The sequence below is a fragment of the Canis lupus genome, chromosome 17 (assembly GCF_011100685.1).
Source record: "Canis lupus familiaris isolate Mischka breed German Shepherd chromosome 17, alternate assembly UU_Cfam_GSD_1.0, whole genome shotgun sequence".
Taxonomy (NCBI): domain Eukaryota; kingdom Metazoa; phylum Chordata; class Mammalia; order Carnivora; family Canidae; genus Canis; species Canis lupus.
The window spans coordinates 5,499,072-5,571,160 of NC_049238.1; the positions used below are offsets into that span (position 1 = coordinate 5,499,072).

At 43.5% G+C, this 72,089-nt stretch overlaps 1 long non-coding RNA gene across 1 annotated transcript; it reads right to left on the bottom strand.

The window, feature by feature from the left end:
• Positions 1 to 10,527: 10,527 nt before the first annotated feature.
• Positions 10,528 to 47,161, bottom strand: LOC119869811. The gene is made up of 3 exons (XR_005372000.1): positions 45,708 to 47,161; positions 44,966 to 45,123; positions 10,528 to 13,593 (listed from the first exon to the last, which is right to left on the bottom strand). It is a non-coding gene; the product is annotated as an uncharacterized LOC119869811 (long non-coding RNA).
• Between the last annotated feature and the right edge of the window lie 24,928 nt (positions 47,162 to 72,089).

The window sequence follows — 72,089 nt, forward strand, 5'->3', positions numbered from 1 at the left end:
GACTTCCCAGAACCCCACCCTCACTACTCAGCCCTGGCGCTCCCACAGTGCTGCTTTCCAGGGGCTTGTTACCCAGTCTGGAGGGGAAGGGCTGCGTAGAAAAGTGCACTTGTAATAAAGTGTGATGAGTGTGACGACGGAGCTTCTGCAGGCTACAGAGGACTCCGTCGGGGCAAGGGGATGGGGACACATTTGGTCGCACCGTCCTGAGAGGTGGTAGAAAGACAATAAATAGGAAAGGTGACCCATGAGATTATATGAATTGAAAAGGACATGTTTTAGACGACTTTAAATATTTTCTTATTGCTAAATGTTTATGAATCTTTTTTTTTTTTTTTTTTTTTTTTTTATGAATCTTTTTAAATGGGCTTAAATCACCCCTGGAAAAGAAAATAAAGGAGGAAGTGAAAGAGGGCAGAAGAAGAGAAAGGGAGATGAAGGGTGGCTCTTCCCACATCTCAGGCACAGGGCACCGGGCACACAGAGGCGTGCGAGGGGCCCTGCTCTGAGCACAAGTGACAGGTGCAGCGATAGGAAACTAACTGTAAGAATCCAAGTAGCTTCAGGCCAGTTAATGGCCACGACATTGAGACTCTGTGTGTGTGGGGGGGGAGGGTGTAAATGGAATTGGCTTGGACTCACATGGTGGTATCCTTCCGAAATATGTCTTCTCAGCCGATTTTTTCAGCTATATAAGGTTCTAGAAACTATTTTCTCCAAAGCAGCAAAATTACCAGAGTAATAAGGAGCCTCAAACGAAGCTACAGCAAGATAACTGAGGAAACTGATGTGTTTTGGATGCAAAAGAGAACACGTACGGGAGGCCTGTGGCTGACCGCTAACCTCTACCAAAAAATGCCAAATAAATATTTCACCCCAACAGCGAGAACAGATCATGAGAGTGGAGAGCCTCCCAGGAGGCCCCACCACCCCCGTAGGAGGGAGTCGTACCCCATGGAAAGTTGAACCCAGCCCTAAGACCACCTTTGCTTCTCAACACTGCGATGCCTCCTCAACCTACAGGATCTTCGACAGCCTCAAATTGCACCAGAAGTAAAAGACTAGAACCAAACGATGTTTTCAGATGACGGCAGCTGCTTCTTTCTGAAGGGGGAGTCTTGGGAAGCCGTCGATGGGGATGGAGTCATCCCTGCTGGAAGGCAGTCCACGATGAAAGGGGCATCTGCAGATGCTTTATTCGAATTCCATTAGGGATCAGAAACCTTTAAAATATGTTGGTTGGGTCGAGAGCCTGTCTTCCCCCCACCTGAAATTTTCAAATGATCCATAGCCCGAACAGAAATCTCACTCCAGCTGCTCCTATATCTCTCTGATAAAATTTCCTGCCTCCGTCAAAATGCCCTACAGACCAGACCATGGAAAAAGTTCTCGCTTCAGAAGAACAATTGTCTGCTGCAGAAATAAAGTAATGCCATTCCTATGAAATCTATAAACTCAAAACAGGGACACAGAACTAGTGGTTGCCAATAACTTTAACTTCATTTATCTATATTTGGCAAAAATTGTGCTGCAGCTGGAGATGAAATGCTGAGCAAATCACTACAGAGACGTGAGCTCCAAACAGCAATTACTAAGCTGTGCTGCCTCGTGTAAGATTTCACTTTTGTTTATTATATTTAAAGCAACGCTCTAACTCCATACAGTACAGACGGCATTGTCGCAAGCAATAGGCGCCCGTGGAGGCATCTCCACCTCCAGGTCGGCCCACGGGGGTGCTCCGAGGGAGGCGAAAGGTCTCTTGTGGCCACGTGAGCGCAGCCGAGATGGCAGCCCTGCCACCAAATGCACCTCTCTTTTGTTCATAATTGGAAGAAACTATTCTCGTGTCCAACTCAAACTTGGCTTATCACATATTGTGCACAACTCTGATGATGCCTCTTTTTTTATCAGTGCAGATATTGATAATTATAATTGGCAGGCTGAGGAAGAAGGATATAAATATCTCATCAGCTGCCACAGAGCAGGGATGTGGGGGGCTGGGGGGGGGAGGTGGCAACCTCCACGTCGGAAAGAGGCTGACGAGGGAAGATGGATCCTCACAGCCATTGTCTACCAGCCAACATCTGGTTCTTATAGTGGGTGATGATTTTCATAGAATCACAGAAATTAGAGATAGAAAAGACCTATTAGGTCATCTAGCACAGCTCTCTGCCAGTGTAGAATTGTTCTCTGCAAGAAAGACTACCTCTTTGTTCTCGTAAAAAGCTCCAATACTCTGGCATGGCTTCCCAACAGAGGATGGCTTTAAGTGGACTCCAGAGGTAAAGGAGTTGAAAAATTATTAAAAACCTAACTCCGTGCAACAATAGACTTTTATGTGTTTATAAGACATGGCAAGATGGAATGTTAGCGATTTACAGAGTCTCGGACAAATTCCACTAGGATTGTTCCAACTCGATTAAGAGGAAACTTGGATTTTTTTTTTTTTAAGAGAATAAAGAGCTGGCCAGGCAGTTATTGAAGTCACCTTTTAATCCAGTCCTAAAGTTATTTCCAAAAGTTGGACTCTCTGAAATTAAACATACTTTTTAAAATGAACATTATTTAATTCTCTCATGTAATGACATCCTTCCTAATCCCTAATCTTTTGATTTATCAAATAAACTAATCTCTATTTTTGAAGCAAATATCCCACCTGATGCATCTAACACTGCTTCTGCCCTCTGAAATGTTACTTATAACATTTGCCTGGTTTCCCCCCTTTTCTGCCTTGGCTTGTTAACACCACTGGGAAACGCATTGAACTTTGTGTTGACTTGACTTCTAATTCTGATTCATGCTCTTTATTTTGGTGGACCTCTACCCTGAGAAAGCCTCCAATTCTTAGACTCCAACCTAACCTTTCTATTCAATAGGAGCCAGACCTTATTTTACTCTCACTGTCCCCCTTCTCCTACATTAGGCAATGACTTCAGACATGTTCATGATATTTTTCTCACCAGATATGACACAATAAACACCAACACACACTAAAAAAGTGGGATTTAGCCTTCTGGGGGGTATGCTGTTCAAAATGGTGAGCAAAAGAAAATGTTCCCTGACTCAAGTTACAAACACTAGCCAGTTGGGATGTAAATTATTAATTTCGCTTCTTGCATCCATGGACTGCTACCATCATCCCACACTGAGTGACTGAGTCACACCAACATCTAGAGTATTTTATGACACAAGTGAAGCACTTCTTCACAGTTTCCCAAAGGAAAAGCTTCCTTCATACAATTAAGTGATCTTTTGTTTGAAGGCATGGTGATAAGCCAAGGATTTGGGGTATTGTAACTTATTGTTATTACCATCATCAAAAAGAATTTAAGTGGAATCTATTTTATATGTGACAGACAAAGGCAGTTGAATGGTCATAGTTGTTCTACAGTAAACAATTTTCGACCACTTATTACACACAGAGCATCGTGCTGGAAGAGGGCGGAGAAAGTTGGGTATACAACACAGCCCCAGTCTGTGAGAAGATCACGATATAATGAGAGACAGAGACGAGGGCCTGCTCGTGATCCAGTGTGACAGGAGAGGCAAATACAGAGCGAGAAGGAAGAGCAGAGGAAGGAGTGGGTAGCCTTAGCCTTGCCTTCCAGAAACCCGCACACTAGCGTGGGCCGCAGTGCTATGCATCTATGGAGAAACAGCCTACAGAATGCGGTAGCCTGCAACTAGTGATTCCAGAACCAAAACCCAGAGAGGCAGGCTGTAGATTAGAAACGCCTTCCTGTTTCATCTTCAATCAGGAGTGATCTTAAATCCGGGCACTAATCAGAAATCAGGAGAACCAAGTTTCATCTGCTCCATCACATGCCACCTGAGTTACCTTGTGCAGGTCGCTCATTTATTCCCTCGCAACATTTTTTTTGATAAACATCTTATTTTGTAGATCAGTTGTACATCCACAGCAAGACCAAAAGGAAGGCACAGAGATTTCCCAGACACCCTCTGCCCCTAAACACGCACAGCCTGCCCCCTCCGTCAGCATCCCCACCAAAGCTGCACCTTTATTTCAATCAATCATCCATGGCAGTGACTCGTGTATGTAAGCACCAGTCTCTATACCGTGGGGGCAGAAGTGTCTACTCTGTTGTGAGCGCCACATTGGATGACATTCCAGTCTATACATTGTAATCCCAACACATGCATGAAGAAATATCATCCTGAGTAGTTATTTCCTAAATCTTTAATTCTAGTTATTCTCTTACTTATGAATGTTCATACAGAGTCAAAGACACTAACTTGATGTGTTTCTATGTCTCCTTTTTTACCATCATCACATTTTTTCCCATTCATTCCTCAAGCCTTCAGTATGCACCTACTATGTGCTAGAGCCCGGGCAAAGGATTGCAAGACAGAAATTTTGATAGAAAGATTTCCTTTGAGTGGATAGTCTTGAAATGGCTTCATCTTAGAGGATGAGCTTTAGGACTATCTTTTTGTGATTTGGGTTGGTTCTGTGTCTCATTCTGCTGTTTCTTATGGGAACTTAATCATAACAAGCCATGTGGTCTTGAAAGGCTCACTCTAGTGAGGCAAGAGTTTGAACATCTTTTCTCCCCTATGCAGAACTGCCATGGGTCCTGTTACGAGAGGGCTGGCTCTCTTTGGATGTCCTTGGTAACATTCACCCAATTCAGATCACCAAGAAGGGAGGTTTTCTGCTTCTAAGAAATTCAGCGGACAGGCAAATTCACCTATCAATTTCCCAAGGGATTTTTCCATCCAAAATCAATTTGGGGGATCCCTGGGTGGCGCAGCGGTTTGGCGCCTGCCTTTGGCCCAGGGCGCGATCCTGGAGACCCGAGATCGAGTCCCACGTCGGGCTCCCGGTGCATGGAGCCTGCTTCTCCCTCTGCCTGTGTCTCTGCCCCCCCCCCCCTCTCTCTCTGTGTGACTATCATAAATAAATAAAATTAAAAAAAAATACATTAAAAAAAAAAAAAAACCAAATCAATTTGGCCCCAATGTTTATTCCACTGAGGAGGTAATGCATAGCCCACAGACTCTCTTGGCCTGTGAAATAGTATTACGAACTAGCATTTTCCTGCTCTCTCTTTTCTCTCTATAGAAAATGCAGTCCACCTTGAGGAATTCTGGAGCATGCCCTAACAACACTCTCTTGGTCAAAATTTCCAACCTCACTGGCTGGCAAACAGTGCTTCCTGGATCTTTCCTGATATTTCCTCCTCCTTGATCTTCAGGACAGAAACCTCAATTCATTCTCTTTTTCATGGTAAATTATTGCAATGGTACCAAATGTTTCTGATCTAAGTGGAAAAGCCTGGCTGAGAATTCACAGACAATGCCCTGCCATCACAAGGGCAAGAACCAGAATTTGGGCCATTCTGAAATTGCCTCTTACAGACATTTCACTCTTTCCCTGTCCTGTTTCTTGTGCTTATGCTATTTTGCCAACTGACCTGGAGTTTCAAGATTGCAAGAACCACGTGTGATTCATCCACTTAGCACCCGTTAAACCCCAGCAACTAGCACAGTTTTGGAAAATGCCCACTAAATCCTGAGAGGTGATTCGGTCCTGCTCCAGCTGCACTCCCTCCTCCGGTCTTCCAGGTAATAAAGGGGCGCAGTGCAGTCCATCACCCAGGGGCAGACACCAGACTACGAGCCCATAACGGAACTAGACCAACAATCTTTACCTTACCAGCACCACTCCTCAAATACCAGAGAAGACCAGCCACAAACAAGTGACTACTAGCCCATATCTGAAGACATGTGCGAATCTTCTGGAATCATTCTGTTTCTTAGACTATAAAGATTTGGGAGGCCTCTACCTGGTAAGCCATGCCACTTGGTAATTTGGGGCAATTTATGTAACATCTCAAGGCCTCAGCATCTTTATCTCTATAATGTGATGGGTGAATAGTGGATATCCAAGGGTTTTTTTAGGTTTGAAATTCTCTGATTGTACTCCTGTCAACAATTACTACACATTGATTGATTGGATTAGATGAGCTGAAAAGTTTGCAGTTTAATTCAGTTCCATAAAAATGAAGTGCATGCAGAGCACCATGCTGGGTGTTTAGGGGAGCTGTAAGAGAGTGTGGCAATGCTTTTGTCTGTAAAGAACTGAGATTCCTACTCTGGATGGTGGCATCAAGCCACGGACTCTTCCAAACCTGTTTGCAAAGTTGCGAGTATTTTAAAATTCAGTCAAGGCTGTGGGCTAGAGCAAAAGCAGATCTTCAGCAACTGAGCCACGACTTTCTCAGAATCAGCACAACTCACAAGCCACTGCCCAAGGGTTTGCTCCAGAGGGGGTTTGCAGAGATTGAGTAGGTCTCACACCCCTAGTCCTCTCTACCTGCTCCTGGGGCACAGATCTTTGGCAGCCCACCAAACATCCCAGTGAGTCCTCCATGACCAGCAAAGTCTGGTGCAGGCTCTGCCTCTTTCTGGGAGACTTTCTCCCCCTACTTCTCCCCAAGCCACCATTCACCCACAGAACCTCCACCGTACCTCCAATGCCCTCCTTGCCTCCAGTCAGCTCAGCTGTTCCCTCTTCTGTGCTCCCATTGCCCTGGCCCTGACCCCCACCAGCGAGGCTGGTGACGCACTGCAATGAAGCAATGAAGCACATAAGGAATTACTGGTCAGGTAGGAATATCCCTCCCCAGCTCTGGGTTTCCCAAGGACGGGAGCTGCCTTTCTAATTAAACTGTATTCATGATGGGTGCATATACCTAGTGCTACAGATTCATTTGTAGGGCCAAGTGTTAGAGATTCGTCTGTAGCTTTGCCTTCTGTAACCCTAGCACTGAATAAGAATCAACATCCTGGTCCAAAAGCCAGCCTCACATTTGGGAGGCTGACCTGCCATGATCTTACACTCACCCCATCTTAGGATATAGAAGGACCTAAATAAATAAAGGCACTAACTTTGAGCAGCAGGTCAAGATGTCTGAGAGTCGGCACACAATTAAGAGGTGTCCTGATTGCCAGGCATCTCCTTTTCTCCTCTGTGCATTCCAATTGCCAGAATGCACGCCCGCTCTCCCACTGGACTGTCCTGTTGCCGAGGACAGCGCCCATGCCTTCCCCGAGCCCATGTCCCACCCAATGCCTACATGTGTGCATGCAGATCCCATTAGTCAGTACTGGATTGTAGGTAATTGCCAACATGTTGACCTCTTCCCCTCTGTCAGGCACCACCTTCTGTGAGCTTCATGTGTAATAAGGCATCTAATCCTCCAAGCAACAACCTAATGAGGAAGTGTAATAGTATAGTATTCAGGCTTCTCCAGAGAAACAGAACCAACAGTATACGTGTATGTATAATAGTCCACAATGTATCAGAGAGAGGTATTTTAAGGAATTGGCTCATGTAATTTTATAGGGGCTGACAAGTCCAAAATCTGTGGGGCAGGCCAACAGCTGGAGACTCAGGGAGCAGCTGATGTTGCAGGTTGAGTCTGAAGGCCATCTGTTGGCAGAGTTCCTTCTTTCTCAGGGGAGATCAGGCTTTCTATTGAGGCCCTCGACTACTGAATGAGGCCCCCCTCACATCAGAAAGTCATCTGCTTCATGCAAATTAATGGATTGAAATGTGAATGAACCTCATCTAGAAAAGACCTCCAGTATCTGGACACCAGGGCCTCGCCATGTTACACATAAAATTAACCTGCACAGGAAGGTACCATCTTACCCACACTGTCTGGAAGAGAAAAGGGAAGTACCAATTGTTTTAGTAACTAGTCCCAAGCCGCATGGAGCCATGCAGCACAACTGGGATTTGAACCAGACAGTTGTCTCAAAAGCTTATCATCTTAAGCCCTGAACCATGTCACTTTCCTGTGAATCACAGCGTGGTCTTCAGTATTTTGCCACGAGGCTACATACAGGAACACATGGAAATGGACCACCCCTCGCTGATACCATCAAAGGGATAACGCCCTAAGTCAAACGTAGCACTGATCCAAGAGGACGACTGCGTGCTCAGTTGGGTCACATGATTCCAACCCAGGCAACCCGAACTGCCAAGCAGATAAGGTACTAGCCCTGGAGAAGCTCCTGGCTCATCTGCCTTGTTTGCATTTGCCTTTGTTTTTGGTGAGAGTGGGTATGTGTGTGCTTACGTGTGCACGCGCATGAGCACATGTCTATGCAAGACTCTGAAGAAATCCACTCTGGGTTCCCCGGGGACAGTGATGACGGATTTATCTATATCATCATCTAGTACCACGTTCTGTTGCATAGGACTGGATCCTAAAAGGCTCCAGCACTTGTCCGGAATCTCCAAAATAGTGTCAATTCACAGTAATGGTTAAAAGCAAGGGTCCCAGGATTTTAAAAACCTGGGCAAGAATCCCGCCTCTGTCACTTATTAGCTAAATACCCTCAGACAAGTTTCTTAGTCTCTCCAAGTTCTGGTTGAATCTATACAATGGGTTAATCAGGGTGCCCACCTGGGAGGCCACTGAAAGGACGTAGAAGCAATGACGCACATAAGGACCACGGCCCAGGGCGGGGCACTGGGGCATGTTCAATGGGAGTCGGCTATTATTTTGTAGGATGATTAATGCTTTATCATCTAATTTCCTCACTAAAGTCTATTAATAGGGGGAAAAACAAAGTGCCTAACAAAGCAATCTCCTCATTAAGACTTTCCACATGCCTAGTGGGCTGCAAAAGAGTCAGAATGATCCAAAGGTCACTGTTCAGGAACGTGTCTAGAGGGGCCTCCCCTGCTCTTCCCACTGCCGACCTCACCCCAAGCCACTAGCCGAGGTGCGGCCTGTCCCACCGTCTGTCACCTGCCATGTCCATCCGTGCAGTACAGAAGTGCAGCCCCATGGCCTCACGCCTGCAGTGGTGAGGAGGAGGGAGCCTGCAGAGCGTGGTCATCCCAGCAGAAACAACCGCACCCCGCTTGCCCCACGTTTGTTGTAGGAGGAAAATATTGCAAGGGCTCCCTCACAGGGCACTAACTCCACTCAGTCTCTGTAGGAGATTAAGTGACTTTGTCTTCATGGCTCTGACATCATTTCAAATGTATGAACGTTGGCCCGGGGTTTAATACATTTCAGCCATCATACATTCTCAGCTTTTGCTTGGGTTGCAGTTCCTCCGTTTAACAGAAAACAGTCATGGACCAGATGAAAGCAATTTTCCCACATGGCACCTGCATTTTATTTTCCAGTCTCTCAGAAAAAGACCACACGTCTCACCTTGCAGCTATCAGGAGCATGGGGACCACTGCCATCTACATGGACCTCACAGGAAATGATGCACATTCCCCAAATTCTTCACAGGACAAAGGGGCCTCCCTGTTTTTGCCCCCCACGCTGTGCAAATGCAGGAAGTGTGTCCATGTGTCCATATTCCTGGGTATTGGACACCTTCAGCATTGGACAAACGGATGCAGAGCACCTAGGACATGTTGAGAAAAGTGCTCAGAGCTAGATTTACAGTGTGTGCAGGAGAACCCAGTGCCATCCCTCATGGGCCTTACATTTTTTTGGGGGGATCCACAGGTAAGCACTACAGTTGCAAATGTGAGACCTGCTACAAAGGACAAAGGCAGGGTGTGCAGAATGCAGAACTCGGGGCTGCACTCAGTCTGGAGGTCACTAAATACGTCCCTGGGTAAGCGAGACTTCGGCTGAAATCTGCCATTTACCTGAGAGTAAGCTTGGTAAAGAGGGGTCCAGAGAGCTCTCCAGGCTGGGCTAGAGAAGCTTCGGGACTGAGCTCGCTTCTGCGACTGAGATGGGCTGAGTGGCCCTAGTGAGCAAAACCGAGACAGAGAGAGAAACCAGAACACACAGGGCCCGCAACCATACTCCTGAGCTTCAATCATATCCTACCACGCATTGGAGGGTCACTGCGGCTTGAAGAAAGAGGTGAGAAGATCAGATTTCTCTTCTGAAAGATGATTCTGGCCATTTGGAGAACAAAGTAGGGGAGCCAGAAGCAGGTAAGATTCCAACAAAAACTCACCTGGCAAAATTCGCAGCAGCGCTATCCAAAGAGCCAAAAGACAGGAAGAGCCCAAACGTCCATCTGCTGTGGGATGGAGAAGTGACATGTGACAGATGCATACAGTGGAGTATTCCTCAGCCATAAAAAGGAATGAAGTACTGACACAGGCCACAACACTGGAGAACCTTGGAAGCGTGCTTGGTGAAAGAAGTCAGACACAAAAGGCCACATACTGCAGGATTCCATTTATTTGTTTATTTTTTATGATTACATATTTATTTATTTTAGAGAGAGAGAGAGAGAGAGCAGAGCATGAGAACATGAGTAGGGGAAGTGGGGCAGAGGCAGAGGGAGAAGCAGACTCCCACGTGAGCAGGGAGCCCGATGAGGGACTCGATCCCAGGACCCAGAGATCATGACCTGAACCAAAGGCAGACACTTCACTGACTGAGCCCCACAGGTGCCCCTGTAGGATTCCATTTATATGAAATATCCAAAATGGGCAAATATGCATAGATATAGAAAGCAGGTTTGTAGTTGTCAGGGGCCAAGGGAGGAACAGGGAGTGACTCCTTTTTTTTTTTTTTTTTTTTTCAGGGAATGACTCCTATACAGGGACGTGTTGTCCACTTGAGGTGATGAAAGATTGAGGAAGGAGGTGACGGTGATGGCTGTACAGCACTGCAAACACCCTGCATGCCTCTGGTCTACACTTCTTGTGCGCTGGCTCCTCCATTCCCCAAGGCCGCACCATCTACCCATCAGCCGCAGGGACTCTACCTCCCCAGTTGAGACCTGACCATTCATTAGCAACAGTCATGGGGACAATGGACGGGGTCGTTCACCTCTGCACTCCGTATCGTGTCCCACATTTGGGCGTTCAGGTTAGTTGTGTTGTGAACACTGTTGTAATAATAACCCGCTAATGAATACAGCACTCCAGTGTTTACAGAACACGCTCACGTCTATTGTATTTCTTCTACTCAGCAATCCTTAAAATAGATTATTATTAACTCCATCTTACAGATGAGAAAATTGGGTTCAGAGAGGTTAATTAACTTGCGTAAGACCCTACTGTGAACGAATATGAATCCAAAAATTGGGATGCGAGTCTTTGGCCTGCAAGTCCAATATTCTTTCCACAATATGGTCACTTCCATTCTAGAAAACCAGATCTCCACATCTCCGCCCCTTTTCCACCCCAGTAATGTGAAAATTCCATCTCCCTTCAAATAGAGGGACAAAGTGATCCAAATTATGCACAGAGAACAGTCCTTCTGGCTGACATCAAATCATCAGCATTTGACCATACTTGCCACTGAGTTCTTAATTGGAAAATATCACAAATATTTCCTGATTATTTCCTTTATAAGGTCTCCAAGCTAGAAGCAAATCCCCTTGAGTTCATTATAAGAGATGTGCATGTGTGTGTGTGTGTGTGTTCTGGTCTTTTAAATCCCCAAAAGGTCTGTCCTATTTATAAGCACATCACAAGCTTATGATAAATAACTCTTGTGCTGGCTGTGTAACATTTTGGGGAGAACCACATGTCCCAACTCCAAAATGAATGACTATCTATCCGTTAGACACCAACTTCAGAGAGTGTCTAACTGACCTCCACCCTAGATGCTGGTTCATCCCAGAGCACTGTATGGAACATGGGTGCACTCTACCCTGTAATCAATCTGGACTCAATTTTACAATGTGTATCAATCACTCCTACCCCTGTTTCATAGATGATGAAGGGGGAAGTTAGTTCTACTGGGGGTAAGGACTGCTCCATATCCCCTCTGACCCCAACATCTTGTCTCTGGAGACTTGGTTCTTAAGACCAAAAAGAGATTGGCGACAAGAGCTGGACATGGCTTCTCCACCCATGCCACTACAACCAAGGGTTATCATGAAAATTCAGAGGGCAAGAGGGACAAAGCTTCATGAAGAGAGACATAAAGACGTAATAAATAACAACATAAACACATTAAGAAGGAGATTTAAGGAAACAACAAACACGCTCAGAACTAAGGGAGCAGATAAGTAGAGTTGCAGAGAAACTCGATAAAGTTCCCACATGTGAGTGCTCTTCTTGTGCATCTAGTGGTCGCTCACCACACCAGAACCACTGTGGAAAGAGCAATAATGAACACGGTTGGGGCTTTCGATTCTATTCCACTAACAACGGACCACATGGCTTCGAGCATGTCCCACCGACTCCATTCTCTCATCTGTATGGCAGAAATATATCAGTGTTTCACAAGACTCTTATTGGGATGAAATAAGATGATGCATGTGAAAGCGCTTAGAGTATTAATTGAATAAGAATGTGTGGATGTGGATGAAAGAGGTATGTTCACTGAATTGAAAACAATGACATTTTTAACACCTTCCTGCATGCCGGCCTTACACAAAGAGCTCGTGTGTGCCTTATCTAGTTCATCCTTCACAAGATCACGCTGTGAGGAAGCAATTACTATTATGCCCTTTGCAGAGGAGGAAGATGTGCAGAGACTTCCAGCAGCACCCCAGGTCATGCACGAGCCTTACAGGGGCAGCTCAAGCACAGTCAGTGGAATTTCAGTCCCCATTAGCAATCACTTAATAGAAATAATAAGGAGGAGGAGGGGACACCGAAGGAAGGCTCACAGCCTGTCCTATTTGATCCCCATAACAACCCTACAAGGTGGTTTTTGTCACAGCCCCACTTCACAGATGAGAACGCTGAGGGAGGGAGAGGATGACTAACCGCATCGGAGGCCTGGAGGGGAGAAAGCAGCTGGGGAGGCCAGCTGAAAGCCACGGACTCTTCCAAACCTGTTTGCAAAGCAGCACAGGCAAGTGGACAAGAAAATGGACCTGAGAGCGAGACCTGCTGAGCCCAACTCCCAGCCCGGTAACTCGCTTACTGTGTGACCTAAGACAAGCCGCTTCAGCATCCCATGCCTCAGTTTCCCTGTCTGGACAGTAGGGACAACCATAGCACCAACCCCAGAGGTTGTTATAAGGATTAAGTAAGTGAATGCATGCTAAGTGTCTGCTCCTTAAAGTGGGATCCAGGCACCATCAGCGGTCCCTGGGAGCTCAGTAGAAAATACAGCGTTTTGGGTCCACATCAAACAGTGACCTGGAACCTGATCCGAGGGAACTTGTCTGCACGCTGACGTTTGAGAACTTAGAGTCATGCATCATTAAGGACTACGCTGGCCGATGTCTTTACCATCATTACAGCGCATGACACAGAGCATGAGTGAGGGGGAGAGGGGACAGGGCCTTGGAGGTGAGCTGGGGCACACTGCAAAGGGCCCAGTCTGGAGATCGGGTGCTGCCCTAATGCTAATAGAGAGACAGAGCCCATGTAGGGTTGGGAGTGGGGACATGGGCAAAGCTACATTTTAGAATTCTCTTCCCCCAAAAGCCAACCAAACAGATGAGCCAGCATTAGATGAGCAAGTATCACAAGGTTCTCTAGCTGCAAACCAAACTTGCGTGACTCTTCCAGAGTCCAGGACATCCTTGAGCCCTCACAGGGGAACTGCAGGCTGGAGCCTTGCCCAGTCCTGTGTCCCACACCTGACTCACCCAGGGACTCCTGAGCAAATGAAAGCTTCTCGTTTTCACTCTTCCCCACCAGTGGGACAGGACCTCCTGTAAGTGAAGAAGACAGTTCACCTGAAAGCGTGTTACGAATAGGGAAACACGACGCAAAAGTAAGGATTCCTACTGGAAATGCAATTCCCTTTACAATGGAAAAGCACTAGATACACCAAAAGAAAACCTGGGTGCTAGGATTTGGAACCTACTCCAAGAAATGTCTGTGAGATTCTAATTCAACCAATCTGTGTGTGTGTGTGTGTGTGTGTGTGTGTGTGTGTGTGTGTGCAGGGTGGGGAGAGTATGAGGACTGTGAGGAAGGGAGTCCAAAAGTCTGTTTTTATAGAAAACATTTTAGATTCTTGTAATGGAGATGTGGATTTAGAAGGGTATTTCTCAAACTGGAACGTGCAGAAGAATCTCCGGAGAGGTTGTTCAAAAGTGGATTCCTGGGCTTTATCCCCAGAGCTCCCGTTTCAATAGATCTGGGCTGTCCTGGTTTGCTAGGGCGCCGTAACAAAGCACCACAAACGGAGCGGCCTCAACAGCAGAGATGTATCGTCCCATGGTTCTGAGGCTGGAAGTCCAAAAGCGAGGTTTGGGCTGGGTTGGGGGGTGACTTCTGAGGGTCGGGAGGGAGACTCTCTTCCATTCCATTCTCCAAGCAGCTGGTGGTCTTCTGGCCATCTCTGCGGTTCCCAGGCTTGCACATGTGCCAACCCATTCTTGGTCTTGATGTTCACATGGCATTCACCCCGTGTGCACGTCTGTGTCTAAATTTCCCCCTTTGATAAGGACATCAGCCATATAGGAGTAGGGTGGATCCATCCGGTATGACCTCATCTCATCTAAGTATGCCTACCATGACCCTTTTTCTAAATGAGGTCACAATCAGAGGTATTGGGGTTTAGGGTCCCCATATATGAATTTTGAAGACACAATTCACACCTACCTTACCCTGCACGTAACTCACAGGCCCTGAATCCTAATGAATCCAGGTCATTGTAGTAATGAATGACCCACAACACACAACTTTCTTTCTTCTTGTCCTATTCAGCTCCCCCTAAATACATATCTCTTTGCCATTGTACCTTCCCTCCTGGACTCCTGCAAGCTCTCCAGGAATAAAGCCGTGGGCCTCCGCAGCAGGACTCCTCGGAGCCGTAGCCCATCAATGCCCATCTTTGTGAAGGCGGCATTCACCAGCTCAGTGGTGCTTTGTCACTCCGAGCCCTTCTCCTTCCCAGGACCCCGATGATTACCAAAGAGCAACTGCCTCCCTGATGCATCTATAGAGCTGGAAATCTGCGGTTACCATGGTTAATATTTCTGACTTGATTGGCACCACCAGTAATTGAACTGCAGTCTCTCGAGTGCAACACGCTCTATTCATTAGCTCCTATTGTGTTGGGCCATTGCATCAAACCACATTATTTTTCTGCTTACAAAAAAAAAAAAAAAAAAAAAGAAGAAAGAAGGAAAGAAAGAAAAGAAAAGAAAAGAAAGGACGAAAGAAAAGGCACTCATGAATACAACACTATGTTGCCATATGAGATGTTGCAGTTTTGCTTCGAGGGGGAAATCGTTCTAGACGGAATGTAATGTTGTACCAGCTCTGGCCCCATCAAGAATGGTGAGATGTAAAGTGAGAAATCTTAATTTTGGTGGCACAGTCACACAGAATCAGAGCTAGAAATCAAAACTAGCCGAGTCCCAGTGTTTGTGTCATGAAGGCAACTGCTCATTTGTTTACCATACTGTCAGCATGCCTAGAACCATCTTTGAATTCATGTCTCCCTCACATCTATTTATACCCCGCCCCCATTCCCAGCGTTTCAGAAGTCTTTTGTGAGCATGGGGGAGTTTTTCTTTGATGATTTAATAAAAAGTGTATGGATTTGTAAAAATCCTCCTGTTTGTCTCTCAGGTTTCTATTTTTTAATAATCACAACAATGTTTTGTTTTTAGGCTGGAGCAACCATTTGACTTCGTTGGACTTGTGTTCCTCTCTCTCTCTCTCTCTCTCTCTCTCTCTCTCTCGTCACCACAGTTCCTGGAGAGATACCAATATCAGACTGCGTACCTACGTGCACAACAGCAGTGGTATGAACAGGAACAAAGAAAACGACCGAAAAGAGTAAGAAAAGGTGTAAATAACAATGACGTTAATACAAATGCAAAAACAAAAGAAAAAAGGAAAGGTGGATTCTTTTGGTTTTGTTTTGATCTTTTTTGCATGCCAGCACCTGTTTGTAAAACTGTTCTGGGTTCTGTAATTTGGGGCTTGGGAAATGAGAGCCTGTAAGACCCCGAGTGTGAGCATCGCCGCCTGTCCCCTGCTCCCTGGGCCCGCAGCTCCGAGTGCTGGGGAGGCAGCTGCGCTGGACGGAAAGCCAGCCCTTCCCTGCGTGTGCAGCACACCGGCTCTCGTGCATCCTCTCTTCCCTTCCTGCCTTAGTCTAACCCTGGCCTCTCTCTCCCCGCCCCCCGGAGTCGCTCACGTACCCTCTTCCTGGCCGGCCACCAGACACTGTCCCTGTGTCCAGGCGTGGAGTGCAGAAATCACCGCCTCCCTAAGTGCTTCTGCTCCCCCTCCTGACCTAGGATCAGGCTTGCTTCCGAAAACCCCTTTTCCTTCATTTCTTGACAACATTGACAATATTAAACTAGCTCCTCCCTCTTAACAACAACAACAAAAAATTGAGTTGACAGACTGGAAGTCCGACCCCAACCACCATGAGGTGTGTTTTCCCAGCACCGCGTTACAAGTGGGGGTCTGATGTCACTGGGTCTGCCCTGCACTGTGATCCGCCACAGGTTCGGGACGCCCGGTGGCCCTCCTGCTACTTGTCCTGTCGCACTGAACAAGGGCTGTACTCCCTTGACTTCACTTGTGCTTGTCACCCCCGCCCTCCTCTCCCCAGCTGTGCCATCATCTAAACACCGGTGTCCTCCCCCCAGCAGAGCTTCACTTGACTTAGCCCCTTCCAGCAAGGCTGACCTCCGAAGCTACTGTTCCCGTTGCAAGACCTCATCCCTAAAGGCCCGGCTCTGGAGCCTCCCTCCCATGGGATGCTTCTGCCACTCCCTCCACCCATCCCAACCCAGTGGCCCTGCAATGCCAGTGGAGTGCCGGTTCCCTCCATGAACACCTGCCCTCCTCTTCCCCCCCCCCCCCACCCCAGCCACCTGGGCCTGGCTGAGTCAATCAAATCCACTTGGAGGCTTCTCCTTGGCAGGCTGCGTCTGCTCTCCTGCTACCACACGGTCGCTGCGGGCCCAGCCAGGGCTTTGAGCGGATTCTTCTGTGTCCCGAAGACAATGGACACAAAACACTCCTCCCAAAACTGCCTCCCACCATGAAGTAAAGTTGCTCCTCTCCATTACTTCCTGTGACTCTGAGTTCTGTCGGTGCAATTACGAAGAGCCCAGGACAGTTTGTGGATTCTTCCCCAGAGCACTTTCTGAGCAAGGGTTGGGAAACCGGTTACGGATTCTCTAGACCCTTCCAGCCAGCTGCATCCGTTGCGACACTGAAGAGTCAAGTTACAGGAGGACATGGGACTCTTCCAACCTGGGCCCAGTCCCAAGCCTGAGCTCTGCCCCAGTGGGTTCCATCTCACTCCCCAAACACCCCATGACCTGACCCTGCCTTCACCCTGACCTCCGTGCTCTTTGCCCCAACACCCTTGATTCTTGTCACAAGGTCCAACTCAACTGACACCCCTTCTGCCACCAACTCAACTGACACCCCTTCTCCCTCCCTCACCGACTAATCATCACCTCCACTGTGACCCCAGCCCTTTGGACCTACTGTTCTCTGCTGGTGGCCCTCTCTCTCTATCCTAAGATAGAGGCTTAGATTTACCATCTCTCCTGGGGATTCCTCATGCACCACACCTGCTCACCCTAGCCCTTGAGGCTCTCAAGTACCCATGCTGAGTCTTCAGTAGGAAGCTGGGAATCGACGTAAGAACACACCGGGTACCTAACATCACCCCCAGCCCGGCTACCCATCCCTCTGACATGAACAGTCACTTCTTCAAAATTGCTGAGCGCAAGATCCAAAAAAAGAATGATGGCCACAAAAATGCTGATTACTTTCTTTCTTTCTGCTCCTTAAGAAACACGAACCCTAACATGATGACTTCCCAAGTATTTTAAATAATAATAGTTTTCCAGCCCAAGTAGATATTTAAATGTGTTAAGATTCTGACATCAATTTTCATAGGAGTTTAGGTCTAGCAAAGACCTGAAGATTTTACAGCAAAAAGTCCTCTCACAGCCTTTTCTGCATATCTGCTGGTTAGCACGGCCTGGAGCACGAGCCCCCCTAGATGAGGCTGAGATGTGGCTTTAGTGACATTCCTGACTTCTTCTTCTCCAGCCCAACAGCAGCCCCAGCCAGGCCTCTGCCTCACAGTCCTGGAGCAGCACAGGACCAGGGCTGGCCGCGCCATGTCAGGCCTTCAGGCAGTGGACACACCATATACAGCGGGGTAGGGGGTGCTTGGAGTAGGGTCAATGATGCAGTCAGCTCCTCCTGACCTTCAGGAGGGGTCCCAGGATGGTGCACAAGCCCATCTGCTATGCACTGCCTCCTCATTTCCACACCCAGCGTATTCAAGGGCCCCTCAGCCCCCCTGTCTGGCTGGGGCAGCCCTTCTTTCCGTGCTTTCTCTGGCACTGTGTTCCACAGAGAGTCTGATCCTCCTCTAGATCCCCCCTTTCTTTACATTGTGTCACCACATCATGTTACTGCACACACACCCCCACCCGCCCATGCCCCACCCTCTCCATCCAGGCACACACGTCCTTTTAAGTCCATCTTCTGGAAGCTGAAAGTGGGTGGTCCAACGTAGCCCTCAAGATGGTTGTCAACTCCAGGAAAATAGACGTGGTGCTCTTACGATTTCAATAACTTCAGCAAATAGTTTTGACTCATCAGGCCAGATTTTATCAAAGCCCAGTTAGTCTTTGATTTTGTTTTTAAAATTGTTTCTATATGTGCCACCTTCGGACACACAGTGTGGCACCTCATCGTCGGTCCAACCCCAGGATGATAACAGCCCCGTGTGACTTCTGAACCAATGGGCTGGTGGGTGCAGATAATTTAGTGGGCACAGCTCGTCATAGCCACTTCTCCATCATCCCCTGGGAGGGTACCCATGGTAAACATTTAATTTCCAGATCCTCACTCTGGTGCTTTCAAAATCTACTCAATGGAGACTAAGGAATTTAATTAAATTTGATTTTATCCAAAGTGAAAATTTAATGCAATGTTCAGTTTACAATGAAGATTATGTATAAGTCATAATTTATAATGCATTCTAAAGTCAATTATCACCTGGGGGTTATTACTTCATAAGCTACTGCTCTGGTCAAATTTGCCACGTTGGGGAAAGAAATGGACCTTGACAGGAGGCCAGTGAGGAACGTCAGGTGGGGGCAAGGTGGCTTCCTAGCCCTTCTCTCACTTGGCCTCGCGATCACTCTGAGTTGTGGGTGTCACAAGCCAGTCAGGACCTTGTGATAGGCTTGCTCACACCCAGATCTCTCGCAGACACTTTTGTAGGTCCCTGTTCTCCGTGCATTCAGTGAGACACACGGAAAATAACGAACACGCTGGGAAAAGTTGAGCTGCTGGTCTCTTCTATTTAAGGGAATCTCAAAGCACAGGCCATAAATTATCTTTCCTCGGTTTTCTTTACTCACACTGCAGAGTTCTGAGTCAAGCCTCTGGTAGTCTGACAAGCAGGTCACTGTGCACTCACCCTCTGTGACCTTCTCGGCCTGCGTCACAGACAATGAGAGGCAACTAGTGCCTTTAAAAAAATAATAATAAAAGTATACTTCAAGTTTTCAGGATGCCAAATCCAGTAGAACACTCCATCCTTACCAGGTCCGGCCTCTCCATTTACCAATATTCTTCATGCTTATTCTTCTCAGCAAGTAACCACTCTCCCCCTCCGCCCCCCCCCCCCACACTCCTGTTAAGGACTTTATTACTTTCCCAGGAAAAAAAAATAATGTAAGCAATTTTCAAAAAAACAAGGAATTCTTCTAGCTCACGCATTTCTCAATTTCTTATCTATACCCCTGAGCATGTGGCGAGGAGGGCTGGGGGGGGACTGCATATCTCATGAAGCCACAAAACAGCCACCCCACCGGGTACCCGAGAGGGCAAGGGGTGAGCTTACCCTATACTTTTTCCTACCTACTCGGGCCACTCCAGAATCCCATGAAGCGCATGAGCTCAGCTCCAACACGAGCAGCTCCTTTGTTTTTCTGACCTTCAGCTTTCTTTCTCGTTGGCCAATATTCCCAATGCGCAAATAGTTGCATTTTAAGAATAGAGCAAAATTCTTGTCCTCGGTTTGACATACTAAACTACTGGCAGAGATGTATTCTCGGGACAGCTTTTTAAAGCCTGTCTGCAAACAGCACCAGGATTAAATGTGTCTCCCGAGCCTGAATGAGGATGATGGTGCTCCTTGAAGGGAGCAGTCCTGCAGGCCAGCAAGATCACAGCCCGGGCCTTGCACACATCAGGAGGTCTAGACAGCAGCCCTCCTAATTCTGGAAGTCAGATCAGTAAAGCCAACAAATGGTGTGATGGTGCATCTGTCTATTGTGGACACAACTAAGTAAGAGAGAGACATTTATGAATTCAAAACGGCTTAGTCATTCTGCAAAATCAGAGTTCACAATCCAACCCAGAAACATTCATATAATTTCTCCTTTTAAGTTATAGGGCTTTATGTAATGCATATGAATGGAATATGTTTTACAAAGTGAGAAGAGACTCTTTGCCTTTAATTAGCAAATGACAACACTGTTGTTGTTGAATGGTCTACACAGAGAGACAGTGGTCTAACTGAATCCCTTCCTGCCCTTTGGGACTCGTGTTCCAAGTCTGTAATCCTATTGCTGTATTCATTACAATACAGGCATGCTTCTATCTTGGCCTGACATTCACTTCCAGCCGCATTATGGGCGTGATTTAAAAACAGTTAAGGAGGAGAACGGCTTTCCCTCCCACACTTGTGCTTATGGCAACAGCACATATGTTAACTCTTTCTAGTTTTGGATGAGAGTGGGTGAACATGGTATTTATTTTGGGCCAGATTCTGTGGATTTTTTTTTTTTTTAGCAATTGATCTAACAAATATCTTCTTATAGTGGCACGATGCTTCTGCCGGTAGAAACAGTATAGCCTATGATTTCATACCAAAAGGTGATTTTTAAATGAAAAAAGTCACCATCGTGAATACACAATGGAATATTATACAGCCAATAAAATGAGGTTTATGGAAGGAGGTATATACATTCTTGTTTAAATGAGAGGGAAAAATTCTTATAACAGTAGAGAAAATACATCATATTCCATAAATATACACAGTTGAGATGATATTTTATATACAATTTTATATAATATAAATAATATGAAACTATATGTGAATGTGTATATTTCCCTACATCTATAAACAGTGATTATGTCTGGTGAGAATATCAGGGTGACTTGTACTTTTAAATATGTTCAAAAGTAAATTTACACATATAAATATATTCTTAGAGTTTCCAAATTTTTTTAAAGATTTTATTTATTTATTCATGAGAGACAGAGAGAGAGAGAGAGAGAGAAAGAAAGAGAGGCAGAGACACAGGCAGAGGGAGAAGCAGGCTCCATGCAGGGAGCCTGACGTGGGACTCGATCCCAGGTCTCCAGGATCAGGCCCTGGGCTGAAGGTGATGCTAAACCTGCTGAGCCACCCGGCTGCCCTAGTTTCTGAATTTTTATGAAGGTAATCTTATTTTTGTAATTTTTAAAAAAATATTTAATTCAGTATTGCTAACAATAACAGTTTCAGGTGTACAATACCGTGATTCAGCACCTGTGTACGTTACTCTGTGCTCATCAGGTAGGTGCCCTCCTTTATCCCATTCACCTCGTTCACACCCCTTCACTCCTTGCCCTCTGGTAACCATCAGTTTGTTCTCTACAGTTCTGAGTCCATTTTTTGGTTTGTCTCTTTTCCCTTTGCCCGTTTGTTTTGTTTCTTGAATTCCACATATGAGTGAGATCATATGGTATTTGTCTTTCTCTGACTGACTTAGCTCACTTAGCATCATACTCTCTAGATCTATCCATATTGTAAATGGCAAGATTTCATTCTTTCTTATGGCTGAGTAATAGTCCATCGTACACATACACCAAATATTCTTTATCCATTCATCTGCTGATGGACACTTGGGCTGCTTCCATAACTTCGTTATTGTAAATTATGCTGCAATAAACATAGGGGTGCATATGTCTTTTCAAATTGCCTTTCCAGATTCTTTGGGAGAATACCCAGCAGCACAATTATCAAATGCACATAGGATGGTCTATTTTTAATTTTTTGAGGAACCTCCATACTGTTCTCCACAGAGGCTGCACCCGTTCACATTCTCACCAGAAGTGCACAAAGCTTCCCATTTCTCCACATCCTTGCCAACACCTGTTGTTTCTTGTGTTTTTTATTTTAGCCATTCTGACAGGTATGAGGTATTATTGTGATTTTGGTTTGCATTTCCCTGATGATCAGTAATGTTGAGCATCTTCTTATGTGTCTGTTGGCCATCTACATGTCTTCTTTGAAATAAATGTCTATTCATGTCTTTGGCCCACTGTTCATTGGGTGACTTGATTTTGTGGTATTGAGCTATAAAAGTTCTTTACATATTTTAGAGACTAACCCTTTGTCATATATGTCATTTGCAAACATCTTCTCCCATTCACTACGCTGCCTTTTTGGTTTTGTCGATTATTTCCCTTCCTGTGCAGAAGCTCTTTATTTTGCATTTGTTTCCCTTGCCTCTGGAGACACAGCTAGAAAACTTTTGCTATAGCCAGACATCTTACTTTTCTAAGCAAAACAACAAACAAAACTTCTTGAAAATCACATTTCACATAAAATGTATTTATTTCTGCAGTAGCATTAGCAATAAACAAAGCAAAACTTCCTAGTTCTCTAATTCTGAAGCTATTTTAGCCTTTCATTTATTCCTAATAACAATCCACATGTCATGGAAGGAAGAGAAATTTCCCAGGAGGATTAGGAAACCCTTTTATTTCTGGGACCTATGACTCTTAAAATTACGATACAAAATGTAATGCAGGGCAGATAACAAAAGCTTCCATCGCTGTGAGGCTGTTCTTTTTCCAAGTCCTACCACAGTATATTATAAACAGTCTGTATAAACGAAGTGATGCTATCCTGTCTTGTTGCCACAACAATTAGTTAAAAAGTGAAAGATTCAGTCAATTCAACATACAACAAATACTTTGTGGATGCCCCTCCACCTGGCAAAGTCAAAGTACAAAGATGCGCAAGCAGGAGCCCACCAGATGGGCTCAGGGCCAGTTTGCTAGCATAGCACCATTTATGCCTATGAATTTGTAAAAATCATTAGTATTTCCTGTAGAGGGTGGATATTGTTCCCTAAGGACGAGAACAAATTAAGTAGTTGCAAGAAGATGCATATCTTGACGCAACAAGCAAAATTCCTCTAGCCTGCTCTCTCTGGTTCACAGGTAACAACCCAAGTCAGACAGACCTCAAAACCTTGACCTGTGTATGTTTTCTTTTTCATTCTTGAGAAATGTTATACTCATTGCAAAGTGTGTGATAGAAAATATCACAAATATGTCCCAACAGGGTCTGACCCAAAACCCCTGTGGTCCCTGTCTGTGACAGCTAAGGTGGCAGTCCTGCCCTCTTATCTCTGCATCTGTTTTAACTCAACGTCAGCTGGAAGGAAGGAAATTAGTACAAGGAGAGGGAACAATGCACACACTGTAATTTTTACAATACAGCAACAGTAATATTGTGACAAACAGTTCAACAGTGTAATTCAGCGCCTCCAAACACTCAAGTACACCAGAGAACAAGGTCTGTATTTCAAGAGCTAACAAATGATTTAGGGCATGTGGGGCCTTGAACACCCTATAGGCACTCAACAATTATGTGCTGAATGAACAAACAAAAGAATGAACGAATGTGTGAATGAATGAAAGCAGATAGTATCTGCGAGAATCCAGGGGATTTTTTTCTGATATAATTTTTCAACAAAGCTCTTTGTAATACCTGTTTGAGCTATTTTATGAGGTTTTTTTTTTTTTAAATCAACTATCTTTTATTTCAAATCATGAGCCATAAAAGAAATCTTCAATGGATCACTGGAAACAAGATAGCAATAGGGTCTTTTATCAGGAGATGCCTTTTTTTTTTTTTTTAAGATTCTTTGTCTTTATTCATGAGAGACACAGAGAGAGAGGCAGAGACACAGGCAGAGGGAGAAGCAGGCCCCATGCAGGAAGCCCGATGTGGGAATGGATCCCAGGACCCCAGGATCACGACCTGAGCTGAAGGCAGTCGCTCAACCACTGAGTCACCCAGGTGTCCCAGGGGAACCCCTTTAAAAGCCAAATTACCTTTCCCCAAATGCATTCAATCCAAGAAAATGGAATAAAGCATTTATAATCGTGTTGGAAGATTTCAAATTTAAATGCAAGCATGTTCCGGGGGAAAAAAGTATACCGCTAAACCACCCACCTTTTACATATTTTGTTTCCAGTGCAACACAGCCCGGTGAACACAGCATTTAATGGGAGTTATTCTAGTTTATGAAAAATATAAAGTCAGGAATTCCTTGCACTTTAAAATTCTTCCTTCTTAAAGTAGGGAAAATTAAATAGCGAGAGCTAAAGCAAGCTGTGTAAAAGCAGGTGATCTCTACCCAAACTCTGAGTACGTTTTCCAGGATCATTTAAAGCATTTGAATATTAACTCCTCCTATCAAATGATTTAAAGGTAAGACAAGATAAACTAGATGCAGCACCAGAATCAAACAGAATAAAAATAACAAAACGCATGGAAAAGCTCTTCCAGACAGATGGAAAGGTGCTTTTTAGATATATGTGAAATTTGGGTGCTTGTTAATTTTATCTAAAACAAGGTGAGTATCTGAGCACACTTCCTTAAAAAACATGTATATTGAGGGACACCCCAAGTCAAGATAACACCGGCCTTCTTTAGATAGAAAACATTCTCGAATGCCAAGTCTTTTGCAACCACTGCCACACTAACACAGCCTGGCACTCATACTTCATACTACAGTTTTCTAGAAAATGCCTTAAACCACATTAAAACACGAACACATAAATCAGAGCTAGAATAACTCCTCCAGCAGCACCAGTAACATTTCAAAAATCCCAAATTCCTTACATCATCTTAGACATAATGAATTCATTTGAGGTATTAAGGTCTTCGCAGATCCCAACTGCCTGTGGGCAAAAAAGAGATTTCTTCCTAACCTTAAAATCATTATGTAAAGTTTTCTCTCTTTTTATTTAAAAGTGTGTTACATTCATCATAAGAATAATACACGCTCGTGTGGAAAAATGATTGAGAAATGGCAAAAAGAAAAAGAAGAAAAATCACTCTTGGTACTTTGGCTCTTTCCTTTTAAAAACCCCATTGGGCTATTCTGCATAGAATTTGGGATTTAGTTTCTTTCAACTTAACATTACACCTTCAGCAAGCATCATGACATTCAATGCTCTCTGAGGATATAAATGACATTTTATCTAACTCTTCCCCTATTCCTGAACACTTAGGCCCAATCTTTGGAGAAGATAAGTAACACTGGTAACTGTAATAGAAATTTTGTTATACTATTAAATTAAAAGCCCAACATATAACTAGACGGAATTTAATTGGAACTTAATCTAGTTGATTTTAGGCATTTAGCAAGATAATTATAAATGCTGAATCTACCCATTCTATTTATTATTATTCAAAATCTTAATAAGCATGACTTTTTAAAAAGATTTCATTTATTTATTCATGAGAGACACAGGCAGAGGGAGAAGCAGGATCCCTGCAGGGAGCCCAATGTGGGACTTGATCCCAGGACCCCAGGATCATGACCTGAGCCGAAGGCAGACGCTCAACCACTGAGCCACCCAGGCATCCCCTTAATAATCATGATGTTTAATGCTTTCATGATGTCGCTGATCAACATGCTAGAAAGTACAGAGCCAAGAATGGACCCCATGTTATTTCACCAGGGATTTTGCTCAGATTTATTTTAGTACATTAATCAATGTGTTTAAAATCCACCTATTTTAACACCGCACTCAAACTTTTCCTTTTATACATGAGAATTTAATATTTTCACCAAAAGTTTACTGAAAGCTACATAGTAACATGAAAATCACATGTGCAGTTTGCTAATCTAACAGCGCTATCGCAAAGAAAGACTTATACATAATACATAGAAGAAATGTATATGAATTCCTAAGGATCACTTTTTATTCATACATATTCATTTATAAGCCATATAACATCAGTCAAGATAGACTGCTTTACAGCTTCAGTTAAAACAACAAATAAAAAAAGGTTAAGACCAAAAGAACACTGGCTCAGCAAAGGCCATTTTAGTTCCTCTTCAGGATGGCAGTCCTCCTCGGGTTACCTCATAATTCGAGAATATTTCACTCTGGTGGCACTTCCATGCCAACATGTCCTTCTGCCCTGAGTAGCAAGGAGGATTGGACTCCATGCTGTCCCCCCTCAAGTACGTGTGACAACCCAGAACAGACGCACACCACCTCACCCTGAAAGGCCACAACTGAACTGGAAGCCTCCGCCTAATTGTCGGGAGAACTAGATATCGGTGAGAACTTTTCATGCCTTGCACATCCATCTTGTAGAACATGTCAGGAAACATTGCCTCTCCCTGTCTATAGATACTGGGATTTCCCTTTCCCCGCTCAGTAAAGAAGTCAGCTCCCCTGCTCTGGCATGTTCTCAGCTACATGGTCACTCAAAATCCTCCCAAAGATAGTCTAAGCTTTGTGATATTGTATCAACCTTGATTAATAAATCAAATCCTGAAGACCAGGAGCCAGTTAATCAGTTGGGTTTTATCTGAGTTGCATAGCAATGGATGTCTTAGGAGGAGGCCTATCAGAATGGAATTTAAATCCCAGTTCTGCATCACAGTGGATGAATTATGTTGGAGAGTGTGCCCCTCTGTCAGATAGAAACAGAATCAAGGTCATCTCACACTATAAAATGAAAATAGTTATCGATTCCCTTGGAAGCATCCTTCCCTCCTCTGCGATTCGCTTACACGCTCTTCTCTCTGGACCGCAGAGTTCCTCAAGGAGTGATAATAACAATACGCCTCATCACAATAGCAAACACTCATGTTGGACCATTATTCCATGGCAGGCCCTGTTCTGAGTGTACAGTAGACATGACTCATTTGATCTTCCCATTGGCACCTTGAAGTAAGTCCTACTGTTTGCCCCATTTCGTATGAGGAAACTAAAGTATGAGAAAGTAGAAGACCCTACCCCAAATTACACCACAGGTAGTGGAGACGAAACCCACACCACAGCACTGTAGCTCCAGACCTAAGCCTCCTCAGTGGCTCCCTTGCATTGCATTGTGATGCTTCAGGTCAGTCATTGAGAACTCTCGGAAGGGTCATGATTGCCACTGACTGGTGCAGCTCTTGCCCAAGACCGTGATTTGTGAGGCCCAAAGTGGGGACCTGAACTTGGTGCTGAACACAACTCCACAGCCACGGGTGTTTCCCATCTGTCAAGCTGTTCTTGGCTTTACCATCATAAGACCTGCAAACCACATTCCCTTTTGCCAGTAGGAACAATTGGTATCTTCTCACACAAACACACTTTTCACTGAATTTCACTCTCTTGCATTTTTATAAGGAGCCTGTAATCCCCAGGTGATTGTTTCCTTGGGCCATGCAAATACTTCCTACTGCCTTGACTTTGCTTTGAAGACCTTTGTCTGCTTTGGGGTTTCAGCTCTCCTCTGGGAAGCCATCTAATTCAGACCCTCTCCCCTACAGAAAGTAGAGTCCCTGAAAGCTGACACTCAGATTTCCTGTTACTCCGGGGCATTCTGTGTTCTCTGAGTGCTCATTTGCCCTTGAGATGTCCTAGGGGGCTTAGTGTGAGCTCAGGGAACCAAAGCCTCCCTGTCCCCAGGTGGGATCTACCCTTGGCAGCATGTTTTGCTGGGAGGTTGAGGGGGAATCACCCTGTTCCTCTTCTCTCTGAGCATCTGGACAGTGGGCCTGAACAGAGCCAACAGCACAGGAAACAATCTCCATGGGAGACAAAACCTCAAGGCAGCCCCATGTCAGTGGGAGATGACTGCAAGTCCGGGCTAATGTAAGACTTTGACGAGCATCTCATTAACTGGTTGACTTTCAACCCAGGTTTTACCTAATATGTCTTCTTCCCTGTAGAAATGCAAAGCGATTGCCATCACTGGCAAATCAGCTTTTGATGAAATATGCAAGATAGCTAGAAGCTAAGCTGTATAATTGAATTCATGACTATTTGCTACAGGACCATAATTTAATGGGAGCATTATAATTTGCTAAACACCATTACAGTGGTATCAGATCCTATTAATCAAAAAATGGTGTATGAAGTCATTTTTTTTTTACTAGTCATGGTAGTCTGTTATTGGTGCTTACCTCCAGAGTAGAATAGATGCTACCTTTTCAGCTTCCATATTCAAATACCCTAAAAATAAGTCAAATTTGAGGACTTTCAAATTTCTAAATTCTAGTATCCTCAAATTGAAGCCTAATTCTTAAATGTCTCCTTTAAAATATCACATTCAGTACATAAATAGCAGCTCACAAAGGAGCTCCTATTTTTATAAGTCAATAGACATAAAACTTATGTATTGAGGTTCAACTATGTGCTCATTGTACAGGGATGGATGCACTGTGTATGTGTGTGTGTGTGTGTGTGTGTGTGCAGAAGGGAAATGAGAGAGAGGGGTTGAGTGTGTTTGTTCTAAATGGAACAATGGGCCTGCAGTGAAAGTATTATTATCTCTATCTTAGAGGTGAGATAACTGGAGTTCAGAGTGGTCCAAGGTCATCCAGTTAGATCGGGGGTGGGGGGGAAGCCAAGATGGGAGCCCCGCTCCCTCTAACTCTGGACCTGCCTATTCTGGTTTTATCTGCTCAGGCTACCATAACAAAATACCATAGATGGGAGGCTTGAACAACAGATATTTTTTCTCTCAGTTCTGGAAGCTGGGAAGATGAGGATCAAGGTGCTGGCAGACTTGATACTTAGAGCCCCCTTCCCAGCATGCAGACTGTGGTCTTCCTGCTATGTCCTCATATGGTGGACAGAGAAAACTCCCATGTCTCCTCTTCTTCCTATGAGGATACTAATCCCCATCCTGGGTGCTCTGCCCTCATGACTACATTTTAACCTAATTACTCCCCAAAGGCTCACCTCGTAACACCATCACATTGAGGGTCAGGGCTCTAACCTGTGAACTGTTGGGGGGGGGTCACAGACATTTGGGTCATAACAAACCACTTCTGTGGGTCTCCCGATGTAGAGAAGACATCTAGTATCTCTCAAGACACGACATGAACCCACTCTAATGGATGACTTCCTGCCAACACCTTTAATCAAATGACTGAAATGGTGGAAGTCCACACACGAAAAATGGGAAAGCAGCCACAGGCAGCTGGGCATCTTGTCCCTCTAAGCATCTAGGCTGGGGTGAATTTCCATATCTTCCATTCCAAGGGAGGAGTTCTAAAGCTTCTACAGGAGAGCCACTTAACCACGAGAAGAACTCAGTATCTCTGGCTGTTAATATTTACACAGTGATGTACTCTTTTAAAACAGAACTACTGAGATTTCACATTCCAGAGTTCATTTTAAGCATTTTAGAATTCATTTGAGCATCCTAGATATCTGCTCCTTGTCTGTATTTCCGTGGGAATCTGCTTCCAGGGCATGTTTTAGAGGGATGCTCTCCTCTTTTCCTATGACTGTCAAGCTTTCCTGCAACTTTCTCCCACGTCCCTTCCTGACAGGACTCGGCCTTGAAGAAGTGCAGGCCACATGCCTGGGGGCAGGGATAACATCTTCTGAATAGTGCCAATCTCAACACAGATGCAGCCTGAGAAACACACATGGTGTGTTTGAGGCACCATGGGAACATACAGGATTCCCAAGCCACCTCACTTGTTATTAAGATAGGGTCCAAAAAGAAAAATGGATTGACATTATCAGTAAAATTATACAGTGCCCCTACTCCAAAAAACAGAAATTACATATCAGGCTGAAAAGTCCTCTCTGTTATTTCTGGAAGACTTCAGGGGGCCTCTATGAGCCTTTAAACGAGTCTTGTTGCCATTTACCTTACCAACCATTGTCCCCCTGCCCAGCACCAAGCAGCCTTCACGTAAAGTTAATGAGATCTGCCTAGAAAACATGTTAGGCCCCAGAGTCACCGAGTCTATCACAAACCAAGGCCCCAGGCATCAGGTGCCACAGGATGTACACAGGACTCAGTTTCAGCATCAGGACCCAGCATTTTCCCCAGTGAAGAAACAGGCAACTTCCTCCCCTTAGCCAAGAAAGGGTCTGTGTTTCCCTTTCAGCATCTTCCACCCCACATGCCATTTCCCAAGGCCTTCTAGCATTCACAGATATTCCCTTCTTGCCACACTGCTCCCATCTCTTATCTCTGAAGCACATCACAAAATGTACACATGCATCATTACTCACCCACCCTTATCCCTTGTCCTTCTTGCCTCATGACTCACAGAGCAGCCAGTGTGCCTTGTCTTCCAGAAACCACCCCTGCGGGTCTGTTATCTCTGTTCCACCATGTCTACCACCCTCAGCTCTGAGCGATGCCTCCTGGGTCTGGGTCTCCCCCACTGACTTTGCAACAGGCTCTAGAGGCAGCTGGCACCTCAGGGGTCCCACACCAGGATTGGGAGGAAGTCCCTCTCACCCCAAGCCACACTTTTTTCAATGTGCCTCCAGAACAGAGCTGCTTGGTCCCTGAGGTGGCCCTGACTACACAGTCTTCTTACTGCATAGCCCAGAAAAGGCTATCAGGCCGTCACACCACATAACTTTTCACATCGGCAACATGCTGTCCTCTCTTCTCCCTTGTACAGTTTCTGCCTTACAAAGACCATTCTAGAAACTCTGTGTAGCATGAAAGAGGACCAGCATAACTAGTAAAGGGAAATTACAAAGACATGGGTCCGGGTGATGCTGTAGAAATGAAGATGAAGGACAGAGGCAAAATGCATTTTAAGGAAGCATACACTTGATACAGTTCTTGGCCTTGCTCTTGACTCTATACCAACAGCCAAGTTGCTAATTTTTATGTCCTTAAATTTCTCATCTGTGGCATGATGAGGCTGGACTCAGATGACTCTCAGAACCCATGTAATCCTGACAGCCTATGACCCTGAACCCTCAAGATAATGCATTTAGAACAGATACAAAATGAAGTCATGATGAGGGTGGGTGGGGTGTAAATAATTTTATGTATCAACAATCACATCTCATGAAGGATGTTAACACTGCTGATGAAGGGTGCGACTGGCCACATTCAAAGACACAAAACTAGGGGAGGGATTGTATTCAGATAAGAATTTAATATTAAACTTGAATCAAGATAAAGACTCAAGTATAAATAAGAATTTAGTATGTGAAAAAAGTGACACTTTACATCAAAAAAGAAGAATTCCTTAACCAGTAAATGATGTCAGAAGAGTTACTTGGAAAGTGAGAGAGGAAAGCAGTCTTTAGCTCGTCTCTTACTTCAAAATGTTTGCAATAGGCTCACAGATTTAAAAACATAAAAATAAGACAACAAAAGAAATGCACTAGAAGAAAATGTGATATTTTATAACCTTTAGGTAGAGAAGGATTTTCTAAATAAGCCTGAATAATAAATACACATAAAGGAAAAATTACATATTCAACTTCAAATACAGGTTTTATGTATATAAATATTTTTGTACAGCAGGATAAAACAACAAACACTTTAAGACGAATGGCAAACTAGAAAAACTGTTTTCAAGGCATATGTTAACAATTGAAGAGCCACCATCTGCACTACACAGAGACCTAGGCTTCCCAGTCAGACAACCCCAGGACGGACCCACTCACAGTATATTTTCTGTGAAGGTGGGAAAGATGCCCCCTGGAGTTTTGCAATGTATAAGTCTAAAAACAATGAAAAATAATTTCTCTCCAGAAAGCAGTATCTTTGGAATATGTTTGGCAAGAAAGAGGAGGCTAATCTCTGGACAAAGCATGAATGGGCCATAGTGCAGTGATAGAGCCAATGAGCTGTACATGAGAAATGCACAGGAATCTAGAGGAGGAGGCTGAAGCCAAGAGAGATGAAGACCTTGAGGAAAAAGGGCTCAGCAACATATCAGAATGCTTGAACTCTAATAGAAGAGTTAACCAGGGAAAATCTCCCAGTGTTGAAACTGCCAGATGGCTGTTGAGAAGAAGGACATCTAAGGTATGGTTTTAAATTGCTTGCTGGGCTCTAGTTTGAGTTGCTATTGCTCTAGTATAAACCCCCACTTTATTCTTCCCAAGTTGGGGAGAGTTGGCTGCAGCCCGTCACTGAGTCAGTGGTGCTCCAGGAGCCCAAATGCTGAGAGTGTTCTCCGCCTACTTGGGAAGTGCAGAAAAAGACCAGTGCACACAGAAGGTGAAGGAAACGTGGGTGGTGAGAATTGAGGGGAAACAGGAGCCCAGAGCAAGAAGTGACCATGGGAAATGTAAGCCTTCCAGCCCAAACTCAAGATTCTCATAGACACTGTGGGGAATCAGCAAAAGGGATATAAAGGCCAAACCCATGTAAATCTCAAAGGACACGATGACTCGTAGTAAATTGGAAAAGTTATAAACATAGAAGGGCAGATACCCAATTTTCATATGAACCACATAAATAACAACAAAAAATCAAATGAAAGATTTTATTTATTTATTTATTTATTTATTTATTTATTTATTTATGAGAGAGAGGCAGAGACATAGACAGAGGGAGAAGCAAGTTCCCTGCAGGGAGCCCAATGTGGGACTCGAGCCCAGGACCTCGGGATCATGACCTGAGTGAAAGGCAGATGCTCAACCACTGAGCCACCCAGACATTTCCAAAAAATCAAATTAAAGCAAAGATCGTCTTAGCTAATATTACTGTCAAAGTCCAGGTGTGTTTTGGGAAGAGTGCATATCCTCATCAGCTACAGTGGAAAGATCTTGTCATACATGGGGCATTTAGTAGGAAGTTGAGGAAGATAAGAGCTTAGTAGTGGGACCACACTAACCCCAGACTAAAGTCTGCTTGTATTCACCTTTAAAAAGCTCTAAAACAAGCCTCAAGTACTTTTGTTTTCTGGAAGATGGAGGAGACATGCTCTTCCCTATTTCTCCCACTGTGCAACACCAAAACCCTGATTATTATACATGAAACAAGCATAAGAGGACTCTGAAGAGTGGAGAGAAGAATGTAGACTAGTTATGGACTTTGGGACCAAAAAACCAACACCAGAGGGAGATCCCTGGGTTCTCCTATTGCCTCATACATCCCAGACTCAGAGCTGAAGAAGTTGGCAGTACATAAATGCTAATATGTATGGACAAGGGCCTCCAAAAAGTCTGTTGTCTCTAGGCAGAGGTCCAGGCAAGAGGCAGCCTGGAAAGATCGAACACTTTGAGACACAAGCTACTCTATTCCAGCTAAAGACCACGGAAAAAATTGCTGTCCAACAAAGGCCAAGTTGGGGGCACCAGATGTCCATCCTTGCAAGCTGTAATCAGGTACCCACAAACCCTCACCGGAGTAGTGTTGGCAAGGAGACTAAGGAGCCAGGAGGCTCAACACACCAGGTGGTGAGCCTAGACTTCCACCCTACCCAAGAGTAACTAGATGCCCCTCCCATCACCATAGGGGCAGCACCAAAGGGGACGCAGAATATTGACAGCAGTTCTACCAGTGCACAGTGGTAAAGAAGCCACCAGCCCATGGTGTCCAATGAGGCCATAAGAGGAGCAGCAATGAGGCATTCCTAACACCCTCTTCCTGGATGCTAACAGTAAAGAGCTAGAAACCCCACCCACACTCAGCAGGAATGAGAAGCCCCTCCCCCACCCATATGTCATAAGAGGCTGAATGAGGAACCTGGATTTCTATCCTCCCCCTCCTCACAGGAATGAGGTGGTGTCATCCCCTTCCCCTGGAGGAACAGTGTTAGAAGAAGCCAGATAAAACAGAAGGTTTAGAAAGATCCAAGATCTCAAAATATAATATTTAAAATGTCTAGGTTTCTATCAAAAATGATTCACCACACTAAGAAACAGGAAGATCTCTGAGTGAGGGGGAAAAAGTCAAAAGACTCTAACACCAAGATGACAGAGAAATTAGAATTATCTAACAAAGATTTTAAAGCAACCGTCATGAAAATGCTTCAAAAAGCAGTTATGAACATGCTTGAAATGAATTTAAAAATAGAAAGCCTCAGCAAAGAAACAGAAGATATAAAAAGGAACAAGTGGAAATATTTTAGCTAAAAAAATACAATAACCAAAATAAAAAATTCAATGGATGGGCTCAATCACAGAACAGAGGGGAAAGAGGAAATGAAATCAGTGAACTCAAAGTGGGAATAATAGAAACTATCAAACCTGAACAAGAGAGAAGACAGACTAAGAAAGTGAGTGGACATAATTGCAGAAGCCTAAGGGATGGGGTCCCTTAACATTCATGTTGTCATAAACAAAACGGACCAAAGACCTTAACAGACACTTTGCCAAAGAAGATACACAGATGGCACCTAAGCCTATAAAAAGATGTTCCACATCACATATCATCAAGGAAATGCAAATTATACAATGATGAAATACCACTACACACCTATGGGACTGGTCTAAACCTAGACTGCTGACAACACCACATGCTGGTGAGGATGTGGAGCAATAGGAACTCTCATTCACTGTTGGTGGGTCAGGACAGCCAATTTGCAAGACGGTTATGTATTTTGACTGATGAATGTGTAAAGAAGATGTGGTATAGATGTATAATGGAATAGTACTTCAAACAGAATGAAATCTTGCCATTTCAACAACATGGATGGAGCTACAGTGTATTATGCTAAGTGAGAAAAGTCAGTCAGAGAAAGACAAATACCATATGATCTCACTCATATGTGGAATTTAAGAAACAAAACAGATGAGTATAGGGGAAGGGGAGAAAGAAAAAAAGGAGACAGGAAAACTAGCCAGAAGAGACTCTTAATGATAGAAAACAAATAGGGCTGGTGGAGGGAAGTGGGTGCGGGATGGGCTAGATGGGGGCTGGGTATTAAGGAAGGTAGTTGTGATGATGAGTACTGGGTGTTGTATATAAGTGATGGATCACTAAGTTCTATACCTGAAACCAACATTACACTATACATTAACTACCTAAAACTTAAATTAAAAAAATATTTAAATTAAAAAAAAAACTAAACTAAACCTAGTCTTACTCGTGATCCAGCAATCATACTCCTTAGTGTTTACACAAAGGAATGGGAAAATTCTGTCCACATAAAAACCTACACATAGATATTTCTGGCAACTTAATTTATAATTACCAAAACTTGGAAGAAACCATGATGTCCTTAGTGGGTAAATAAACAAATTGTGGTACATACCAAACAATGGAATATTATTCAGTGCTAAAAACCAATGAACTACCAAGTCATGAAAAGATATGGAGGAACTTTAAGTGCATGTTACTAACTGAAAAAGCCTACTTGAAGAGACTACATACCATTTGATTCCAACTAGATGACATTTTGAGGAAAATTATGGAGACAGTAAGATGGTGGGGGTTGAGAGAAATGAATAGGCTGAGCTCAGAGGATTTTTTGGAGAGTAAAAATACTCTGTATAACATTAAAATGACTTATAGATGTCATCATGAGTCATTAGTCCAAGCACAGAATGCACAACACTGAGAATGAACACTAAGGCAAACTATAGACTTGAGTGACTATGACATGTCAATGTAGGTTCACCCATGGGAAAAGATGCATCAGCATGCGAATGTTCTTGAAAATGGGGGAGGATATATATATATATCGGGACAGTGGATATAGAGAAATCTCTGTACCTTCTTCTCAATTTTGTTGTGAACCTTTAACTACTCTAAAAATAGTTTTTAAAACAAAGAATGAAGTAGGAGGTATCAGTCTTCAATGTGTAAAATAAACTGTGGCACACCCATGCCATGAAATATTACTCAGCAATAAAAGAAATAAATGATTGGGGCATCTTAATTATGAAATTAAGAAAGTATTTCTTCAAAAAGAAGGAAAATAATATCACATGAAAAATTAGATATACAAGATAGAATGAAGAGTGCTAAGAGTGGTAAATAAGTAGATGGCTATAAAAATACATTCTAATTATTTTTTAACATACAAAAAGATGTGACTTTTTAAAGTAATAATAAGAATAACAATTAGAATAAAAATGTATTTTGTGTTTTGTGGCATATAATAAAAGTAGAAAGTATGAAAATAATGCCACAAAGGAAAAGAAGTGTAATTGGAAGTACACTTTAATAGAATTCTTACACTAAAACTACATGGTAAAACATTATTTGAATATGGACTACGATACATTAAAATTATATAATATTAACTGCAGCAGCAGTTACTAGAAAACAAAATGAGAGGAACAACTATTAATCCAACAGTAAAGATAAAATAGAACCATTAGAAAATTCAATGAGTCCACAAAAGGCAGCAAGCAAGAAAACAACAAGATGGTAAAATAGCAAAGGAATGGATTTAATCTGAAACATGTCTATTATTACAATAAATGTAGGTAGACAAAACTTCCCAATAAAAGGTAAAGATTGTTAGATTGGATTAAAGGGTGAAAAAAGATGTAATTATATTCTGTAATAATCTAAATAATATAAATAACATATATAAACAAAGATTAAGAGTAAAAGGATAAAAAAGTACAAATTCCAACAGTAATTAAGGGAAATATGGGGCAGCTATATGAATATCAAATTAGTACTTCAAAATAAAGACTATTATCCAAGATGCATAGGTACACACAGTAACAATAGACTACAAAAATCCTAAAGGTATAGGGGCATAATAAAAATGCTTCAATATGCATGAAACAAACTTACAAAATTGGGAGAAATAGACAAACATACAATCATAGTTTGAGATTTCAACAACTCGTTTCAGTAACTGATAGAGCGATTTAAAAAAAATCATTAAGGATATAGAAGGCCTGACCAAAACCATCAACCAAACTGACCTAATGGATATTCATAGGACACTCCACTTAACAATATGCTCTTGAGGCACACACGGAACTTTCAAAAGATAAATCATATGATGAGCCATAAAATAAGTCTTAAGAATTTTAAGAGAACTAAAATCATACAAAGTAACTTCTCTAACCACAGTGGAATTAGTCCAGAAATCAGTCCTAGAAAGATATCTGGAGCATTCCCAAATACTTGGAAATCTCATTACATACTTACAAATAACCTAGGAGTCAAAAAAGAAATTATAGAGAAATCAGGAAACACTTTGAACTGAATGAAAATTGAAAACCGACATGTTAGAAATTCACCATTGCGCTTTCAGCCAAAGCGATGTTTAAAGAAAACTTTGTAGCATTAAATGCTTATTTAGAAGTCCTAAATCAAATCCATCATCTCATTTCCTACCTCAAGAAACTAGAAGAACAAATTTAACTCAAATGACAAGAGGAAATGATGTTTTAAAGCAGAAATCTGTAATATTGAAAAAAAAGAAGAAATTAAAAAATCAGTGGAACTATAAAACTGGTTCATGAAAACATCAGTAAAACTGATAAATCTCTAGCCAGAATGACCAGAACATAGAGAACATGTGGAATATCAATACTACAGACAAAAATACAGACCACACTGTAGATTTTCTTTCTACATCTGGAAAATGGGGGTGGGGGATCCTAGGTTGCTCAGTGGTTGAGCATCCACCTTTGGCTCAGGGCATGATCCCGGGGTCCTGGGATCGAGTCCTGCATCGGCCTCCCTGCAGGAAGCCTGCTTCTCCCCCTGCCTGTGTCTCTGCTTGTCTGTCTGTTGTCTCCCATGAATAAATAAATAAAATCTTAAAAAAAAGAAAAAGAAAATAAAGAAATATTGTAAATAACTTCACAATAAATTCAACAATATAGATGACATTGAAAGAATTTCTTGAAAGATAAAAATTATCAGCACTGAAATGAGAGGAGAAAGAATACTCAAGATTCATTTTGATAAAGTCCTCCATTTGAAGTCTACAAATTATAGATGAAATCAAATTTACAGCTGAAAAATTTTCCCACAAATGAAATCCCAGCTTCAGACAGCTTTGTTGGTGAATTCTAACAAACATGCAAGGAAAAAACTATATCCATTGTGCACAAACTCTTTCCTAACAAAAAAAGGGCACATCCTGACTCATTTTAGGAGGCCAGCATCACTGTGATTCCACCCCAGATGAAGGCGTTACAAAATACTACACACCGATGTTCCTCATGAACATAAACACAAAGAAGGCCCCCTTTCCATGCAATTTCCCAAAGCTTTCTCAAAATTAGCCACATCTTAGCTGTGCTTACAACTTTCTACCTTTATTATGAACTCCTAAGTAGCAATTCCCTGCCTGTGTCAGAGATCTACAGGATAGTTGCCCAAGTCTTGCACATGGGGGTCCCTAGTAAACAGGGTCCCTGTCGCTCTTTCGATGCAAAGCCAAAGTCAAGTTACACCTGGCGATCATCTCCTTTGCTACCTTTTTTGGGGGGGTGGGAAGGTCTAATTTTCATATTTTATTAAGCGGATCTAAATTTCACCATTAAATACGGAGACTTACAGTAGGATTTCTGAAATGTAAAGCTAAAACAAATGATGTTAAGGGTGGACAACATTGGGACCCCTGGGGGGCTCAGTGGTTGAGCGTCTGCCTTCAGCCCGGGGTGTGATCCTGGAGTCCCAGGATCAAGTCCCATATCAGGATTCCTCCATGGAGCCTGCCTCTACCTCTGCCTGTGTCTTGGCCTCTCTCTGTGTGTCTCCCATGAATCAATAAATACAATTTAAAAAAAAAAAAAAGGATGGACAACATTAAACAGTGACCCTTGGCGGTGGTAAATTCATGATTTACACATGTAGAGGCAGGGACTGGAACATAGATGTAAAACTTTGGGTGGGAATTAGAGGAATAACTTGGTCAGGACTGAAAGGAGGTCACTTGGTTTCAAGATAGACTGCGGGGTTTGGGCTGGGGGCCAACCCGACTGAGGGAGCAAGGACAGCCTGGCTGGAGGGGAGGAAGCCAGCTGGAGGCTGCAGCTCAAGTCCAGGGTGTAGACCCAAGGGTGGTCAGCACATTCCTCAGAAGTCCTCACTTCCCAATGAAATGCCGAGGACGTGGTCCTCAGAGTCCTTGACTGCCAACACATACACACACGCGCATACACACACACACACACACACACACACACACACAGTCTATCTTCTAACAATGGTTCCCAAAAACTGGTTTTTGCATTTGGAAGATGGAATGCATTGCTTCGCTAGTCTAGCATATTTGTCACCAAAAAGCAATGAAATTTTTGCTCTGTCACTTTGTGTTCAGTACCCTCAGCCTTCAAGTCCACTTGCCTTCACTTCAGCATTGATTTTCACATTTCAAGAATGCATGCTTCCATATTGTTTTTACACACGGGCTTCTGCTTCAAGCCAGTCCTTCCAGATCCGATGCTCTGAATGACCTCTCCCTAAAACCTGACTGGTCATAGGATGGAGGTTTTCATTAGACGGAAGTACAATATTCTGAACTCTGAGACCTGATGGCATTGCCCTATAACCAGGAACACATCCCTAAAAACTCAGTTTCTTCCCTGGGGGGGAGAAATGGAGTTAATATTTATCTTAAAGGCCCAATAAGAGATCAAATGGGGGAGGGGATGTACATGAAGATAATTGTGTGAATGGTAAAGCGGTGTGCCAATGCCAGAAGCATTGAACTGTATTGTAGAATGGAGTGTAGTGAGGACACATGGAGCCGGGTTGAATAATCTCTGGGAATAAGGGCGTGGTGATAATGGTTCTAGGCTTCACGTCTTGACTTTGACATACACGTGCTAAATGACCTCCAGCAAGTGACTTATTCTTGGTCTCAGTCTTCTCATCATGAAATGGAGATAAAAATAGAATCTATAGCTTAGGGCTACTATGTGGATTAAACAGGTTAATTTATAAAGCACTTAAAAAGTGACTGACATACATTATTAGATTATAGTAGATGGAGAGCTGTGGACTGTTAACCCGGAACTACGGATTGTGGTGCATTTATGAAGGATCTTGATAAAAAGCGTAACTTAACAGAGAGCTGCTAAGAAATGGGGATGAAGGGGGGAGGCCATTGACAAATTAGGAGGCCTAATGTGTTAGGAGGACATTAAACCAATGACAACCCAAAGTGTAATGAGAGAGTCTTGAGAGGGAGAGGCACTTAGGGACCTGTGGCCCAGGTCTGGGGGTTCAGGCCTTATGCAGAGGGGGAGATAAGGGGAAGGCAGAGAAAAAGGAGTGCTAACACAAAATCCATAGAGCAGATACAAAATCCTTTGCTTCATGGCAGTAAATCATTCACCCCCAAAGACTGGAATGAGCCCAATGGCAATAACTGGTTGCAGAACATTACTGTAATGGTCCCGATTTTCCTCAAATTCACGTTTTCCATTGTCCAAGGGAAACACCCCCATCTTTAATTTTTAAAATGACTTTTCCAAATCAAAACGACCTCCTTTGTAATTGCTAGCCTTGCCCCTTCCGGGGTAGTTTCAGCGGTTCGCTTACCTGACCCTCGTATTGGACCACGAAAGAAGGATAAGATAAGGATGCCTGCTCCCACAGCGTCATTGTGAAAACACTGTGACCTGACACACGAGCGGTTCTCACACACGTCTTACACAAGAAGGTATCCAGTACTAGACCTTAGTCTCGCACATCGCCTGAATCACGCTGAAACGGTAGGAGATGGCAGGGGAGGTGAAGGCCCAACGGGGCGTTCCACAGGCTGGGCGCTCCAACTTCTGAGAAGGTGCCCGGATGCTCCTGCCAAAAGCTCTTTCTACTTGGTGTAACACCTACGTCGAGCTCTACCGATCCACAACCTTGCTACACCACACTGAACGACAACCCACATTTGACTTACTGATTAAGGATTTATACCTGAATTGGTTTCACTAGAGGTCTTGCAAGACCAGCATAGATTCCGTGATAGAATTTTACTAAACTGAATTTTTACTAAAATGACCTGTTGCTGTCTAAGAATCTAGTTGTTTCTCCCATGCACTTCCAGCTAAAAAAATAGCTTGCTTCTCAGGTTTATTTTTTGCACCATAATGTATTCATCTTCTTTTCATAGTGTTTCAATAATTTAATTTTTTTTCTTGTAGGGTTTTTTTCAAGTTTTCTTCTTGTCTTCCAAACTTACTTTGAAGTTTTTTTTTCCCCTCCTACCCTTGCTCCCATCTTGTTATTTTCATTTTTATAACTACAAATTTCAAGAAACATTGTAACCCCTTATATCCCAGGGCCATGCTCATCTCAGAAATATCATCTTGGAAATAAATCCCACTTCTTAAATATCACAGCTGGAAACTGACCTGGGATCCTGTCCTGGGCAGTCATGGCTTCTTCCCCTAAGACTTGCTCAGTCTACTCACTTCTCTTAGAATTAACACAGCCCCACTTTTCAAGGGTCTGTGATGTTTGAGAAATTATTCTAGACATTACGGAACAATTGCAAAAATCTCAGAATGTTGGAGATGGATAGAAATTAAAGGACTGCTTCATTCCACCTTGTTATCTTACAGACAGGAAAACTTGAGCCATAAAGAACCAATACAAAAAAAGGGATGGTGTTAAAGCTACCATCCTCTTGTTATTTCACCCAGGAGCAAGACACACGCTTTTGAACAAAGCGCCGGAGATTTTCGTGTACACACAATCCCCGGAAGGACATTTGGATTCAAGATGATCTGGGTATTTTGTTCTTGCAAGGTGAAGGGAAACATTCAGGGAACATGGCCCAGTTTAGGAGGCACAGGTGCCTTCCCAGGTGAACTTTCCCTGCCGCTGCACACTGCTCCTGACCACAAACACTGGTCTATGTATTGGTAGTGGAGATGGTTTAATTCCACAGGCACTTAAATGCATCCTGCTTCTCTACAGGTGTACCTTGTGCTTCTGTTTCCATAAAGTATCTGAAACCTCTGGGTTCCTAATGAGTCTCTAGCAATAAAGGAAAAAAAAACTACAGATCTTGACCTTGTAGTTCCATCCTGTTGTTTCTTCTACTTCCCTTCTTCCAGTGGCTTCTTTCTTTGTTCTGATATTTCCACTATTAATGCTATCCTTCTTCTTGGGATTTTACAAGTAGGAATCCTTTGAGGGCTGGGAAAAAGTTGGAATTCCTCCATGGAGAATTTGCACTCTTTCTACTAGCTGCCCCAGGACAGTATCACTCAGAGATCATTCCAATTTGAATGTCTATGTTGAGTTCTTGGGAACCACCCAGAGGGAGGAAATTTCAGCTACAAACTCAACTGAGGCCTGTTCCTTTTTTTTTTTTTTTTTTAATCCTACCTAGCTTACCCCATGAGCCCTCTTTTCCTCTTATTCAGATCCAAGACTGGTATGTGAATGTGTGGAAAGGTTTATTTTTTTGTTTCACCCTTAACATTTGAATGCATGTCCTTTTAGGTCCCCGATTTATGAGAGAAGGCCTTCCTACTATACGACCCATCTTGGGGGACCCAGGTCTCCTATTTCTAGTGCCCCATGCTGTTAAATGAAAACTCAAATCCACCAGCTTTGGAGATACCCTGGGGGAAAGTTCATCTGTAGGATTTGACTTAAGTTTTTTTTTTTTTTTTTGCTTTTCTCCCTCATTTTTCTAGCCTAAAAAAATAGCTTATTTTTCTACCAACTCATTAGTGCATTTAAAATGTTTTCTTTAGGAGCACCTGTGTGGCTCAGTCAATTAGGCATCTGACTCTTGGTTTTGGCTCAGGTCATGATCCCAGGGTCCTGAGACTGAGCTCCACATGAGGCTCCTAACTCAGCAGAGAATCTGCTTCTCCCTTTCCCTCTGCTCCTTCCCCTGCTCTCGCTCTCAAACAAATATATAAATAAATAAATAATAAATAAATAAATAAATAAATAAATAAATAAAACTTTTTTTAAAAAGACATTTCCTTTAATATATTTAGTTAGAATATTTAGAAAAAGAGAGTCAATCTGGGTACCTAGCTCATCATTTTTATCAGAAAAATCTGAAATAATCATTTTCATGTTACTTATTTCCTAGTATTCTTCTATTTCAGAGTTCGGTTTCTATTTTTTCCCATTTCTGAGTTATAGGGGGATTTATTTTACATCAGATTATTCTATCAGTTATCATTTAATTGCAATAATAGAGAACTCCAGTGCCTTACACAGAGATAGGGGATGTTTGGCCCTTCCAGAGGCAGCCCCTCCCGTCTTCTTCAGCAGAGGTGAGCCCTAGCATGCAGGGACTCAGCACTCACCTTAGCACCGTCAAGTGACAACACTAGAACAATTCAGTAAGGAGTTGAATGTCCTTTATTCAAGGAAAACAATACCTTGGAAACCCTCCTCCTCGGGGATTTTGGGCAAGAGTGAGTTTTATAGAGAATTAAGAGAGACAAGCAGAAATAGGCATGACTGGCAAGGAGGTCAGGGCTTTCCTGAGAAGTCTAGCAGGTCCTACCCTCTAGGGCCAAGTAAGCCAGCGGAAGCTGCTGGACGGTTGGGATTGGTGTTCGCTAGGTGTCTCTGACAGTGAGGTGGCCCCATACCAGCAGGCTGACTCAGCCTTAGATCTGTGATGTGGGCCATGAGTGGTGTCCATTTTGTGGGTCTTGATAAACAAAGTAACTATATAGGCCTTTTTCCTTGTGTTTTTTCATCTTCCCTCCAGGTGTCACATCTGCTTTCCAAGCAGGGAGCAGGAAGAAAATAAAAGTGGAAAACAAGGGGTAGCTCTGTATCTGCAAACCAAGGGTTTTCCAGAACCCTGGGCTTATACCTGACCTGCCAGATGTGTCACGTGGTGGCCCTGGCCCAAATGCATTCTGTGTGATTGTTTGCAGTGGGGGCACTGCCCCCCATACACACCTGGAGTCCCACTGATAAACCAAAGGGCCAAGGAATCCAGGCAAGGTCACCCGCTGTGTGTGCCCCGGGGCTCACTGCTGGCTTCTACAGCCTTGTCATCCGATAAGGCCTGAACTCCTGCTACTTTCAGAAACTCGTTTTTTGTTTTTTGTTTTTTGTTTTTTTTGTGGCTCATCACAGGATCAATCAATACGTACCCGCTGTTTTGTCTCTTATGATTATCATTTGATTTTCTATGTGTTTCCTTGTTTTCACTTATTTGATAGGTCACGATCTAGGAAAGCTAAAGGACTGTTTACTCATTCCCTTGTGTTTTCATTTTGCTTCCTTCTTACTTCCTTCTTTTTTTAATGATTTTTTTTTCACATTTGGTGCATGAATATTCAGGATAGATCTTCACTGTGGATTGTAAGCTTCATCATTATATTGGATTTCTCTTTGTTTAAGAGTTTTTGCTTTGGGTGAAATCTGGCTAGACACGGATTTAACAGCTCTGCTTTATTTTTATTTGCATTTCCTTGGTACATCACCATCGCTTCCATTAAAGTTATCCTTTCTACATTATCTACATTATCTCCCTTCCACCCTCTGCCTCCTCCCAAACCCCCTCCTCTCTCCTCTTTCCCTCACTCCCACTCCCAACATCCTCCCTCCTCCTTCACATCCTCCCTCCTTTCTCCCTCTCTTCTCCCTCCCATCCACCCATCCAACCTCCCCCTCCTCCCTTCTCCTCCATCCTCCACCCCATCCTAACTCCCCCTTCTTCCCTCCGCCTCCATCCTCCCTTGCTCTCCCAATCTCCTCCTCCTCCTCCTTCCCATCTTACCTTCTCCTTCCCCTTCATCCTCCAGCTTATTATCTTGCAGCTATTTTTTTTTCCAGAAGGACTACTGAGGACCATATTCCCTGAATTCCTGAATGCCTAAGAAGACCTGTCTGTTGTCTTTCTACCTGATAGCTGCTGGTTTGCCGATAAAATGTTAAGTCACATTTTCATCTCTAAGAACTTAGTACACACTGTCCCACTACCTTTCACATTTGAGTGCTATAGAAAGGTTTAGGGATATCATGCCCCTTTCCCTCCAAGAGATAAGCTGATTTTCCCAAATGTGCCAGAGAATTTTCTCTGCTAACTTTAATAACTTTTTTACTGAATTTGTTTTTCCTGGGACATGTTACACTCCTTGAATCTGTGGATTCTAATCCTTTTAAAAAAATCAGAAGGAGGAAGAGCCCTCCTAAATGTCAGCAAGACACCCATTGGGGTTTCCTACCTGTTTTGGAGGACTCATCCCTCCATCCACGATGCTTCAGGTTTGTGGAGATGTACTCCCTCACTCGGTGTCCCTCCTTGCCCTGAAGATTACCCCGTCTTTGGGCACTTACATCCTCAAAGAGTTTTTAATGCTGTGGGGAAGTGTTTTTGGCAAAACTGCAAATGATCAAAAGGATACAAAATCACACAATTAGAAATGGGCAGAAATTATCAAAATAGTAATGACAGTTATTATTTCTAAATAGCAGAATTATGGATGATTGTCATTTTTTATATTTTTAAATTTCCTACAAAAGCTACATAATTACGTGTATACCCAGAGAAATACAATGCATAAAAAAAAAAAAAAAAAAAAAAAGGATGCAGCCTCTTGTCTCAACCAAGTTCTAGATATTTTTTACCAAATCCAGGCCTAAGTTCCTCTCTGGCTCTTGAACAGACAAACTCCACGCCCTCAGTGCCTATCTTATCAAATGAGCTATCCTGCTACCACCAGGTGACCGCAGAGCTCTTCTACAAAGTCATGAAGTAAGGAATATAACATGTTTTGAACTTGCTGTGGGGGAAGGATCACACCATCGTTCTGAGAATCCTGTTCATCCCTATCTTGTCTTTTCCCTTTGGCTTAAACCTCTGAAATAAAATTTTCTCATTAGAGCACTATGAACGGTGCTAGAAATCTACTTCTAGGGAACACTAGAAGAGCCCCCCCACCCCACTCCCTGCTTGCTTTGTCTCACCTGTCCCAGGGGAGGAGAAGCAAAGGGACTGAAGAAGCCTATGGCCCTAAGCAGTTCAGAGACAGGAACACAACACTGAGGCCAGGGCTCCCGGAGCACCGGGCGGGCGGAGGTTGGGAATCCACAGTGGCCATGGGACAGGAGTCCCTTCCAAGGTAAGGCCTCATGCAGCTCCTGCATCACGACAAAGCAAGGACATGGGAGATGACAGAAATCGGAGTAATCTATGAACTAAACTGATTGCCCAAGTATGTAAATGTGCCTAAAATGCCACTGTCATGAGGCATAACACACGCACGCACACACACGTGCCCACATTTGGCAGGAATGCAGGGTTTTGCTCTAAGTCAGGGAAACTCCTTTAACGGGCAGACGTTCTGTACACGCCTCGGGCTGGCTGAGGCCCAGCAGGGCCAGTGAGGTGACCGAGACGCCCCCCTGGGTTCTCAGCATTGTGTCCACCGCCTGTGTTCTTCAACGTGCAATCTGCCATGATTTACCTGCAATAAGAAGACATCTTTAAACATTATTTTCAGCAATTTTCCTTATAACCACCCCACCCCACCCACCTATTGCCCTTCAGCACAAACCAGCAGACCACAGAGCGTGGCCAAAGGCGAAGATCACTTCTAAATTATCCCTGAAGGTTTTTAGAAGGCCTGTGTGTAAACAAAAGAGACAGTGAAAATGTTCAGATGACTGTCAATGGCGCGGATTCCAACTGCTGGATCACTTCCTGGATTTTCTGTGCAAAAAACGTCAAGTCGAAAATGAGAACTACTGTTTACAGATGGGGGGGGGACAACTTTCAAAATGCACCTTGTGTCATTAGATTAATTTGCTATGCACCTCAGGGCAATTATATTAGTGGCAAAGCTATTCTTGCAACCCCGTCCCCTAGCAGGCACTGTAATTAGAGGAGCCCACATCCCCACAGACACAACCTCTGCAGACTGGAAGGCAGGGCCCATTACGTTTGCCCCGAGCACCTCTGACGCTCTTTCTCTCTCTCTCTCTCTCGCTCTCTCTCTCTGCTGAGAAAGAGGCAAATGTGCACTCTGAAAATTAACACAGCCAGAAAGGAAACATCCCACAGGGTGAATCAATACCCAGCAAAGGATAATGGGATTCCTGTTCAGGCAGCTGTGTCCTGCCCCCTCCCATTAGCACCTGTCAGCGAGAGCAGTCAGGGCCGGTCAATGGGCAACTCGCCTCACAGCTCAATTCTCAGGATGATCATTAGCTCCAGCGACTCCGAGGCACCCCATGCTGCCAAATAGTGTCCTTTTCTCCTTAAATGCAGACAAACAATGACTTCTCCTCTAACAGCTGGCACAGACCTTGTTAATCTCTCTTGTTTCACTTCTGTTTTGCCCTTTGCACAGTGTGTAAGAACAGATCGGCGGGAAGGTAGAAATTAGGTTATTCAAGTTAATTTCGGGACACGCTCTACTCAGAGGCTCAGAACCCATCTAAGTTGGCATGCATCACTTAGAGGTAATCACAGGATGGAAATAATGCCCCACTGACCGTGTCAGCTGGTAAATGATCAATATCCTCTTGGGAGATTTTTAATAAACATTTGCTAAGAAGACGAATGAATGATCCCACATGACTGAAAATCCCTCTGTCCCTGTCCCTCTGTTTCTGCCCCTCCCTCCCTCTTTTCTTTCCTCCTTTCCTTCTTTCTCCCAGTTTTTCCATCCTCCTCTCACTGCAAAATACAAGTGGGTAGCCACCTCAAGGGAACCTGGGCACTGAAGTCAATCTTGAAGAGGAAGAAGAAGAGGAAAAACAACAGGCCTACAGGTCAAGCTGCTTCAGAAATACCTGCATGTTACAGGGCCAGGGATTCCGACCTCTTCCAGGAATGTATAATGTGCTAAGATTCTCACCCAGATATTTTATAATCTATCCAAGAGAATCGCGAAGGTATGTCTAGACCAATTCGGTAGAGGCGATCCAGTGTTTTCATTTTTGTCTTTTTTAACTGACTGCTTTCCTATCAGCATTGTGTGTGTGTGGACTTACAGTTAGGCACATCTTATTCTTTGGGAAGATCGGGTCAGTTCACAACTGAGAGGAAATCAGCGAAATTGCAGAATGTATTAACAATGATTATTTCACTACGCTCCCCTTCATATATTCACTCATTCATTCACAAATATTTATTGAGCACCTATGGAATGTCAAATGCTTCTACACAAAAAGAGATCTCACAGATTAGCTGGGGGAATTTACTGGGGAAGAGAATAGATGAGTAAGGTAGGTATTTTCACCAAATATGATCATTTCTAAAGAACTCTGGAGACCGGAGACCAAAAATCCTCAAATCTTCTATTGACAAACAATGTAGATGAAGCTTGAACCTCAACACCTCGCCACAATGAAAGGTTCTGCCTCTGGAGCATCTAGAAAAATTGTCTTTCTCCATTTCTTATTGAAAGGTAATCCACATTCATTCTAGAAAGTATAAATTTTTAAAAAAATTAAAAAATTAAAAAAAAATTTTAAAAAAGAAAGTATAAATTAAAAACAAGAAAGAAAAAAGTTTTAAATTGCCTGTAATTGCCATCCAGAACTTTTGGCAATTATCTTCCACGTGTACGTATAGGTGTGTGTATTGTCTGCGTACACGTGTGGCATGTATGTACGTGTGTATCTGTGGTGTGTGTTAATGTGGGTTTTCTCTTCTATCTGAACCATCTGAAATTGCTAGTATCAAACCATTTTGACATCATCTGACAAAATAGCACTTTCATATGGCTCAACCTAATATTTCAGATAGATTTAAAGAAATGGGACTATAACATATTACTATTTATATTCTGACTGTTTTTCATTTAACTGTGTAAAATAGTGTCCTTTTTCTGAGGTTAGGCATTTTAATAGTTTAAAATTAAACAAACTAAATAAACTAATTCCCAATGGCTCAGCATTTTCCATTATATGGATGTCAGATAAATGTTTAAATATAGCAGACTAAAGAAAAACTTTCTGATTTTCCACATTTTAACATTGTTATGAAAAGCATCCATATCTCAAGCTTCTTCCAGTCATAGCATTGATGCTTTGAAGTCAAACGTGCAAGATATACTCTCCAAGGGAAGAACAAACACAACCACTTAGCATTTTGTAAATTAAGCTCAATTTCTGAATAATGCTGATAAATCAAAGATTGTTAGTACATACACTTGACCCCGGCCTCCCACAAAATTAGTTCTTGCAATCAACAGCTTCTATTGCCTAAATATTTACCTTCCACCATCACCAAGTTACATACTGCCATCTATTTGTTGAAATATTCTCCCTGACTTTACAATGCTCCCCCCCACCCCAGTCAGGGACACTTACACTGTTACAGACACGTGGGGCAGTGCCCTCTGACCCATGACAATATCACCAACTACATAAGCTAAAATATGCCTCCCCAGCTACCAGGATAGGGTGGGACCCGTATAAGTGAAACTATAAAAAAGAGATGGGGCCACACAAAGACAAAACAATGAGGGAGACATTCATTTAGAAAACATTTCTAGGATCATGCTCTGAAAATCTGAAGTAGAGTTAATTATTGTTCCATTAAAGCAAAAGCTTCACCAGGGTACAGTGGGGGGGAACTCTGCAATGAATGCATCTCAGCTTTCCCCAGGAAATCTTACACAGAGATGAATCACCAGCCTTCCATATGCTTTGCCACATTTCACCAAGCACATGATGGAAAGCAGCTCAGAAAACCCCCACAGTGTTAGGCCAGCTCTCAACTAGCCCTATCCATTTTGAAAATGGTGGAAATGGCATTCCAGTGGTAGATCTCATGTTCTTGCCATGGTATGCTTTCTCCTGGTTAAAAATAAAACATCATTTTTTTCTAAAGCAATTTCAATTCCAACAAACCATAGAGAATGAAGATTCTGAAAAATAACTTCAATTGAAAAATATTTATTAGCAAAAAAAAAAAAAAGAAAAATACTTATTAGCAGAGTTAAATGTAATCGTATACATATATGGAGAGATTTTAGCCAAATAACCTGAAACTTCAGTAGCAGATACAACCTGCATTTTCTTATGCTCTGAAAGTGGCACTCCCAGTTATCCACATTTCAGGCAACGCCCATTTCCTTTGGAACTTTGAGGCTGATTTCATTGCCCTTTCTACGTCTCATCCAGAATTGGGAGGGAGATACTCAGATGTTTGTAAATAGAAGGCAGCAACTGAGAGAGAATTATAATAATTTACACGTTGATAATACTTGCATTTGAAATTTCAAAGAGCTCTGCAAACTCACCTGTACCATTTCCCTCATTTTTTTTAGGAAAAACCTGGAGCACACCCACCCAAGGTAGTAAACTAGCTGCAAAGTCAACAATAGAAGCAGAAAGTCCAGAGACTTCTTAGTGAGCTCCCTGTAAGTGGCCAAGCACAGAGAATGCATCATTAGGGCTGACGCGCCATTGGGACAACATGTACGTAAGCCCTTGTGAGCACGTGGAAATCACTGCTGGTCCTGGGAAGAGTCTTTTGTTGTCCAAGAGATGATTAATCACATGTTCACAGCTGGAGATTAAACAGACCCAAAGAGGCAGCCATTGTCACCTTTCGCCATCATTCCAAAAGTGTAATAAACAGGGGATACCAGAAACCGTTCCTCCTCCACATGCCCAGCTGCTTCTCCTACCCACCCTCTACCGAATGCTCAATACTAATTATATTTTAAAATGTCAAATGCTATTTATTTTGACGTTAAAAAAATGTCTTTGGAGAGTCAAAACAGTATCTTTAAAGACGAACAATCCTGATAGTAAATTTGCAGCTTTGAAAGTCAACATATATTTCTCCCTTTGCTCTGCTGGCGGGTTTTGAAGTCTTCTGCAGAAACAAGAAGCGACACTGATCTTCAGAGGTGATGTTTCCATACAGCAGCCAAAACTAAAACTAGCACTCCCATGGAAATCTTCTAAAAGATCACCCAAATAGATATACACGGTCACATGCACATCAGAGAAATCCAATCAACATATGTTAAATCCATTTTCTGTTTTTCAACCAATGTAGCAAATTACACACGAAGTTGGTTTGCTCTATAGGATTGTTTAATCTGTTGGGATAAATTGGGCCTGCTGTCTGTTTTTGTAAATAAACTTTTTTTGGCACCCAGCCACACCCATTCATTTATAGATTGCCTATGGGCTGCCTTCATGCTCCGACAGCAGCACTGAGTAGTCAAGACAGACACCTTACGGCCCACAAAGCTGAAAATCTACTATCTGGCTCTTTATAGAAAATGTTTTATAAACTCCGGTTTAGTCTATGAAATGGATTAGCCACAAAACATCCTAGAAAATTACAAGAAAATAAATCACCATGCAGAGTAGATTTAGGAGAGGCAACATGACTTAAAAATACCTCTTGTAAATAACAATAATAATAATAATAATAATAATAATAATACCTCTCATGTTGATGGGTGCCACCTATCACATCTACTCACCTCCACCTGCGACCACGGAAGCCTCCCCTCAATGAGCACCCAGTACAAGGCTTCTGAGGCACCCTTCTGTGCCATGAAAGAGTCATATCCACAAAAGCCATGAAAAATAATCATGAACCCACTGCTGGGCAAACACCTCCCACATCACAGCCCAGCCCAGCCCTGGACAATTCAATGTGTCCTTTAACACCAGGCAGGAATTGGCTTCCCTGACCAACTTTGACCAACAGAGTTATTTGACAGATAGTGGGAAAAATCCATCACAGGACTCCTTGGAAAGGCCTCCCACCCCCTCCAGCTCTCTCCCAGGGCTCAGTAGCCAGGTCACCTTCATCTGTAGCTCAAGGTCACTGTCTTGACACTTCACTCTCTAGTCACCATTTCCAGCCACACACAGTCCATGCTGTCAGAACTTCTCTCTTTTCTGGTTCTTCTCATGAGCACATAGCACAGTAAAGCACGCCCCGGGAAGGACAAAATGGGGGGGAAGCATCTCAAGGAGCGAAAGCACTGTGCTCTGTAGTTGTGGCTCTAAGCCACCACACTTCCCCATGGCCACATCTCATTCTGACCCTGACCCCACCCCACTACCAAAAGGTGGTAGGGCTCCAAGCAATCAGCACTGGACTGGGACTCGGAGGGTCAAAGGTCTAGTCTAGTCTCCACAGCTATCTGTGTCTCATGAGCTACAGGAAATTATCTAGTCTGTGTGGGTCTTGTTTCTTCATCTATAAAATTTCCTCATCAAGAAAGGGCAGTAGTAATTCCCCTTTCTGAGATTAAAGGCCACTCTGAGAATCCAACAGATTCTTTAGTCTGTTTCTCTAACAACAACAGCAAAGTACATAAATATTCTGTGACTTAAGAGACCAGGGGAGAATAAAAAGCAGGTGGATTTCAGGTCATTAAAATCGTCCTGCATATTCATGACAGAGCTTGTACTTTGTCCTGAAGACAATGAAATCCCCATGAAAGCTTTTTAAACAGGGCAATGATATTACCATATTTGTGCTTTAAGAAATTAGAAAATTGTCAACACTGCAAAGAATGACTTGTAGATGTAGGGAGGTGCTATGGTCAGGGTAGAGAATGGGAGAGGGAGGGAATAAAAAGACAGAGGGAGAAGGACCCAAGGGAAGGTATCACTTTTTGGGACCACTGCTAATCTAGGTGTAGTCCATGACCAGCAGCAGCACTCCACCTGGGAACTTACCAGAAATACAGAATCTCATGTCCCACCACAGACCTTCAAAATCCACACTTTAACAAGATCTCCTGGTGATTTGCACTTTAAAAGTGCTGGGCTACATTTTAGTTAAGAGGCATTAGAGATGCTAAAGGAAGAACCCAAAGGAAGTACAAATAGAAAAGGAACAAAAATTTGAGTTATGTGCAAGGGAGGACTGACCACATTTGATAACACTTGACGTGAGAAATTCAATAGTGAGGAGATCAAGGAAATGCCCAAGATTCCAGCTAAACACTGGGGACAGAGGTCCTGCCATTTGCTAAAATACGGAATACAAAGAGAAGAGCAATTTTGGAGATATTATAAAATTCCCCTTGTGACATGTTAACGCCAAGTGCCTATAAAATTTTGCTGGGGTCATGTCCAGTGGGCACTTTGGAAATATAGTTTTAGAGTTCAGCAAACAGGCCCTTGGTGAAGAGAGAGGGTTGGAAGTCAAAGTAGGGAGCCAGTACTTGAAGCTGAGGAAAGTGGTGACATTGTCCATAAAAAAAATAAATAAATAAGTAGAGAGGGTAAGATGGTAGAAGAAAAAGAAAAGAGAAAGGCATGAGAAAGAGAAAGATATGCAAACTGTAAGAAAACCCCCAATTAAGGTGAAATTAAAGGGAAAAGGAGGAAGTTGGTTCACTCAAGAGGACTTCTATTATCAGAGAGGCAGAGCCTGCTGGTTGACCTAATCCAACCATCTGCCCCGGCTCTGTCTCTTTCTCACCCTCTGGTTTTAGTTCAGCACATGGCTGCTCAGGCTCCACTGATAAATACCTCCATAGCCAAGTGAGATGAAGACGAGAAGTCTCCTACCTAGGAAACTAGTGCTTTCCTTAATAAGAGCAGGTACCATGAAACAGTAGTGGAGCAGGATAAAGTGTACGGAAGGTCAGGAAAGAAGATGAGAAGATTAGACTTTCCAGACTCTCCTTTTACAAGAAAGGAGATGGGGAGAGGAGGGTCCTACCTTGAACAGCAGGATTTTGTTCTGTGTTGTTTAGCTTAAGAACTGTATAATTTAATATGTTTATGGGCTAAGAGGAAGGCGTCAAAGAAAAGCAACAGGGAGAGCCCAAAGACACAGAATGGATGCAAGTGGAGGAACCAGAACCTGGTGGGGAGTGGGGGAGGGGTGAAGAGAACATGTAGGGGGCTCACCTTGGACAAGGGGGTGAACACATAGTGCCTACACGGATTCCAGGCACCAGGGCTCCATTATGAACCATAAAGCAGGTTAACAGAGTGACAGGGTAGTTAGTCCCCAGTGTAGTCAAGGCACTCAGGCAGTTGGCCAAAGGTCCAATATGGAAATGATATCTAGAATGGAGGTTGAGTGCCCAGGTACCTGAACGGCCCAGGTACCTGAACGGCATTCCGAAGAATCCCTGCCCTTCCTTTGCATTCTGCTTCCTGGGACATCAGTCTCAAGCCATCCAGGGCAACTGAGAAACCTGAGCTGTCTTTGAAAAAGCTTTTGCACATATTTGCAAAAATCACATTTGCCTTCGAATTCGACTTTAGCTCTTTAGCACATAAACCAGCACATACCTACATTTATACAAGATGTAGAAAAAGCATCATATTTCATAAAAGGTGAAAAAGCCTAGAAACCAAGAGAACAATGACACTGTCAGAGACGAAAGCACTTTTCGAAGTTGACAACTCACTGTTTACAAAGGAGCTCATTCAGGAAACCTTCAATGATTCGTATGGAAAACAAAATCAAGAAATTACTTTGTCAGAATGTGCAAATTTAACCTCTAGGGATTTGGGGAGGGGGCAACAGGAGCAGTTCTGTAATTACAAGTCGCACGGAGGTACTCCGTTCTTGGCAGTGATGAGATTGTGCAAATTGAAAAGTATGTAGTGACAGTTGGTGGCAGAAATCCTAGAGAAAACGAAGCCTGCCAGGTACCAATCCGTGCATGACAAGATCATCACAAATGCATGGATGACTCACATTTTTTTCCCCTCACAATTTAATGCTGGTTCCACAATATGTGATTTTGGAGATTTTGTGCTTCTAGCTCATGTCACACATGGTCTCTATCCCACTCCCCTCTCTCAGGTCAAAGATTCAGGGGGCGAAGAACAATGACAATATTTGGGAGATTCAAATGTCATTTTGGGAACTCTACAAGGAGCTAAACTCTTCTGGTTTTGAAATTCACAATAAGAAATACATCAAAAAAAAAAAAAAGAAAAGAAAGAAAACCCAAAATTAAACAAATGAGAAGTGGCACGTGTTAAGCATCATATTAGCCACAAACGTTGACGGAAACCCTTTTTCCAAGTAAGGGAAAGAGCTTTGTGATTCCATGTATTATTTCAACAGATATTGATGAGGCACCATATTAGCTGCTCCCGCGCTGTCACAAAGCACCACAGCCTGGGGTATAAACAACGAACGTTGATTCTCTCACAGGTCTAGATGCTGGAAACCCAAGATCAAAGTATCCCCAGAGTTGATTCCTTCTATGGGGGATAATCTGTTCCAGCCCTGCCCCACTCAGTGTGCAGTTATACGGGACTAGGGCTCACCCTAATGATCTCATCTTCACTTGGTTCCCTCTGTAAAGACCTCATCTCCAAATAAGGCCACATTCAAAGTACCAAGGTTTGGGATTCCAACCTATCTTTTCTAGGGGGAGGGGAAAAGGGACACAATTCAACCCTTAACAGGTACTTCATTTGACCTTGGCACTATACTAGGTACTGGGTAGATAAGAGTGAAGAAAAAAGATCACCCTTGTCCTCACAGAGCCTACAGTAGGGGCACTCAGATAATTACCCAAATAATCATCTAACTATATCTGTGATAAGAGCTATGAAGGGTCACATAAGAAGGCAGCATGGAGGACAAAAACAGTCTAGGGGTTGGGACACCCTCCCCCAGGAAATAACACTGAGCACGAGTGTCTCATGTGGCAAGGACAGGCTGTGTGAGACTGGCGGGCACGGGGCACAGATCATGGCAAACTGAAGAAAGGGACAAGTGCTGGAGCATGCATCTCAGCCATAGTCACAAAAATGAGAACAAGAGCTCCCGCTTCTCACTGGCTGTTCTCTTGCCTCCCCACAGTCTCCTGTTCCCTGGGCTACTCACTCCCACTCCCTCCCTCTCCTTTTGTAACATTCAGAAGTGTTTAGTTTTGTATTTTCTTATTTTTCAGGAATACATTTCAGAGCTATCCAAAGCTAACAGTCTGTCTCTAGAAATAGTGAGTGCCCCATGCCCAAGTTCCCAGAGACCACTTCCCAGGAAACAGCCTTGACTCAACCCTGTCCCCTAAATTAGGTGATTCATCACTATGTCCTAGCATCTCCCATGGCTTTGTCATTAAAAGCCTAGATTCTGGATTCAGAGTGCCTGGTTTGGAGTCCCCTCTGCTTTTTGTTAGTGAGAGAGTCTTATCCTTCTCCACTGTAAAACAGGAGTGATCAGGATACAGTTCTCCAAGTGCTCCACATCACAATTTGTTGTTAGATCAAATGAGTCTGTGCATGTAAGGCACAGAGAACTGTTCCTGATATAGAACAGACACACAATAAAAATTGGATATAACGGCACTTAATGCAAGTACCTACTGCTTTACATGCCTCTTCCACTCAACTTAAAATTTTTTAAAGACCATTTTACCCAGTGCCTAACAATGTACATCAAAAATAATATATGCACAGTGGCACCTGGGTGGCTCAGTCCATTAAGCAAGTGACTCTTGATTTCAGCTCAGGTCATAATCTCAGAGTCACTAGATTGAGCACCACATGGAGCTCCACTCTGGGTGGGGATCCTGCTTCTTGCAATTCTCTCCTATCCCTCTCCTGTCTCTCCTCCAACTCATGTACTCAAACTCACACACACGAGCTCTCACTCTCTCTCTCTCTCTCTCAAATAAATAAATCCTAGGGGCACATGGTGGGGCTCAGTCATCTGCCTTCATCTCAAGTCATGATTCCAGGTTCCTGGGATCAAGCCCCATATGAGGCTCCCTGCTTAGCAGTGAGTCTGCTTCTCCCTCTCCTTCTCCCTCTCCCACTCCCCCTGCTTGTGCTCTCAGTCTCTTTTTCTCTCTCTGTCAAATAAGTAAAGACAATCTTTAAAAAAAATAAAAATTAAATAAATAAATCTTGAAAAAAGTAGTATATGCACAATAAATACTTAACAGATGGATGAATGAACAAATTAATAATGTATTCAAGCCATTCTTGAAACATCATAGATGCATTTCTGCCTCAAGTAAGAGATGGCTGAAGTGCAAAGACTAAGGCTCTTTATAATTTAAAAAATCTGTTCTTTAAAGATTTGTGTTATTTACATTTTATCAACCCATGGATTTATAGTTTAAAATATAATCTGACCCACAAATGCACAGGCCACAGTTACTGAATAAACTTTGTTCCTACTTTATTTAAAGTGTTTTCAGATAATAATGATAGCTTCATAGTTTTTTTTTTTTAACCATGACCATAAATAGCCAAGAGACATTCTGAAAGTCCCCTTGTGAGAAGGCTCCTGGATCAGTCAGATGTGCTCTATTAAGTATTAGTATATCCCACAAAATGTGTTAGGTGTTATGGACAATGAAGTTCTTAAGGAAGCAACAGTGATGCATCATTAAGCACCAAGTATCAGACCTTGCACTCTCTCCTTTAATCCTCATACAATCATGGGAGATATATTTTATCATCACACAATAAAGGAGCAGAAAGATGCAGAAACTGGTTCAAAGCCAAGTTCCCCTCTAGAGCCCTTCCTTCCAATTGCCATTCTGTTTTTATCTTGGAAGTGTATTTTTTAGTCCCTATTTCAAATCTGGTTCACAAAGGTATACAACTGGTTTATTTTGATGCCATGCAATAAAACCCCCTCCCTTGCCCTGCGTCAAAGTTATTGAGGGGGAAAATGTACACTAAGCTCAGTACTTGGTGGCCTCCAGCGGCTCAGGGATGCTGCACCAGGAGATGGGGGGGAAAGTTGAAACTCAGCCACTAGGGAGTAGGGGAGAGCCACCCAGGCTGAAGAGTAGAGGGTTTGGGTGAAGATGACAGTCCTTCAGGTAGGGTCTGCCTGGCTATTCCCTGTGTAGACATGGTGGTCCTGAGTATACCAAATTCATCCCAGATGCCAGTGAATTCAACTGTTGTATCTCTAAGACATTCCACATCTAAGAATCAGCAAAGATAATTGATTAAAGCTGGAGACAAAGGATAGATGATCTTGATTTACTCAGGGAAAAACTGAAACTAATGACCAACCTATGTGTTCCAATATAGGTAACCAGAGATACACAGGCTAGCAATGGTGTTTTTAAATGTCTTCCAATTTGAGACTGATTAATGCAAAAATCATATAATCCTCTCTGAACATACCAGAAAATAGATAGTAGATTGCAAAAATCACATTTGGATAATCTAATGTGCCCAAATTGTGCCCAGGAAGAAATATGATTAACGGAACCTACAGCCCATCTTACTGATCCAGGGGCCTTCTCACAAGGAGATTTTAGAATGTCTCTTTACTTTTCATGGTCATTCTATTTCAAAAAAATGTACCTATAATTATTATCTTAAAATACCGTAAATTTTAGAACTGAAAAATACAGTAGCTAAAATAAGTACATCAATGAATGGAGGATAAAGTGGAAAGAATGTGTGAATTTGAAGACAAAACAAAATTAGTTACCCAATTTGAACAACAGGGTGAAAATAGACTGGGGGAAAAAAAATGAACAGAACCTTAAAGACCTATGAACCTGAAACAAAAGTTCTGATATTCATGTCATCAGAATCTTGGAAAAATAAACAGAGAAGGCAAGGTTAACAAGGCACTGAGAGAATAATGAATAAATAATAAAATCTCCAAATTTGGTAAAAAAAAAAAAAAACACATTAACATACAGATTCAAAACACTGAGCAAACCTCAAACACAGTAAACCCAAAGAAATCCACATCAAGACACATCATACTCAAGGTCTCAAAACTAAAGACAAAGAAAAAAATCTTGAAAGCAATGAGAGAGAAACAGCACTTCACCTACAGGGGAAAACAGTGTGAATCGCAATAGACTTCTGATCAGAAACCACAGAGGCCATAATGAAGTGACACAACATTCTTCAAATGATTGGTGGGGGTGGGGGTGGGGGTGGGGGTGGGGTAGAAAAGGAATTGTCAACCCAGAATTTTTTATCAGGCAAAAATTTCCTTCAGGAAATAAAAAGAAATCAAGCATTCTCAGAGGAAGGAAATTAAGATCATCTGTATCCAGCAAACTACTCTGAAAAGGGGTTAAAGAAGTTTCTGTGGGGGATCCCTGGGTGGATCAGTAGTTTGATGCCTGCATTTGGCCCAGGGCATGGTTCTGGAGACCTGGGATAGAGTCCCGCATCAGGGTCCCTGCATGGAGCCTGCTTCTCCCTCTGCCTGGGTCTCTGTCTTTCTGTCTCTCTGTCTCTCTGTGTGTGTGTCTCTCATGAATAAATAAATAAATCTAAAAAAAAAAACCCAAATCCACCCATATTAAAAAAAGAAGTTTCTATGAACAGAAAGATAATGATAAAAGAAAGAATCTTGGGACATCAGAAAGGAAGAAAAAACAATATAAAGAGTGAAAATACAATCAAATACAATGCATTTCCCACTGTAAGTTTCCTAATTTATGACTGACAGTTGAAAAATTAGAACACTGTCTGATACACCTATTATGTATATGTAGAAGAAATAGTTGAAACAACTATATTGTTAATGGGGAAGGGTAAAAGGAGGTAAGATTTCCATACTTGACTTGAACAGGTAAAATGCTGACACCAGTAGCTTATGATAAGCGGATGATAGATAGATAGATGATAGATAGATAGATAGATAGATAGATGATAGATAGATAGATAGATAGATAGATAGATAGACTGACAGATAAACAGGCAGAATGATCAATCAAATTATAGCAATAATTAGCATAGCCATGAAAAGAAATGCACTCAAAAACACTATAAATAAACTAAAATGTAAGTCTAAACATATTCAAGTTACCCACAGGGAGACAGGAAAACTAAAACAAAGAAACAGCAGAAAATAAACAGAACACAAAAAATAAAATGGCTGACTTCATCCCTAACATGTTAATAATTATATTAAATATAAATGGTCTACATACACCAATTAAAGACAAAAATTGGTGAATGGATGAAATACATAGGCAGCAAGATCATATCAATTGATGGAGACATTTTTTTTTTTAATAAAACTCAACACTAATTCAACGTAAAATCTCTCGGAAAAATAAGAACAAGCAGGAAAACTTCCTCAACTTGGTAAAGAACATCTACCAAAAAAACCTACAACTTACATTATACCTAGTGGTAAAAAATTGAATGTGTTTCCCTAAGACTGGGAACAAGGCAAGAATGCCTGTTCTCACCACTCTTCTTCAACACAGTGCTGAAAGATCTAGCCAATGCAATAAGACAAGAAAAAGAAATAAAAGGCACACAGATCAAAGAGGAAGAAATAAAACTAATCCTATTTGCAGATATCATGATTAACTATGCAGAAACCTCCAAGGAATCTCCAAAAACTCCTAACATAAGTTAGTTCAGCAAGGTCAAAGGATACTAGACAAATATTAAATTGCACTTCTGGTAACTCTCAATGAACTTATGGACACGGAAATTAAAATACAATACAATGGGGCATATTTGTGTCTGGCAATTTCTGAGCTTTCTGTTGTGCTTCATTGACAAATATGTCTATTCTTCACCAATACCACAATCTTGATGGTAGCTATATAATGTCTTAAAATTGTGTATACATTGAAAACAGTGTCAGTTTCTTAAAATCTAAACCTATAATTACCATACAACTAGTATTTGCACTCCTGAACGTTTATCCTAGAGAAATAAAAACTTATGTTTATTTAAAACCTATATATCAGTGTTCATAGCAGCTTTATTCATGGTAGCAAAAATCTGGAAAGATCCCAAATGTCCTTCAGTGAGTAAATGTTTAGACACACTGTGGCACATCCTTACCACAGAATACCACTACTAACAACAAAAAGAAACACATGCCATGTGTTGAATTGATACATGCCATAACCTGGAAAAACCTCTAAAGAATCACTTTGAGTGGGAACAAAAGCCAATCCCAAAAGTTACACACTCTTAGATTCCATTTACATAATATTCTTGAAATCCCAAAAGTTACACACTCCATTACATAAAATTCTTGAAATCCCAAAAGTTACACACTCTAAGTTACATACTCTAAGATTCCATTTACATAATGTTCTTGAAATGACAAAGTTAGAGAAATGTAAAACAGATTCGTGGTTTTTGGGGATTGGAAGGTGGCAGGGGGAAGTCAATGTGGACAGAAAAAGGCCACATAAGGGATGCTTGTGGTGATAGAGACATTCTGTATCTTGACGGAGTCAACGTCAATATCCTGATTGCAATGTTACACAATAGTTGGTTAAGATGTTACCAATCAGGAAAATGGGTCCAGGGTACATGGAATCTTTCTGCATCATTTCTTTTTTTTTTTTTTTTTTTGCATTATTTCTAATATATGAATCTATAACTCTCTGAAAATAAAAAGCCTAGTATAAAATAGCATAATTTTTTTAAAAATACAAAAGATTCATAGACTACATAGTTATCTGTTTACTTTTGTCTCCCCATCCCTCCTACCAGAATGCAAGTGACAGAGCCAAGGCACTGTACATTTTGATCACTTATATGTCTCCCACATCAAGCAGTCTGGAGGGCATGAAACACTCAAATCTCTGTGGGATAGGTCAAGGCAGGGATGCTGACCACGGAGCAACGTTAAGAGAGCAGGGTACGCCACATTGGAATTTAGGAATAATCTGACATGCCTTAAATCCACGCTGCATGGCTCACACGAGCTATGCCTGGCTCTGATGCTGAAGTCTTCAAGAACCCTGGAGATAATGTCTACCTGGTACTCACCACCACTGTCCAGTCTTAGGAAGCATGTCACCGAATGTGTCTTTTGAAAAATATCATTAAAATTATACCCTAGATATAAATGACAGTCGACATTTATTGGGCACCCACAGTGTGCCAGGCAAAACACCTCGTCATTCAGGATATCAGCTATTTGATAGCCAAAGCACTTGGCTCTTTTCCTATGGAAGTGATAAAGTTAGGAATATTGTTATTCTTGTTTCAGGAAACTAAGGAGGAGAGACATCAAGTAATTCACTGAAAGTTATAAGCTGCTACGTGCCTGAGGAGGTATCCACACTCAGCTCCCAATGCCTAACCCCTAGAAACCACTGCATGGCGTGGCCTCCCATAGCATGAGACAGAGCTACGGGTGTCCCTAAACTTCATCCCCATATAAAGTATACGATATTTTGGCAGGAGCTGTTCAGTGTTTTATGAGTGTTTCAAAGCCTGCCCTTCCCTCCGTCTCCTTTTCTCTCCTATTTCTCCAATCCTCTTTTGACAGGAGCTAATAATCAATAGACAATTGTTAATTTGGAGCTTATATAAATATAAACACCAACTTTGTAAACCAGAAGAAACTAGAAGGAGACTGTCCAAGCCATGAAAGTAAATAGAGCCTTACATAAATCCTTTCCCACCCTGTTTTGGTAAATGAGATGTTTTTAAAACTGCAATGGAAATTAAAGTCTTCTTATCCCATAGAATTTGTCTTTTATGATATTAAATACAACTGGCTGATGAGTCCTGGGGTCCAACAAATGTCACTGAGTGACTTTATTGTCATAGGAATTTTCAAAAATTCTTCATCATTTAAAATACCCACAGAAGGGGTGCCTGGGTGCCTCAGTTGGTTAAGCATTTGCTTTCAGCTCAGGTCATGATCCCAGGGTCCTGGGATCAAGTCCTGTGTCCAGCTCTCTGCTCAGCAGGGAGTCATCTTCTCCCTCTCCCTCTGCCTGCCTTCTACCCTGCCTGTGCCCTAATAAATGAATAAAATCTTAAAAAAAAAAAAAAAAAAAACCTCAGAGTCTAAAGACAATGAGTCCTAAGGAAGGGCTTTCATTCTGAGGAGGGAGGAAAAAGATGAGGACTAGAACAAATTAACTGGTAAGGAAAAAAAAAGGAAGCTTAATTGTTACATGGGAAAAGTGGCGTTGAGCAGACTCCACCAGGGAAAGATCTAGAAGGAGAAGATTTAAACTGGGGAAATGCAGAGGTTGCCTGAAGGGAGGGCAAGAAGGGATTTGGAAACAAAGAATGTGGACCCCCCTGCTGTTTAGAGAGCCTCATCTGGAAAAAAGACAGATGTGTTTAGAGAGATTTTTGAGGTTTTGCCTTATGCTACACAAGACAAACCGTTTCCTGGGTCTCCCCACAAAATCCTTAGTGAAACTCCCACCTTCGAGGTGCAGCCTTGCAAAGCCAGAAGCTTGCTGCAACCCAGTAACTATTATGAAGAGAGTTTAAATTCTAAGGCATGGGCAGGTACATCTGTTCATTAAAAGACTTAAAAATTTTTAGTACGTGTCTTTTTTTTTTATTATTATTATTTTTTTTTTTTTAGTACGTGTCTTAAAAAAACAGTTTTCTTTATTTGTAGTGACATGAAATTTAAAATTAAACCATATTAAGTCATTGATTACAGCTTATTTAGCTTCCTTCTGAAGCCTTTAAATAAAAGACCACCTCACTACTGTATTAAAACCTACTTTGATTTAGAGGGATTAATAAGAATAAAATCACACACACCATGGGCTGTTTGGCAGGGAGACTATAGCCCCTCTGGGCCTGTTCCACAGAGCTCTCTCGACCGCGGTCCCAGGCCCAGGAAAGAGTGAGGAGCCTAGAGGCTCACCTGTGAGAACAGAACACCACTGGCCACAGATCACAGCAGAACCGAATGCAAGGAACAGGCTTTTTGCGAGGCTCTAAGTACTTGGAACACGAGAGCTCACTTGAGTTTCTCAGCAAACCTTCCTAGGGCTGCCCTCAACCCTCGCCCATGCAGATTAAGAAACAGGCCTAAGACCTACTCACTTCTAAGGTGACACTGGAAATCAAACTGAGGTCAGACTTTTCCCGATATCCCATTTAATTTCCTAGATGACTCCAAAACAGGACCTGGCTCACCCTGCGAGTCTCAGATTAAGTGCGTCCTGATTTCTCCTCCTGCAAGCAAGGAGCCAACCGTGGGAGATGGGCTCTCTCCTTGAGATGAATGCAAACGTCCCTGAGGCACCTGCCACACTCATTCCCAAATGAATTACATTTGCATAACTGAACCCATCTTTCCTGCCAGTTAGGAGGAAAATCCTCCCCAGTGGTAGAACCTGACACCTCCAGTCACTCAGGATATCAGCTATTTAATACCATCCCCAAAACACAGACATGGGAAGGTTAGGGCCTTTGAACTTGAATATTTATTTCTTCTCAGTTACTTCTCAAGATTAAAAAAAAAAAGTAAAAAAAAAAAAAAAGTAATCCTTCATTGGATAAAGGGTTAATAATGGATAATACTATCCTATTAATATTAACAGTGGATAATAGGGAGCAAAAAAACTTTAAAAAAAGCTTTATAAAAAATTATAAATAAATAAATAAATAAATAAATAAATAAATAAATAAATACTTTATAGAATCAATTTAATTCTCCAGCAACACATTTAAATGTTTTTTTTAATATTTTATTTATTTATTCATGAAAGACACAGAGAAAGAGAGGCAGAGACACAGGCAGAGGGAGAAGCAGGCTCCATGGAGGGAACCCAATGTGTGACTCGATCTCAAGACTCCAGGATCACATCCTGAGCTGAAGGCAGACGCTTAACTGCTGAGCCACCCAGGTATCCTTCCAGCAACACATTTAAAGAGTCTGGGTAGCAGCCACCTCCTTTCAGATGATCCATCACCTCAGAATGCTTTCATAAGGAGCTACTTTTCCTCACTTGGTCCACTTGCTATTAACCACGGTAAAGGATTCGTCTTTGCTAAACGCAGGCCCCTAAGTTATTTTCCAAAGCTAGAGCTGCTGGAACCCATTAGTCATAACTCAATGTTGATACACAGATCTCATTTCCTGAGATTTTTCCCAGTGAAGTCCTGACTCTGAAGCCCCAACCCTTCTCTAAATGTGTTCCGATCTGTTCTCATTCCCTTCCCTACCGAACCAGTAGGGGATGGGGATGGCACTCACCCCCCTGCGAAGTCATCCAGCCCAAGAGCAGAGGTGGGAGGGTTGGCATCTCCTTCATCATTATTACATTGTAGTGTCCTCCTTCCAGGCCACTCAAAGTCACAGGAGAACCCGTGAGTCCAGGAATACGGAGGGTCTCTGGCCACTGCAAACAGCTCTACAAACATAATGTGTCGTTATTTTTTTAAGATTTTTTTTAAATTTATTTGAGAGAGAGAGTGAGAGAGGGACAACATGAACACAGAGGGAGAGGGAGAAGCAGAATCCCCGCTCAGCAGGGAGCTCGACACAGGGATCGACACAGGGCTCGATCCCAGGACCCCAGGATCACGACCTGAACCAAAGGCAGACGCTTAACCAACTGAGTCACCCAGGTGCCCCCATAATTATCATTATTATAATCATGGTACCTGTATTTTTTCATACCCCATTCTATATGCTCTCCTGAAATCCTCATTCGGCCAGCTTTCCAAGGGTGCCACAAATCTAAACTGTAGATGTAAATATGCTGAATTTTGTTCTGTCATTTTAACTTGATGTTCCAAAAACCTTGAATGAAACCAGTATCTTTACAAACATTTGAGTTTTGCTGTTATAGAGACCATATAACTTAATGTCCAGAATGCTACAATTTTGTGAGTGAAATGCATCATTCTTAAAAACTATGCAAGCAGCTGCTATAAGAACAGAGACAGTCCTGAGCAAAACAGGCTGTGTAGCCGTGCTGACTACGAGCCTCCTGTTGCTGAAACTCTATTTCAATACATGCATTATTTCACAATAAGGAGAGAAAAGCTGATTAGTTCTGTGCCTTATTTTGTTTTCTTTCTCATTCCTTGGCATTCGTTGTGCAGGTGTTTGTAGAGAAGAGAAAATTCTTCTCTGGTCACTTCCACTGTTTTTATCGCTTTGGTCTATTTTTTTTTTTTCTTATGTGAGTTAGCTCCTGCCTAAATTGCACCACTTTCTGTTTCTTTCTGCTAATACTTCCTTAATTGTGTCTTCATTTTTTTTTTTGACTAATGTAGAAATGTTATACTGTAGGTGTTTTTGGAACCATGTCACTTCCATTAGGTAGGGTATCTTTTATTTTTAAAAAGCTAGAGTTGCTATTTTGAGATCTCATTGTATGGCATTGAATATGCTCATTGCTCACTTGTTTTCACAAAAGTATCCTTAAACCCAGGCTTCTGGGTTAGGACACACCTGCACGGAAACATTCTGTTCCAGCCAAAAGTGTGTGAGGGGGAGAAGCGGGGAAAGACCAGCAAGCATCACATGAGATATAAGGAAGCAGGTGGACCTTCCCGCTGGGGACCGTTCATGGAGCCTGACCTGGTTTCAGCCTTTTTACATAATAAAGGGATTTTATGTCCTATGAAAATCACTTGAAAAAAACAAGTTTGGTGAAAAATAACAAATAAGGTGATGAGACTTTCACTGAGACATGTACATGGAGATTAGATCTGAGGAAAGAATATAGGTGGCATAATTTTACCAAGGACCAGCAAGTACGAAGAATAGTTTCACAATCTTGCACTCCCCCTCCCAAAAAAGTCACAAAAGGATGTAATATTTTATAACTTATAAACAGAAACAAATGGAATGTGTTTCCCTGGGGGGTGGGGGGGTGAGGGGTGGGAATGCTTTAAAACAACTGTTTTAAACTGGCTTGTTTATATTCACGCTAACACTCCTCTCCAGGTAGGTTTGCTTTTTAATCCCACTCAAAAAAAAAAGTGATAAAAGAAGTAATATTATTAAGCATGCTGAAAAAACTGTTTTAGTAACATGGGGAGGGCTTATTGTATAATACTGAGTGCAAAACACAGAATTCGAATTAAATAAATAAATAATACAATTTTAGGAGACACTATTTACAAACACACACACACACACACACACACACACTTTCAGCAATCTCCCTAATCTCTCTCAGCAGAGACTAGAGATGAGTAAAATCAAAACATTCATGATGGTTGCCCTTTGGTAGGACAAATGGAGATTTCTTTTTTCTTAGATTCCTTATACTTTATAGAATTCTCCACACTTTCTTCCATGAGCATATATTTTTAAAATACTTTATTACAAATAAACAAAAAAAATGGACAGGAAAGAAAACCACAGCAACCAAAAGACTAATGTCTCCCTGAAAGCATTTTAAATGAAAACTTAGAAGACCAGCATCTCTCTGCTGCTTGCCACTTCCATTCCCCAGCGGAAAATCTTGGATATTTTATAATTACAGGAACCCTGCATATACGGATATAAGAAAGTTCCTCTACTGACATGGGAAACTCCATCAGACCTGCAAAGTCAGAGTGGGTGGCTTTGGCTAGAAGCCTCCAGCAGTGCCAGGGAGACAGGGGCACGTCTTCCCGGCCTCGCAGCAGACAGAAATGACCTACTCCTCACGTGAGAAAGCCCCCAGCTTGTTGTCGGCGGCTCACATTCTTTGGGTCACATGTCAGAAGTGCCGGATTCTTGCGCTAAGCCTGCAGGTATGCTGTGCCAGTCACATGCCCCGTCCATCACCTGCATCCTCCTGCGGGAGAGCGCACACTGTTTCAGGCACATCCTGGATGGATTGCATTTCAGAGCCACCCTCTCCGCCAGCTACAGGAAACATGCCCTGTTTGCAAAGACCCACGTAAGTCTTCCTACTAAAGAGGGACGTGCTATCAAAATAGCCACCACCATCCCTGGGTGTTCTATGCATCTAGAAGGATTCAAAATCTGCCTGGATTGGCAGTTTCTTCCCAGTGGTGAGGCTTATATTCATCCAGCTACGTGCCACGTGCTGCATTCATTTTTGTCCATGGAACAGCTGAGCCTCTTAGAGTTCCAGGAAGCAGTTAGTGGAAGGGTTCCTCTCTCCAGCCGCTGCCCCCACTCTATTTTAATGATAGACAGGGACAGAAGGAAGGCAGAGTGACAATGAAGGCTCCTTTGTCAAAGGAGAGAATAGCCACAATAACGTCCCTTTGCAAACCTCACTGGTCTCCTGGTGTTCATGAATCTCATTAGTATGTGCAGGTGTGTGACCTCCCGACTCCCAAGGTTTTGATATGTAGAGGTCTTAGAGGGGGGTATTGCATTTACTAAAAGGGGGCGCCCTCATTGTTAACGTTCTCCTGCCTTTCTGTTGGAGCCAAGGAAAAGCTACAAATCTAATGGGATGCTCGGCCAGAGCACACTCAGACCAGCTCGGCCTGAGCACACCTAGACCATCCCTCCGCTCTCAAAGCATGAACTGTGTCGATGAGCTCTCTCAAAACCAACTGGTTCTGGTCGTTAAAACTGAAGTGACCTGGCCAACTTGGGTGAGCGACTCATCACATCCACATCTTGGAGATAAATAAACTTGGATCACGAGGTCAACGTTGTCAGCAAGAGAGAGGGAGCTAGAATCTAGTTCTCAGAAATGCTTGTGGCATCAGTTCCTGGCCGCACCACTAGCTTTCTAAAGAGACACCAGTGTTCACCAGGGCTATTTCAGACCACACACCTGTCCTTTCAGCCTCCTCTTGGGCACTTACCATACCTTTTTTTCTATCCATTCTTCATATTCCATGAGTACACCACAGCCTACTATGTTTGTTACTCTGACCAAGACTTGGGTTCCTCATCACTGAAATGGGATAATAATAATAAAATGGGACAGTAATACATATCTTGAGGGACTGGTAAGATTGTGTGCATGGCAACAAATGCACGCCATGGCTACTGTGCTATCTTCCCCACTAGAAATAAAGCTTATTTCTCTTGGGTGAAACGTCTCACTGCTTGCATATTCCCTACTGGGTTTAGTTTTCCAGTTCAGTGTTGTTGCTTTGTTATTATTTTTTAAGACACTAAAATAATATTTAATAAAACCCCCATTGGCTGGGTACCATGGATGTGGATCTAAAGCATCACAAAAGGGGCCCATGATAAAAGCCAAGAATCCTGTTTAAGTGTCTCACTGGTAGTGAGCGCTGGGTAAATGCTCATCTGTGGAGTTGGGTGAAGTTAGGTGATGATATGGTACAAGGACAGTGAGGACATGGGGAGTGGTCACAACCAGAAGGGAGCGTGTAGGGGTCATCTTGGCACTTCATCATGCAACCCAGGGCCCTGGGGAAACTGGCTCTGCAAGACGCTTCAGTAGGCTGAGCCGGTGAATACAGGAGAGCATGAGGCAGGGGGTCCAGGGGGCCCTCCAGTGCTGAGTCAATGTCTCCATGAAGGACAACCAGCAAAAGCATCATTTTCAGAAAAAAAAGCACTTGGATTCAATAATATATAGTTTGTCCGATTTTCGCTGAGGCTGGTGGTAGGTATTATTTTATTTATTTCAGCCCTGAACACAACTACGTGGGACTCATCCTGGTCAGCTGAGCTTGTTCGGACATAGGATGCCCATCAGCCCATGCCGTGGGCCTCCCAGCACAGAATGCCTGGCAGCAGTGAGGAACCCAGGCCTGGAAGTGTGGATCCCAGGGTGTGGGAGCTACCACAGTGCCCCTGACAGGTGCAGGCCTGGGCAGCTGGGACCTGGTCTGGTGTCCATTCTGCTGCCCGCCGCCCTCCCCATCCGGGCCCCTAGGGCCGCTCCTCGAACCCTCCCCACAGGTCCACACGACCACTTTGAGCTAGCACATGCTTCCACGACGCATCCAGGAGGCGATGGCCCTTGGGTCTACAATATGGAGAGGAATGCAACCGCAGCTTGGCTCTCCGCCCCCTGCTAGCGTGCGAGACAGTCACCCCATTCCCGAGCTGGAAGCCCCTCCAAGGTCCCCTCCGGGGCTCCGGCTTCCCAGATACAGAGGCTCAGGCCAACTGGTCGCCCGGCCACCACGGCGAGGCGGACAGGACAGTGGGCAGACGAGGCGCCAAAGGCTGCAAGGCTGGCAGACGCTGCCTCTTCACCAGGCTCTTTCGAAATCATCAGATGTTATATTTAACGCTGTCACACTCGGGCCAACAGCCGGCACACCAGACAGAGCCGGCTCTGAGACTTCCCACAGAACTTCAAGCGCGGTTCAGATGCTGGTTTAGGTCACAGTCTGGAAGCACCCAGAAATAAGAAGTCATGATGCAGCAGAAACAGACACCAGCCCGTCGATGTGAGAATAGATCTATTTATGGGGCTGTGGGCCGGGCACTTTGCACCCAAGAATTCGTGAGGTGGGAAACCAAGCTAAACCAGCAAGATCCTCGCTGGCTCTTTAAGAAGCAAGAGAACCGGAGTCTGGACTCGGTCCTTCTGCTGCCGAGGCCAAGGGGTCTTTGGTTTGGTTCACTCACACTAACTGCTCCTTGCACAGCTGCGGCCTTCTGATGCAGCTGGGGCCCCGGTACCAGGACCCCCAGGCCTTGCAGAATGCCTGGGCCCTGTCACTAAGGCTGAAACGGGATGAGCAGATGAGGAGAACCCTCTGGAAAGTGGGAGAGCCTGGGAACAGAAAGAGACTCCGAGTAGCAGGTGATTCGAGGGACCTCCCGGCGCTGTGATGTTGCCCTGGCTCTGGGCACGTCGTGCTCGATGACAGAGCACAAGCCATCGTGCCAGCAGACAGGAGGGGGGCAGACAGGTCAGGAGCTGCTGTGCCTTCGCCAGCTTGTGCGCTGCTCACACGGCTCCCTCGTCCCTCCCCCGTCCCTCTCCAAAAGCTGCCTCTCCCTCGAGGATGAAGCCATTCGCTGCTGCTTCTAGAATCTTCTCCGTCTATTAACAGGAACCAATTTCCCAATTGGCCGTGTGGACCGTTAAACCCCTGAAGGAAAGGACCCCTCGCCTCCCCTCAGTGGCTCCCACGGCCCCTTCCCATTTGGTCCCTGATGCCTAAGAAAAGGGAACGCCTGGGCGATTTCCGTGACCTGAACTCCTGGGCCAAGGCACACAGCCGGGGACCGGTGCCCAGGAAGGACAGGGCAGGTGGCCCATGTCACCGAGAAATGGAGACGCTGCCGCAGGGAAGGGGAAGGCAGTGTTGTGGCAAAGCCACGTGGGGGGCACGTGGGAGGCGTGTGCAGAGCACATGAGTGACCTGGGAGTCTGGGAGGCCTGGGCGCCCCCCACTCCCCTGGCCCAGCTACAAAATCGAAATACTAATAATGCCGTCAGAGAGTTGTGCGAGGCTTCAAGGAGGTCAGAAACTCACTGGGTGCGCCCCGAGGTGCTCTGCAAACGCTAACAACACCCCAACGATCATGCGTCGCTGCCACCGGTCTCGGGATCACCCTGCCTCCCGACGCCCTGCTGGCCCTGCACGCGGGGGGCTCCCACGAGGCCGGGCGGTGACCTGGGGCTGACCTCTCACAGGGCCGTGGCGGGAGCTCCCCAGGCTGCCCCCATCCGCAGGAGGCTAGTCCATTCTCTGCACTTCTGTGCCCCGATCTCACCTAAAGGCTCCCACTCTGATGACATCTAGGATCCGTTCCAGGGTACGGACTCACGGATACAAACTCTGCAAGGTCTAGGAGGAGGGCTTCGGGTCTAGGGCAGCCGAGCTCCACGTGGTCATGCGCTGCTGGGGGCTCCTGCATTTGCTTGCTTCTCGAATCCCGCCCAACTTCACCTCAAGAACCAGGCTGAGTGGCCGTCGTCTGCATGTCGCTCCCTCGCGCACATCCAGCCCTCCCTGCCAGGCCACCTGCCAACTCAGTGCAGCGACGACCCCTTTGCCCCTTTCTGCAGTTTTGTGCAAGAAGCGCCGCGGCCGCCGCATCAGCCGGGTCAGGGAGAGGCGCTGCGGGCCCGGGCTGCCTGCATGGGGTTTGAATTAAGAAGTGCCCGAATTAAGAGAGGTGTTAGAAAACACACTCCGAGTTCTCACCAGGAAATGCTCCCTGGTGGGGAACCGAATTGAGGAAATTACTTGTGTTCAAGCTGAACCTCTGAATCACGGGGTCATTATTACACCCACTAAAACTCCTGGTGTGCTCCGGACGAGAATTCCAGGACGCCGCAGCAGGGGCCTGGAAGGATTCCCGCCCGGGGATTTGCCAGGCTCCGTGGGCCACCACCCGCCCCCCGCCCCCCGCCTCCCCTGCCTCCCTCTGAGGGACCGGGTCATTTCCAGTTTGACTGACCCACGTCTTCAATCACATTAAATCACATCCAATCAACAAACGCCAACTCCACACCCCCTGTGTGCCAGGCTTTGGGCTCCACTGCAGGAAGCCATAAAGAAACCTCAAGAGGCTTCTTGGAAAGAAAGGGAACTCAAGATACCTGAGGTTTTGAAAGTATCAAAGCACATGAGTCCTGTGCCCAAAGTTAAAGACTGAACAGGGCACATGGCTAAGAAAAGCTTGGAAGGAGAGAACAGAGGGAGGGGCCGGCCGGGAAGGTTCTAGAGGGATGAATTTAAGCTGAACCCACACACCAAGGGAAACTGTGCAGCTGGAGAGAAGAAAGTGAGCTTCTCCGGATGGGAGACCCGGAGGCAAAGAGCCTCAAACGCCACTGGCTGCACCTCGGCCTCCTTCCCGTG